This window comes from Symsagittifera roscoffensis, chromosome 9 (genome assembly GCF_963678635.1).
Source record: "Symsagittifera roscoffensis chromosome 9, txSymRosc1.1, whole genome shotgun sequence".
NCBI lineage: Eukaryota > Metazoa > Xenacoelomorpha > Acoela > Convolutidae > Symsagittifera > Symsagittifera roscoffensis.
Window position 1 is genome coordinate 36,946,477 of NC_087070.1, and position 72,089 is coordinate 37,018,565.

General features: G+C 42.3%; 1 protein-coding gene across 4 annotated transcripts; it reads right to left on the minus strand.

Moving 5' to 3' along the window:
* Positions 1–8,360: 8,360 nt before the first annotated feature.
* LOC134853950 (uncharacterized) lies at positions 8,361–29,612 on the minus strand. Of its 4 annotated transcripts, none has more exons than XM_063869967.1 (11): positions 29,495–29,612; positions 24,419–24,560; positions 24,048–24,178; positions 23,675–23,818; positions 20,779–20,920; positions 20,408–20,538; positions 20,035–20,178; positions 16,619–16,814; positions 15,557–15,704; positions 10,328–10,442; positions 8,361–8,638 (listed from the first exon to the last, which is right to left on the minus strand). In XM_063869967.1, the coding sequence occupies exons 2-11, from the start codon at positions 24,441–24,443 to the stop codon at positions 8,486–8,488; spliced, it is 1,329 nt and encodes a 442-aa protein (XP_063726037.1). In that variant the 5' UTR covers positions 24,444–24,560; positions 29,495–29,612; the 3' UTR covers positions 8,361–8,485. The 4 variants fall into 4 exon arrangements, with proteins under 4 accessions (XP_063726037.1, XP_063726035.1, XP_063726036.1 ...); XM_063869965.1 differs by lacking the exon at positions 29,495–29,612 and adding an exon at positions 29,126–29,463; XM_063869966.1 differs by lacking the exon at positions 29,495–29,612 and adding an exon at positions 28,340–29,090.
* Positions 29,613–72,089: the final 42,477 nt, after the last annotated feature.

Sequence of the window (72,089 nt, forward strand, 5' to 3'; positions counted from 1 at the left end):
ACATGATTCCAGACAACATTTTGAATGTTTTAAAGTTTTTTCTCCTTCAAGAGTTGTGGTGTTTTGGACTTTCTTCTTTTGGAACATTTGTTTTAACTGCTATTTTTTTTCATCCACAACAAATGCTTTCTTTCAAAACATCTCAAATAAAATATGAGTAGGAATACTGATTGATTCAAAATCCGATTGCACTTAAATGTGATGATTAGCACTCTTCCAGATTACCTAAGAACAAACATAAAAAGGCATTAACAGTAGAACTAAAAGAGTTTTACACGGAAAAAAAAGAACCTTTAATTTATATTTCTCTCGAATTTTTGATCAAAGTAGGTAGAAAATTTTTGATTCGAATTTTTACCGAGCAGAAAGGTTAGTGAAAATCAATTTGTTTTGATCACTAGCCGTCATAGGTCTCTCAAATTACAAAAATAAATTGGTAATTTCTTCGTCACTTTTCCTCAAAATTTCACAAAACTTTGAGCAACAAAGTTCCAAAACAACGTCAAAGTTAGATTTCCCGAAAACGTTCAAAATATATTCAAACTGACTTTTTTTCAGTTTACCAAAGATTTTCTCAAACCAAGATATTCGGGTTTAAAAAAAGTTGGTTTCTCAAACCAAGGTTTCTCAAACCAAGATATAAAAAAAGTTCCCTTAGGTGAAAAAAATCAGCGATCAATTATGAGTAGAAATACTGAAAGACTTATAATCCAAATGAATATTAATTTGATGAGGACAATTTGTTTTTCTTTTTAACTTTTATTTCAACAACTGCTGTGGGTGATTCATTCCTTCTAGTAAGTAGCCTTCCTCCAGATTATATATGAACAGAAAAAAGCATCGAAAAGAGCTACTCGAAAATTTTTAACGGGACTAACAAATTTTCTGGCTCAAGCCAATTTTAGGCCGTATTAACAGAAAAACAAAAAACATAGACAGCATTAAATTTAATTGCAGCCAATTCATTGCCTGCTTTTTGTATCCAAAAAATTCAATTATTAGATGAAACAAATTTATGCTATATTTAATATATAGAAAAAAAAACGATTCTCAGAAGCAACTTCTTGCTTAGAACCATTTGCTAAACTTTTAATTTGTCACAATTACATGGTTACTTTGATTAACCCTTAAAACAGGGTTTATACCAATTTTACCATAACGAATTTCATTGCTTTCGCAGTTTTTGTAACATGATCATTCATTACAGATAATTTGTTCTGGTTGAGGTCTTAAAAAATCCAACAATACGAACTTCTACGTCCGAAGTCAGCAACTTTTTTTTTTTAGCAGTTACGACTTTAGGCTAGCAGCCGAACGAATATAATCAATAATAATCACATCAGTGGGTCATAACTGGGAGTCGTGCGAATGCTCCACGGCCGGAAGCTTCTTTTTCGATCTCAATTTCTCTCTTCCTCGGCCGTTTCTTGTCTTTATCCGGCTTGTCTGTTTTTTGTCAGTTTGCCCTCAAAGCATCCAAAATTTTATGACAATAAATTTTAAATTTAGAGTGCTTCAACCCTTTGAAGAGCTCAGGCTCATTAAGGCCCACCATGTGATCTGTATGACAGTGCAAAAAGAGACCGTAGATTTGAGGTTATCACCATTGAAGCGATCAATTAAAACCTACGAAACTCTGATTTTGGACTGGCAAAATTTGACAACATTATACAAAGAAGTGAGGTAAACAGTCAGTTAATAAAGTGATGATTGAGGATACATTTCTATAAATTTTGAGAAAGGAGAAGACCATCACATCTTCTTCTCTATGAGCCCGTTTTGAGTGTAAACATTTATCTTAGGTTTAGTTACAGCCATAAACAGATTTAAAAACTTTGGCGCATGATTAACGATACTCGTGGATCCGAAAAACAAAAATTATTAGATTTACTTAGAGCCATACCTCTCAGAATGGAAAAAATTAATTAAGAATTTAAATTTCACTGAATAATAATACAAAAATTCACAGCATGAAGTGCCTCCACAATTGGAACAAAACTGAGCATTTTAAATGATGTGGTATAATTTAAAAAATGTTGATTGAGGAAAGAATTTTGGCGAAAAGGCACTTGATTACGGCACTAACAAAGTTTTGGTACTAATACAGCTCATAACTAATATACTACATTTTTTCATCCTGAGAGAGATAGAGAGAGAGAGAGAGAGAGAGAGAGAGAGAGAGAGAGAGAGAATGAAACTCAGATGATGCTGCACGAGTTTTAAATCTTGAGAATGAGACTGAGATGAGAGAAACGTGGAAGAATGAGACTGAAATCTCAGACTGATATTGAGACAGGAAGAAAAATTACTGAAAAAGATAGATACAGAAAACCCTTAAAAATTAGATCCTATTGTGAAGAAAGGTAGATTGTGGACTGATTGGAGAAATGTAGACGTCGAGTATAATTGTAGTGATTTCATGGGGCGCCAAAATAGAAGAAGAGGTCAATTTTATAACTGTAGATGATGAAGACGATTGACTTTGCATTAAAAAAAAGTTTTCTAAAAAACTAGTAAAAAAAAAGCTAGTACTTAAAGTTTGAGATTCTGCGATCTTGAACCTTCAGGTAAATAGTAAGTGAAGTGACTTCTTGGAGCGGTCAAAAGAGAAGAGGAGTTCAGTTCTATAACTGGAGATGGTTGCACTAAAAAAGTTTTCTATTAAACCAGTCAAAAAAATTGGTAATATTAGTTTGAGATTCTGAGATTTTGAACCCTTAGGAAAACAAGTGAAGTTATTTCGTGGAGCACCAAAACAGAAGAGGAGGTCAGAACTGTACACTATTGACTTAGCACTAAAAGCAGTTTTCTATTAAACTAGTCATAAGATAATTTAGTAATACAAGTTTGAGATTCTGAATCTCTAGGAAGCGGGACCGACAGTCGGTTGTACTGAGGCTGCGGTTCTTCGACCTCGGTCCCAGCCGTGTAGATTGGCGACTGACTGCGCCCAACTAAATGGCGCTGTTCTTGCGCCTGCCCGCCAAATTTTCTGTGGAGTCGTCGACGGATATGAGAACGATGTCGTCCTCTTCCGAGCGCATCTCGGCCACTGCCGGCTCTTCATTGCCATCCGAGCCTTGGTACAATATGACGACCTCCATTCCAATTTGTCCATAAAATCATCATTGACCGTCGTTGGGGCAAATAAACCATCTCTTCTTCATCGTCAGAGTAACTTTTAAAAATGGTAAACCATGATTGATATGGAGAAAGGGGGTTGGATGTTCTTTTGTGGTTTATATTGGGTTCAACTTAGTGGCCAAACTTATGGTCTTAGTTAGTTTAACAATTACGAGATCAAAAGCAATAGTTGCCTCTAAGCGAAAGGACTATAGAAGGACTCCAGATCATGTCTGCAGAAGGGATACTTTGGATGCCTCCTCCCATACGCCACCTTTCTCCAACAGTCTAAACATAAATTGTGTCCGATCTCCCCCTCATGAATTTTAAAGCGCTTCCTCTCTTCGCAACAATTTGGGCAATTTTTTTTGGAGCGTCGTGCGTTCTCATCGTAGATGATTTCAGCTCAGTTTGGCCTCGTAATGAAGAAATTTTGAATCCCAAATTTACCTTTGAATTTGTAACTACATCCAAAGCTCTATATATCTCATAGTTGATATTGAACCTGACTGTGCAGGCGCTCCCGATGACGACCTGAGTCCAAATTACTCAAAACATTTGAGTCCAGCTTAGAGCTGAAAATTTGCAAATGTTTTTTTTTTTCAAGTAACAACTCCGACAAAAAAAACTGTCTGAAAAAAACTGAGGTAAAATTTCTTTATGCTTCGGCGCGACTAAGCTATTAATTTTATGTGACTAAGTTATTCTTTATGCTTCGGCGCGACTAAGCTATTAACATTATGCGACTAAGCTATTCTTTATGCTTCGGCGCGACTAAGCAATTAACATAAAATTCAAGGCGACTAATTTAAAACGGACTCGACCGGCTAAGAGTTAAGACTATGAGACAAAATTTTTGGTTCGCATAAGTTGAATTTTTTGCGCGTCAAAGTTAAAACCACAGCTGAGCCTTGAAACCATTAAATTGTAGTGCGACTAAGTTAAAATCCTGAGCCCTGGTGACTAAGTTAATAAATTAGCGCGAGGAATTAAAGACTGCAGCGTGAGGAAGAAAAAAACTGCAACACGACTCATTTAAGATCTAAAAGCTACTAACTAAATTAAAAGGTTCGCAACAAATTTAGAACGCGTTCAGAAAGAGCGGACACTGAAACATCTTTTTGCAAAAATTTCTAAGACATGTTAAGTGTGGAACTCAACCCAGTATGGTATTTTCAAAGCGCTCGATTGACAATTTTAATTCAAACGTAGTTGATGCAATTACTTTTGTTGGAAAATGGTATTTTCTGCTCATTTGTCAATTTTGCTATTTGAACTTAAAAAAACGAGACCATATTGAGTGATACGATAAAGCTAAAAATGGCAGTGATACAATAAAGCTAAATGTTTTTACAACTGTTTTCTTTTTGTTATTACCAATTGAAAAGCAGTTGAAACGATGAATTTTCTGTTTAAAGATTGGCATCAACGAGAATTCCTTTTTCGGAATCTAAACTATAGTTTTCTAGCTTCAATCCATCATCAATGATTTTTGCTTTCCAAGCATAAAAATGCAGAAAAACGTCGCCATTGCATATGCAAGCTAATTTCAAAAATTTGTTCAGGTAGTTTTTTCGAGATATCGTTATTTTATGTCACTTTCTAGGTCGTTATTCTACGCCACTCGCTCAAGTTTATATCAAAATTGTTATCATTTGGCTTTGAGAGTTGGTGCTTTCCATATAATTCTATTTATGCGTATAATTTTCATAATTTTCAAAATAAAATTTTGATAATTCACAATATAAATTTTCAACTCCTTCCGCGAACAAAATTGAATTCGAAATGAATTGTGAAAATGGATCTGTATGACATTCCTCCCGCTTGTTTAAATGCTTGCGCGTCAAAGTTAAAACCACAGCTGAGCCTTGAAACCATTAAATTGTAGTGCGACTAAGTTAAAATCCTGAGCCCTGGTGACTAAGTTAATAAATTAGCGCGAGGAATTAAAGACTGCAGCGTGAGGAAGAAAAAAACTGCAACACGACTCATTTAAGATCTAAAAGCTACTAACTAAATTAAAAGGTTCGCAACAAATTTAGAACGCGTTCAGAAAGAGCGGACACTGAAACATCTTTTTGCAAAAATTTCTAAGACATGTTAAGTGTGGAACTCAACCCAGTATGGTATTTTCAAAGCGCTCGATTGACAATTTTAATTCAAACGTAGTTGATGCAATTACTTTTGTTGGAAAATGGTATTTTCTGCTCATTTGTCAATTTTGCTATTTGAACTTAAAAAAACGAGACCATATTGAGTGATACGATAAAGCTAAAAATGGCAGTGATACAATAAAGCTAAATGTTTTTACAACTGTTTTCTTTTTGTTATTACCAATTGAAAAGCAGTTGAAACGATGAATTTTCTGTTTAAAGATTGGCATCAACGAGAATTCCTTTTTCGGAATCTAAACTATAGTTTTCTAGCTTCAATCCATCATCAATGATTTTTGCTTTCCAAGCATAAAAATGCAGAAAAACGTCGCCATTGCATATGCAAGCTAATTTCAAAAATTTGTTCAGGTAGTTTTTTCGAGATATCGTTATTTTATGTCACTTTCTAGGTCGTTATTCTACGCCACTCGCTCAAGTTTATATCAAAATTGTTATCATTTGGCCTTCGAGAGTTGGTGCTTTCCATATAATTCTATTTATGCGTATAATTTTCATAATTTTCAACATAAAATTTTGATAATTCACAATATAAATTTTCAACTCCTTCCGCGAACAAAATTGAATTCGAAATGAATTGTGAAAATGGATCTGTATGACATTCCTCCCGCTTGTTTAAATGCTTAAAGATGTTCAAATAACAAAAGCTACAATTTTCGCAAATTTGTTCTAAATTTTTTGTTACACTTTTTGTCACAAGAGCGATCGAAAAGTTTCAAATTCAAGAAATAGCGGAAACTACAGTTCAAATACCGTTAAAATTAAGCGTTGAAATTAAAGTAGTGAGTTGTGGTCCGAAACAACATCAGACAAGTTATTCTCGACAGAAAAATTTTACGATTTTTTTGAATCCGAATTACGATCAATGAAGTTTTAATATGATATCACACTTGGCCAACTACGAGTTTTCCTTGAATTCCGAATTGGTGGAAAAAGAATTTAAAAACGTACCCTACGCCATATTTCCATTCCACTCTTCGAGAGCCAGAACAATTAAAAAAAACTGACAAAAACAAAGAAAAAACTCAGCCACTCGCATTTTTTAAGTATATCTTTCAAGTTTATATCAAATTTGTTATCATTTGGCCTTCGAGAGTTGGTGCTTTCGATATAATTCTATTTATGCGTATAATTTTCATAATTTTCAAAATAAAATTTTAATAATTCACAATATAAATTTTCAACTCCTTCCGCGAACAAAATTGAATTCGAAATGAATTGGGAAAATGGATCAGTATGACATTCCTCCCGCTTGTTTAAATGCTTAAAGATTTTCAAATAACAAAAGCTACAATTTTCGCAAATTTGTTGTCTAAATTTTTTGTTACACTTTTTGTCACAAGGGCGATCGAAAAAGTTTCAAATTCAAGAAATAGCGGAAACTACAGTTCAAATACCGTTAAAATTAAGCGTTGAAATTAAAGTAGTGAGGTCTGATCCGAAACAAAATCAGACAAGTTATTCTCGACAGAAAAATTTTACGATTTTTTAGAATCCGAATTACGATCAATGAAGTTTTAATATGATATCACACTTGGCCAACTACGAGTTTTGCTTGAATTCCGAATTGGTGGAAAAAGAATTTAAAAAGGTACCCTACGCCATATTTCCATTCCACTCTTCGAGAGCCAGAACAATTTAAAAAAAAACTGACAAAAACAAAAATAATCGTAACAAATTTTTCTCGAGGAATTTCTAAACCAGTGACTGGAACTTCACTCTTAGCAAACAGGTCGAATGCGACCACTGAAGCCTAATGCAATGAACTTTCTATTATACTTTAAATATCAGGCAGCCGAGAATGCGCCGTAATTAATCGGTTAAATATAGAAAATTAGCTGTAATATAGTAGAAAATAGCTGTAATTAATCTGTTCTTTAAATATAATAGAAAACTTGTGCAAATAGAATTGAAATATGCGACTTTGGATGGAAAAACTAGATTCGTATCATAACACAAACTCTTGTGTAAAACCGAGAGACTGGCATTGCCTTTCAACGACAAAGGAAAAGATTCAGAACTGAAGTAGTGAAAAAACTGAAAACTACTCATACTATCTGCTAGAACGCGATAAGTCAAACCGTTTCGGATGCTCTCTTCTGAGGCGACGCTTCATAATTCAGTTAAATACTGTTTGAAAAGATGCTTTGGAAGTTACACAAATTAGGGTTCTTGGTTTAGGATTCAAACGCCTGTCGTCTGCGGGTTATGCATAGGCTTCAGCAAAGCTACCCAATAATGAAAACATCAAAAATAATCTTTGATCCAAAAATACTGGAAAGCAGGGTCGGATTTATGGAGGCGGGACGCTCCCCACCACCACCTCCCCTTCAGGGATTCGACCCCATGCCGAACCAAAGGGTCTCCCATTTGAACTATTTTGAGATATCCATTTTTGGCTGACTGACCCTAAAATTTTTTCTCTAGGCGCCTTTGGCGCCAATATATCCTAATTTAGAGGGAGCGCGCGCCGGAAAATGCATTTTTTGGTCAAAATTGTCCAAATGCTTAAAAACGACCTTTTTCAAACACTTTCCAGCGTCGCAGAAAATTTTGTCAAATTAGGCTCTTTAAAGTGATTTGGGAGAGCTCAGAAAATCAATTTGGCTGACTTAAGAAAAAGTCGACAAAATTTTCAATATTTTTTTGAATATCCCCCCGCAAGAAAATCGTAGATACGCCCCTGCTGGAAAGCATTTACAAATAAGTCAATCTGCGCAACCACAATACGCGTTATGACTTTAATATTCAGTTCGAGAAGCACTGAAATTTAAAGAATCCTGAGCTAACGAATTCACCGACGTTTAAGAAAACATGCACTCAGTCAATTAAATTTCGACATGCAGTTTATATAATTGCATCTACAGCATACTTTGGCCATATAAATTTATATAAAATAAAGCAGGAAATTTTAAATTTGGGGAAATATTTGCAATGTTGAAAATCCGACATTTTCCGCAGAAGTTTCATAAATAAATTTTTTAAAGTCGAACAAAAAAAATGAGATCATCTGAAATTAATGATGATAAACCCATATGTAAATTTAGACTATTTTCAAATCGACCATTGAACAAACTTCAACTAATTCTGTTACGGAAAACATCGTAATTTCAAATTTGGCTTAGAAGAAATAGAAATGTTAAGTGTTTTTAAGACACTTTTCAATTGAGTTCAAATTCTAGAGATCTCCCTCAAATAACTTGGCTTGTAGCACTGTATGACATGTAGACAGAAGCGCCAGCTAAATTTATGAGAGATGTTATGAGAAACACTGTCTTCCATTGGCCAGTGTACTCTACTATTGTGGCTGTCACTGGACCAGCTGTAATTCCCGGAATCGAGGCCTGGAAAAAAAACATATTTAGTTTGAATATTGGCTAGTTTGGAAAAAAAACGTGGCTAGTTTGAGAGTACCGAAAATTCAGATGTTCTCAGCTTGAAATTACGTTTCATTGTGTGGTTTTAGTCAATCGAAATTAGTTTTTGATCTCAGAAAATCAAGCAAGGAGATCTAAAAAATGATATCTCCAATCTCGATGAACTCAAACAGATCGGCAAAAAACGACAACATTTTTTTTGAAACAGCCAACAGACAGTTGGAAAGAGTCAATGATCTCACGGAAAACGAAAAAAAATGATTCACTTGTTTTAATTTTTCGGAAACAAAAAATCTTACGTTGAAGTTCTTTCAATTTCAAGCATCTTTTATGATTGAATTTTTAATAAAACAAACCCAATTTGAGAAAACTGGATCAAATGGTAACTTTCGTATTCCGCTGCAAATTAAATTAACTGAGGCTCTTTCCGTTTTCACCCATATTTGGATTTGAATTTTTACACTTCGCATCATTTTGGTTCAACGAAAATATAGTATTGCAAGCTACCAAATAGAAAGTGAGATGGCAATCACTAAAAAGAAAAAAATGAACTTGAACAAAAAATCAATTTCAGAAAAACAGACGAGAGACACAACCACTAACATACAAGCTTTTAGTATTTGCCTATCGTTTACTAAGCCGAAAACACATTGATCAGGATACAATAAAAGCCAAAGTAAATTGTTGTCATAAAAAAATTCAGCGATTGAATTGTTTGAATTTTTAACGTTTACACTACTACCAAACTGATTTGCTTAAAGCAAAAATAATCATTTTTCTCTTAAGCCAATGTAAAATAAGTTCAATAAACAGAAAAAAGATAAACCGAAATCAATTAGGCTGAAAAAAGTTTCTTAGCGAAAAAAATACTTGAAAATAACAGAAAGCACAACAGTCAGGGTACAAAAGCTACAGAAGTCAATCGAGATTACAATAAAAACTGCTCACAGTACAACGAAAATCCATGATATGGCAACTAAGCCGACATAACATAAGCCGACAAACTGTAGTCCGACTAATCAATTTTTCCCAAAAAAAAATCAATTTCAGACACTAAAAAACCACGGTCCGGCCGGAACTCGAACCTCAGAACATAGGGTGCAAGGCAACCGCATTTCCTCCGGGACAAGAAGGATGGGGCTTGAAGGTTGCTCAGGTTCGATAATATAGCAACATAAGTTTCTCACAAATCTGTAAGATAAGTAGTTTACGAGGAAAAAAGTCTAGTCCCCGATTACAAGACACTTGCTCTCGCAAGTGTGAAAATTTTTTAGCGTTATCACAATGCAAAATAAAGACCCCGTTGTACGGTAGCAATTTACCGGTTGGGACATAATTGCTGTTCATAATTTCTATCGTAACATTACCTATTTTGCCATAATAGTATAATAATCAACTGAAATGAAAACATTTGAAATGCGTTGGGAAAGTGCGAAAAAACTTAAACAATTTTAAACAAAGACAATAAAATTTTGCGCCGTATGCTCAATTGCTACTGGATAGCTTAACTTGCTTTCGTTTAAAAAAAAATTGAGTTTAACTTGAAAGTGCCACCGCGAAAACTCAAATTTGAGCGTGAACCTTTTTCTTGATTTCATCCTTCCAAAAAGCACGACCTAAACATCAAGCACCTTACAAACAAAGCCTCATACGTACAAGTGTGTTTGAAACTGCAAAAGTCAGCGACGCCTGGGTTGGCGCTACTTCAACGTGGTTGCTCAGATGGCCAGAAGAATTGCACGCACACAGTCCCATCGACACTGATATGAAACTGAAACAGCCAGAAGCATAATCCACGAACATTCTACACTTTCGTTATTCTTTCAGCTCTTTTACTTTCATTTCCTCTGTGAAAAACATAAATTTGGATCGATAGGTACGTTCTCAGAGAACTAAAGTCCACTTTCGAAAATCGCTCACATTTTTCGTGACCTTTACAAATTTGCTGTTCGATATGCCTTCCTTTTAACAAAAAACGAGCTGAGCTTGAAAAAAATGAACTTCCAACCTGGAAAAATCATATTTGAGCGTGAACACTTTCCTGAAAAAAAAATCATCCCGATGTATAAAAGTTACAACCACTTCGTTCTTTTACACTTAATTCATGTTTTTAAAAGCAAAAAATCATTTGGTCTAACTAACAGAAATTTTAGCGCAAACACCAAAAACCACATACTTGCTACTCTATCAAAACTGCAAATTAAACGTTGCGTATCTACAAATAGTCAAAGCGGACGTCAAATTCACGAAGGGTTTTTAAAAGATATTGACGAACATCGACAAAACAGTAAATTAAGTCTATTTTTTTTACTAACCAGTAAATTAAGTCTACTAACCATTTCACAAAGTATAAATTAAAGAAATTGTACAAATTACTTAAAACATCAGGGAAATGCGTCTAAGAGAAAGGACAATACTTCAACCGAGACAAGGCCAATTAATAATTTTCTCCTGAAAATAAGACAATGAATGGAAATAACGAATAATGAGTATAACAATTTTACTGCCCTCAGAAAAGCGAGAAGATAATTATCATCACCATGGAATTGAGCCAACAAGTGCGTAAAAAGCAACACACTCGTCAACCCAACCCCACTACAAATTAGCCTGGCATTTTTCATCACAGAACAATTATTCGCGCGTACAGTTATGATGTATTGTATGAAAAACAAATCTGTTCAAAATAGTTAGTTTGTTCACCATGCCAAAATTGGTTGCATAGTGAAAAATTTAGAGTAAATTTCAAAACTTATATGAAAAATGGGGGAAATGGAAAAGAGCTCTCAAAGCACTTACAATGTTTTCAAAACAAAAGCAGCTTCAAAAATCAGAGAACAATCAATTTAACATTATTGCTGTCCTCAGAAAAAGCGAGAAGATAATTGTCATCACCATGAAATTGAGCCAACAAATGCGTAAAAAAGCAACACATTCGTCAACCCAACCCCACTACAAATTAGCATGGCATTTCTCATCACAGGACAAATAATTGCGTGTAGAGTTATGATGTAAGGTATGAAAAGCACAACCGTTCAAGTATAGTTTGTTCACAAAGCCAAGTTTCGTTGCATAGTGACCAATTTAGAATTGTTTTCAAAACTTGAATAAAAGTGCGGGAAATGGAAAAGAGCCCTCTTAGCACTGACAATGTTTTCAAAACAATAGCGGCTTGATAAAACAGAGAATAATGAACTTCACATTTTTGTTGTGTCCTCAGAAAAGAGAGAAGATATTTGTCATCAACATGAAATTGAGCCGACAAATGCGTTAAAAAAGCAACGCACTCGTCAACACAACCCCTTCTACAAAATAGCATGGCATTTTTTATCACAGAAAAATAAATTGCGCGTAGAGTTACAATGTAAGGTATGAAAAAAAATCCGTTCGAAACAGTTAGTTTGTTCACCATGCCAAAATTGGTTGCATAATGACACACTTAGAGTAGTTTTCAAAACTTAAATAAAGAAGGGGGAAATAGAAAAGAGCGCTCAGGGACACTAGCAATGTTTTCAAAACAATAGCGGCTTGATAAATCACAGATCAACGAACTTTTCCATAGGTTACGATGTAAGGTATTAAAGACTAAATCTGTTCAAAATAGTTAGTTTGTTCACCATGCCAACTTTCCTTGCATAGTGACAAATTTAGAGTAGTCTTCAAAACTTGAACAAAATGTGAGGGAAATGGAAAAGAGCCCTCATGGCACTAACAATGTTTTCAAGACAATAGCGGCTTGATAAATCATAGAACAATGAGTTTGACATTTTTGCTGTGACAAGCTTAGAGTAGTTTTCAAAACTTGAATGAAACGTGGGGGGAACGGAAAAATGCCCTCCTTGAAACCAACAATACTTTAACAACAATAGCGGCTCGAAAAATCACCGAACAATGAATTTAACGTTCTTTGCTGTCCACAAAAAAAAGCGAGAAGATAATTGTCATCACCATGAAATGGAGCCAACAAGTGCGTAAAACAGCAACACGCTTGTCAATCAACCCAATTCCACCACGAATACGCATGGAATTTTTTATAAACAAAAAGTTACTTGTGCGTAGAGATAAGATGTAAGGTATGAAAACACAAATCTGTTCAAAATAGTTAGTTTGTTCACCATGCCAAGTTCCGTTGTGGTGACAAATTTAGTAGTTTTAAAAATTTAAAACAAAAAAGGAGAAAATGCGAAAGCAACTTCATGGCACTAACAATGTTTTCAAAACAATAGCGGCTTGATAAATCACAGAACAATGAAATTAACACTTTAAGCTGTCCTGAGAAAAAGCGAAAATATAATTGTCATCGCAAAAAAATTGAGCCAACAAGTGCGTAACAAGCAGCGCACTTTTTATCAAAAAAGAATTCTTACACTTAAGTGTTAAGTATAAAAAAAACAAATCTATTCAAAATAGTTTGTTCACCATGCCAAGTTTCGTTGCATAATGACAAATTTTAGTAGTTTTCAAAATTTAAATCAAAAGAGGGAAATGTAAAAGAGCCCTCATGGCACTAATAATGTTTGCAGAACAAAAGCGTCTTGATAAACCAGAACAATGAATTTAACATTTTTTGCTGTCCTCAGAAAAAGCGAGACGATATTTGTCATCACAAAAAAAATGAGCCAACAAGTGCGTCAAAAGCAACGCAATTTTTATCACAGAACATTTTTTACAGTTACAAAGTAAAGTATGAAAAACAAATCTGTTCAAAATAGTTTGTTCAGAACAATGAATTTAATATTTTTTGCTGTCCTCAGAAAAAGCGAAAAAAAAAATTGTCATCACCATGGAATGGAGCCAACAAGTGCGTTAAAAAGCAACACACTCGTCAACTCATTCGGTGTTTTTCATCACAGAACAATTACTTTTACAAAATTTCTAGAACTGCTGAACATATTGACAATTGAAAAGGAAACCGTGTTAAACAAATCCAGTGCAAACCATCAAATCAAATAACGTGCCATACTCAAATTTTGAATACATGCTCATCTAAACATGAACTGATTTGGTATCTTCTACTTCTGATTTTGTAGTAGCTGAATTTAAGTGGAAAAAAAACTAAAACGGCCGAATACGAAGTTCCTCCCCATTTTCAATGATCGGAACAAAAACTACGACCTAAATAAGTGTCTTGATTTCAATCATCAATTTCCATATCTGAGGAAATTAAGCTTAGAGATGTTTCTCTCTCAATTTAATTGGTTAGCTCAATTTTAGACCGTCGGAACAATGAGCGTGAGCAATATGTTCTCGAACAACTTTCTACAATTATTTAATCGTAAAGCGTCCGCGAAAATCTTCATAAAACACAACCTTAAAAAAATGATAGAAAACGAACCAATTTGGTTCTCGGAAGATTGATAACTTTCCCAGTAAAGCAGAAAACGCAAAGCTTGAAACCTTTTATGCTGTGACATACTTGAAAAAGGATGTACTCTGCTCCTAGTATTTTTCCATCTGGCCCATAAGAACATGCATTCGCTTCCCATTACCATTAAAATTCGTGCTGCCCACTATTATACATTAGATTTCACTACTCAATTAAAAAAATATGAGCCGCAACACGAAAACAACTAAGAATTTGCTATTTTAAGATACATTAGGGGCAGAAATAATTCATGCATTCGACACTTTAGGTTAATTAAAAACAAGAAAAAGGTGAAGAGGAGCTTCTCAACATCTGCAATTCACGTTCAAATTTAACATAGATGCAAAGCTGCACTTCGCAAACTCAGAGACAAAATGGCAAAAGAGCTTTAAAAACGCAAGAAAATATAAAAATAGGCGTTGAAATTTTATAACAAATTTTCGCTGCATCCAGAATTCGAACCAGAAAAAAAAACAATTAAATTCAAAACCCTTGGTGAATAAAGACAAAATGATTTGGACTAGAGGACGCCTTGCAAATTCTGACAGCCATAAAACGTGAGGTAGTTTTAGTTGAAAACAGAATTTTGTACCATTTTTTTATTTGTACCCCAATTGCTGTGTCGAATACTAAAAAATATAGTGCGCACCTAGAAACGTAAACATAGCTAACAGACAGCTGAAAAATGAAGGCAAGTGAACAGAACAAAATAATGACTTGTTTTTTTTAAAATCTCATCTTTCGAACTTCAAATAAAAACTAGAGCGTTAAATCTCTCAGATTTTCTGGAAAATTTTATGATTGGCATTTTTTTGATAAAACTAACCCAATTTGAGAAAATTGGATCAATGGTAAAATTTTTATATCGCTGATATGGGAAATCTGGTAATTAATTAATTCCATTTTCGAAACTAGAAGTCGATCCCTTCGAGACCTTAACACTTTTGCTGTTCGATAGTGGAGTTTGCCTTCCTTTTAACAAAAAAATGAAGTGAGCTTAAAAATAAATCAACCGTCAAACCGCGAAAATCAAATTTTAGCGTGCACAAATTTTTGAGACTTTTCCTGAAAAAAATAAACTAACAGAAAACTCCTAAGCTAACAAAAAAACTCCCAAAAAACCAAGACCTATATAAAAGTATGACTCTTAAAACACTGGATCAATAGATATTTTTATTCCGCAGGGAAATCGAAAAATTAAAAAACTACATTTTAAACCTAAAATCAATTACCGTTTTTAGTGACATTTGGAATTCAATAATTCGAGAGCGTAACTTGCCTTCCTTTGAGCAAATGATATTTGAATTGAAATTGGAAATCAACTCAAGCCGCAAAAAAAATCAGCTTGGTCGCGAAAAATTTTTGCATTCTTTCTTGCAAAAAGACTTAAATGAACATCTTCACTTCGTTTACTGACAGTTCATAACTTCTGTTAAGAACATCCACAACAGAAAAAAATCATCAAAAACTGGCAACTGCTTATAAGCAAAAAACAAAATTGCATGTCAATGTCTGCTTCTCACAGCAGAGCTAGGGCGACGTTGTCTGACAGACTGAAGAGGAGGGTGAAGAGAGCGGGTCCCACTAGTCCCACTGTTGTCATGGCCCTCCTCACAGAAAGAGTGGTCCAACTGCGCTTCACAATTAAATAGTCTGCATAATGGCCGGCCACTAAAGCACAAAACGACACGAACACTTTATTGCCGGCTCTTTTCCACACATTTTTGATTTTCGCTCGAATTTGATTGATCAGAACGCATTTGAAATAACTTTCGGTCTACTTAACAATCCCCCCTATTGTACCTACTAAAGAATCTACCGCCCCTTCTTGAAAGGGGGGAGATTGTTAAGTAGATCCATATTTTTTTATGTCCTTAATTAAAATGCCTCAAAGTTGAAAACTTTTTGATCAACATTTTTTCATTTTTTACTTTTTTTATACAGTTGGCTTATGGACACTTCTTTGACAACTTTATGTTGCAACTTTACGATGAGGTAGAGAAGCTGGAAAAATTAATTGCAATATTGGTGATCTTGAGCAACTTAATTGGGCAAAAAATCGGTAGATATTGGCTCTTTTTCTTATAAAAATTTGCTGCGGAAGAGGGGGAGGAAGAAAAACACACCAGACGTTAAGTAAGAATTTTTTACTCAGTTGATTTTTTGTTCACTTGCTTCGACATAAAAAGATATTACCAACAATTGGAAATGACCTATACAAATACCCGTATCTTAATAATGATGAATGCTTGTCCATAATTAAAAAGCATTCAGGACAACATATCACTCACTCCGAGCGACCTTTTTGGGATCTTGTTAACTATCCCCCCCCCCCCCCTATAGTACCTTGTAACGATTATCCCCCCTATAAAGAAAAAATTGAACACTTAAGCATACACGAATTTTGTACCTTGTTAACTACCCCCCACCCCCCCCCCCCCATTGCAATAGGGGGGAAATAGTTAACAAGATCCCCTTTCTTTTTGCGCTACCCGTTTAAGCGTGAAAAACACCCGAACAGCAACACCTTCCTATCCTCCTTAGGAAGAATGGCCAGAGCATAAAATGATGCAGAACTAACTGACCGACTCCGAGTATTGAGTTGGCAGCGTATGGGAATGCAGTGAGAGACATCTCGTCCGGTTTGGCCTTGAACACTCTGTCGAGGTAGGTGGGCAGCCACGACATCACAGTGTAATTTGAGCAGTTCATGCACAGGTGGGCGAAGTAGATTGCCAAGAGGGAAGAGTGATTCACGAACTCACTCCAATGCACCGAGGACTGAAAACGAAAAAAAAAACTAGAATACACCAGAACCAAAACTGGATTCAACTCTACACCAGACCACCATTTGGCTCTTTTCCAACACCCCCTCCACCTCTTCGATTGGGTTGAAACCGTACTCTAAGGACACCATTCGACCGGCTTGACCGTCTTTTTGATGTTGTCTCGATATATTTATAACAGCTGTTTGCTAAGATTTACAAATACACTAAAACGATTTCATTATGATTTTCTTTATTATATTATTTCAAAACAATTTATGACAATACTTCAAAAGCTAGTTCGCAAAAATGGATGAAGGCGATTATAAGTCAGGATACAAACCACATATTATTCCACGAACCACTCAGGCGTCATTTGTGATACAAAGACATTGAACAACACTAAAAAATTCCAATTGACTAATTCCTTACTGTAATTTTCAAAAATGCATTAGAATACCTGAACAAAACAAATCATAACATAGTTAGACAGCCTGTTTTGCGGTGCCCATGGTACGTTTTGCATTGAACATGGTATGTTATACAATATCGATGGCATGTTTTACAAAGCCTTCAATGTCTGTACAAAGCCTGCAATGTCTGCAAAGTATGTTTTGCAATGTCCATGTTGCATGTTTTCCAATATCCATGGTATGTTTTGCAATATCCATGGTATGTTTTCCAATAATCATTTATGTTTTGCAAGGTGCATGGTAAGTTTTGCGATGTGCATGATATGTTTTGCATTGTCGATGATATGTTTTCCAATATCCATGGTATGTTTATGCAATGTCCATGGTGTATTTTTTCCCAAATCCATGGTATGTTTTCGAATATCCATGGTACGTTTTCCAAAACCCATGTTATGATTTTCAATGTGCACGTAATGTTTTGCAACGTCCATGGTATGTTTTGCAGTCCATGGTGTATGTTTTGCAATGTGCATAGTACGCTTTGCACTATCCATGGCATGTTTTGCATTATCCACGGTATGTTTTGCAATATCCAAGTTATGTTTTCCAATATCCATATTATGTTTTGCAAAAAGCATAGAATGTTTTCCAATATCCATGGTATGTTTTCCAATATTCATGGTACGTTTTGCAATATCCATGGTCTGATTCGCAATATGCATGGTACATTTTCCAATACCCATGTTATGTTTCGCAAAAAGCATGGAATGTTTTCCAATATCCATGGTATGTTTTCCAATATTCATGGTACGTTTGCAATATCCATGGTCTGATTCGGAATATGCATGGTACATTTTCCAATACCCATGTTATGTTTTGCAATGTGCATGGTATGTTTTGCGATGTCCATGGTAAGTTTTGCAATGGCTATGGTATGTTTTCCAATAACCATGGTATGTTTTTCCAATGTCCATGGTGTGTTTTGCACTCACCACGGTATGTTTTACAAAATCGATGGTACATTTTCCAATATCCAAGGTATAATTTACTATGCCAATGGTGTATGTTTTCCGAAATCCATGGTATATTTTTCGATATCCATGATATGTTTTCCAATATCCATGTTATGTTTTCCAATATCCATGTTATTTTTTGCAAAGTGCATGGGATGTTTGCATTGTCAATGGTACGTTTTCCAATATTCATGGTATGTTTTTCCAAATTCCAAGGTATGTTTTGTACATTTCCAATATCCATGGTTTAATTTACTATGTAAATGGTGTATGTTTTCCGAAACCCATGGTGTATTTTCAAATATCCATGGTATGTTTTCCAATATCCATGTTAAGTTTTGCAATGTGCATGGCATATTTTGCGATGTCCATGTTATGTTTGCATAATCTATGGTATGTTTTCCATTATCCATGGTATGTTTTTGCAATTTCCATGGTATGTTTAGCATTATCCATTGTATGTTTTGCAAAATCCATGGTATGTTTTGCAAAATCCATGTACGTTTTCCAATATCTATGGTATAATTTGCAATGTGCATGGTATGTTTTGCAAAGTGCATGGTATTTTTTGCAATGTGCAAAGCTTGTTCTGCTTTAACCATAATATGTTTTCCACACAGAAGCGAAGCTCCGCTTCGCAAAAACTTGCAAGAACACGCCCAAAAAGCAGTTCTATCGAAAGAAATAAGAGAAAAAAGAAACAAGCCTCGAAATAGCAAAAACGGGCCTTAGCAAAGACTTGAATTAGCACAAATCTGCGACCTGAGTCTCACGCACTAGCCATTCAGCCAAGGATGCTCAAATTCCCCTAAAACTAGCCACCAATAACGCAGCTATATTTGCTATTAAATTGCCAATTCGATGCAGCAAAAGTAGCACCAAATACAAAAAGATACAATTTTGCATGTAATAAATTGCATATCAATAAGCCACATTATGTATAATTTATTATAAGATTACGTATAAGATATATTAAGTTAGAAAATTTCTGAAATCGAGATTTTATTGTTGTTCTTGTTTGAAACAAATAGCTTTTTTGGTTCACGAAGCACATGTTATCAATAAGCTGTAAAGGTGCAACAAATAAGCTGCCATGCCAATTCGATGCAGCAAATATTGTTGCTTTAATTCGCAACAATATTTGCGACTAATTCGCAACAATATTAGCGACTAAATCCCAACAATATTAGCGACTAAACCGCAACAATATTTGCGACTCAGTCGCAACAAAATTTGCAACTTAGGTTGGAAAAAAAAGAAAGTTCGTACTTAAAACACTTTGCTTCGCAGGTGTAGATATCCATGGTATTATTTGCAATGCGCAAGCTATGTTCTGCAAGGTCAAAGTGTGTTTTGCGCACAGAGGCGAAGCTGTGCTTCGCAAACACTAGCGAGAGCACGACAAAAATCAGCTCTATAAGTGTAAAAAAAAAGAAATGATCCTCGAATTAGTAAAAATTCGGTTTCATTTCAGATTCGATCTCCGACCTAAGGCGACCTAGATAATATGATTCTCACGCAATAAACCACTCAGCCACCGACGCTTAATTATTCGAAAACTCTTGCGCGAATAAAGCAGAAAAAAGATGCAATGAAATTTCCAATGCTACAGATCGTGATTATAGCAAAAATTCCACCAAATAATGAACACTTTGCAACCAAATAATGAACACTTTTATTTGCGAGTTAGGTTAGAAAAAAAGAAAGTTCGTTCTAATACACTAACGCTCGCAAGCTCGCACTTGTAAATATCCATATGTTTTCCAATGCCCATGGTATAAGAAAAGGTATAACGCCTCAAAATGTTTACCTTTGGAGCAACATAAGAGTATTCGGGTAGTTTGTGTGTTGCGCTGTTGCATCTACTGATGAAGAGAAGCCATAGGAGACCCCACAGGAACCCCAGTCCCCCGAATGAGATAAAACTGGCCTGCCATACCATTTGGGGACACACCTGTTAAAAATACTTGAGAAAAGTAATAAACCGACGAGCTGCGTAGAAAAACAGAACCGACAGCTGCGTCGAAAAAACCCAACGAAATGTATACACTATTGGTATTTTATTTTCAAAGAGGAATTGCAGCTAAAATCCTTGCGCATGGACATTGGTCGGAATGTTTGATATGTTTCTTGGAATGAAAAATTCATAGACAGCCTCTTTTGGAAGTGAACGAGAAACTTACCACAGATGCGACCACTTGACCCACAGAGCCCCCTGAGACCAAATATGAGAAGGCTTTGGCTCGTTCCTCTTTGTGTACATTCTCCGAAAAGATCTGGAAGATTGCCGGAAGAGCCAGACCTTCGGCCAGTCCTGCAATAGTTGCAAGATAATTTTGTTTTACAGATACTTCGAAGCTCATTTCTGAAGAAGTTAGTCTATTAGAGAACGGTTAAAGAAAAACTGAGTTTCCAGATTTTATTTAAAAAAGGGCTATCTAAGTTTTGAAATAAATCCGAGAAAGAAGAGCATTAACCAGTTGAATCTACCCTCCTCTCAGATAAGAACTTTAAAAACGCATCTCTTGATTTGTAAACAGGTAATCCAACTCACCTAACCCCACCCGGGTGATAATCATGACGACGTCAAAATGTGCAAAGAAAGGAGTAAGGAAGGTTGCCAATGACCACACAAATACTGCAAAGGTCAGCACCCTTTTTCCTCCAAGGCGTATTGAAAGACTGCCGCCCAAGACCTTAAACAAATTTTATTATTTTTCAAAATAAACAATTTAACTGAACAAGAAAAATGTACGAATGATTGTTAAAATGTATAAAATTTTCTTTGGTGTTTTATTTTTTGTCACGCAAAATCAGGTACCATAAATAGTTATTGAAATAGGACAAACAATATATTATTTTAAAGCTCTTATAAAATCGAAATTCGAATGACAAAAAAGTTCCAAAAAAACTTTGCACTACTGAGAAAAACCGGTTTGAACTGATTGATTTATTCCGCAAACATTAAGTTTTACTCCAATGAAAATAGTTTTGGAAGATTTTTAGCTCCGTGTTCGGAATTAATTTAAAAATCATTTTTTCTTCAAATTTATGTTAAAAAAAAGTTGTGGAACATGGTTAATTTATCAAAAAAGAAAAAAAACGATGAATACTTTTTAAAAACTAAGTATAGTGTTCTTTAATACAGTGAAGTGTATTAAAAATTAATTCTAAATTTCAGATTTTTTGCTTAAAAAAAGCGAGCAAGTTGAAGAATAAAATCAATGAACTCCGATGAAAGTACTGATGCAATAGAACGATCAAACTAAGACTAAATGTATTTAAAAAAAAACAGTGCATACATTTGAAAATTTAAGTTTTAATAACCTCGGCAAAACTAATCGTAAGATATACAGACATACTTATGAAAACGGAATTCAAGCCACGGATTTGCATACGTACATTTTGGATTAGATTACAATTCACTAGAGTGCTACTCTTTTTTAAAATTTAGAATTTTAGAATTAGCAAAAATCTGCGACCTGAGTCTCACGCACTAGCCATTCAGCCACGGATGCTCATATTCCCCTAAAACTAGCAACCAATAACGCAGCTATATTTGCTAATAAATTGCCAATTCGATGCAGCAAAAGTAGCACCAAATGCAAAAAGATACAATTTTGCATGTAATAAATTGCATATCAATAAGCCACATTATGTATAATTTATTATAAGATTACGTGTAAGATATATTAAGTTAGAAAAATTCTGAAATCGAGATTTTATTATTGTTGTTAATTGAAACAAATAGCTTTTTTTGTTCACAAAGCACATGTTATCAATAAGCTGTAAAGGTGCAACAAATAAGCTGCCATGCCAATTCGATGCAGCAAATATTGTTGCTTTAATTCACAACAATATTTGCGACTAATTCGCAACAATATTAGCGACTAAATCCCAACAATATTAGCGACTAAACCGCAACAATATTTGCGACTAAGTCCATGGTATGTTTTCCAATATCCATGTTAAGTTTTGCAATGTGCATGGCATATTTTGCGATGTCCATGTTATGTTTGCATAATCTATGGTATGTTTTCCATTATCCATGGTATGTTTTTGCAATTTCCATGGTATGTTTAGCATTATCCATTGTATGTTTTGCAAAATCCATGGTATGTTTTGCAAAATCCATGTACGTTTTCCAATATCTATGGTATAATTTGCAATGGGCATGGTATGTTTTGCAAAGTGCATGGTATTTTTTGCAATGTGCAAAGCTTGTTCTGCTTTAACCATAATATGTTTTCCACACAAAAGCGAAGCTCCGCTTCGCAAAAACTTGCAAGAACACGCCCAAAAAGCAGCTCTATCGAAAGAAATAAGAGAAAAAAGAAACAAGCCTCGAAATAGCAAAAACGGGCCTTAGCAAAGACTTGAATTAGCAAAAATCTGCGACCTGAGTCTCACGCACTAGCCATTCAGCCACGGATGCTCAAATTCCCCTAAAACTAGCCACCAATAACGCAGCTATATTTGCTAATAAATTGCCAATTCGATGCAGCAAAAGTAGCACCAAATACAAAAAGATACAATTTTGCATGTAATAAATTGCATATCAATAAGCCACATTATGTATAATTTATTATAAGATTACGTATAAGATATATTAAGTTAGAAAATTTCTGAAATCGAGATTTTATTGTTGTTCTTGTTTGAAACAAATAGCTTTTTTGGTTCACGAAGCACATGTTATCAATAAGCTGTAAAGGTGCAACAAATAAGCTGCCATGCCAATTCGATGCAGCAAATATTGTTGCTTTAATTCGCAACAATATTTGCGACTAATTCGCAACAATATTAGCGACTAAATCCCAACAATATTAGCGACTAAACCGCAACAATATTTGCGACTAAGTCGCAACAAAATTTGCAACTTAGGTTGGAAAAAAAAGAAAGTTCGTACTTAAAACACTTTGCTTCGCAGGTGTAGATATCCATGGGATTATTTGCAATGCGCAAGCTATGTTCTGCAAGGTCAAAGTGTGTTTTGCGCACAGAGGCGAAGCTGTGCTTCGCAAACACTAGCGAGAGCACGACAAAAATCAGCTCTATAAGTGTAAAAAAAAAGAAATGATCCTCGAATTAGTAAAAATTCGGTTTCATTTCAGATTCGATCTCCGACCTAAGGCGACCTAGATAATATGATTCTCACGCAATAAACCACTCAGCCACCGACGCTTAATTATTCGAAAACTCTTGCGCGAATAAAGCAGAAAAAAGATGCAATGAAATTTCCAATGCTACAGATCGTGATTATAGCAAAAATTCCACCAAATAATGAACACTTTGCAACCAAATAATGAACACTTTTATTTGCGAGTTAGGTTAGAAAAAAAGAAAGTTCGTTCTAATACACTAACGCTCGCAAGCTCGCACTTGTAAATATCCATGATATGTTTTCCAATGCCCATGGTATAAGAAAAGGTATAACGCCTCAAAATGTTTACCTTTGGAGCAACATAAGAGTATTCGGGTAGTTTGTGTGTTGCGCTGTTGCATCTACTGATGAAGAGAAGCCATAGGAGACCCCACAGGAACCCCAGTCCCCCGAATGAGATAAAACTGGCCTGCCATACCATTTGGGGACACACCTGTTAAAAATACTTGAGAAAAGTAATAAACCGACGAGCTGCGTAGAAAAACAGAACCGACAGCTGCGTCGAAAAAACCCAACGAAATGTATACACTATTGGTATTTTATTTGCAAAGAGGAATTGCAGCTAAAATCCTTGCGCATGGACATTGGTCGGAATGTTTGATATGTTTCTTGGAATGAAAAATTCATAGACAGCCTCTTTTGGAAGTGAACGAGAAACTTACCACAGATGCGACCACTTGACCCACAGAGCCCCCTGAGACCAAATATGAGAAGGCTTTGGCTCGTTCCTCTTTGTGTACATTCTCCGAAAAGATCTGGAAGATTGCCGGAAGAGCCAGACCTTCGGCCAGTCCTGCAATAGTTGCAAGATAATTTTGTTTTACAGATACTTCGAAGCTCATTTCTGAAGAAGTTAGTCTATTAGAGAACGGTTAAAGAAAAACTGAGTTTCCAGATTTTATTTAAAAAAGGGCTATCTAAGTTTTGAAATAAATCCGAGAAAGAAGAGCATTAACCAGTTGAATCTACCCTCCTCTCAGATAAGAACTTTAAAAACGCATCTCTTGATTTGTAAACAGGTAATCCAACTCACCTAACCCCACCCGGGTGATAATCATGACGACGTCAAAATGTGCAAAGAAAGGAGTAAGGAAGGTTGCCAATGACCACACAAATACTGCAAAGGTCAGCACCCTTTTTCCTCCAAGGCGTATTGAAAGACTGCCGCCCAAGACCTTAAACAAATTTTATTATTTTTCAAAATAAACAATTTAACTGAACATGAAAAATGTACGAATAATTGTTAAAATGTATAAAATTTTCTTTGGTGTTTTATTTTTTGTCACGCAAAATCAGGTACCACAAATAGTTATTGAAATAGGACAAACAATATATTATTTTAAAGCTCTTATAAAATCGTAATTCGAACGACAAAAAAGTTCCAAAAAAACTTTGCACTACTGAGAAAAACCGGTTTGAACTGATTGATTTATGCCGCAAACATTTAGTTTTACTCCAATGAAAATAGTTTTGGAAGGTTTTTAGCTCCGTGTTCGGAATTAATTTTAAAATCATTTTTTCTTCAAATTTATGTTTAAAAAAAGTTGTGGAACATGGTTAATTTATCAAAAAAGAAAAAAAACGATAATCTATTATATATTTAAATGCGGGCTTCACTATCTCGCCATGTTTAAGCTTTTTCAACGTATTATTTTTGCATGTTTAAGCTATATCGTATATTGCAATGGTTAAGATTTTTTTTTCGATTTTCCAATTTGATTTTAGTAGTTGATTTACCGAGTTTAAATTAAGCAGCCCAATATCGAATTAGGGGTTGCGAATTTGGCCTCCAATTTTGAATGCCCGAATCATTTTAGTTAACGAGATAAGACGATTTTTGAGATTTTTTCAAAAATTTTCAGAAATTTCAAATAACAAAATAATTTACAAAACTTGAAGTCCCTAACCCTGCAGTTGGGTGCTGTCGGAGTACTCTAAGGAGTTACAAATCTTGCCTCCAAATATGACTGTTCAAATCCTAGTAGTTTTCGAGATATGACGTTTTTTGTGATTTTTTCAAAATTTTTCAGAAAACTTAAATTATTATTGGTTTTTAAAAATCTGAAATTCCCAACCCTGTAGTTAGGTCCTGTCGGACGGAGTACTCTCAAAGATTGCGGATCTCTTCTCCAAATATGACTGCTCAATTCTTTGTAGTTTTCGAGATATGACGTTTTTTGTGATTTTTTCAAAATTTTTCAGAAAACTTAAATTATTATTGGTTTTTAAAAATCTGAAATTCCCAACCCTGTAGTTAGGTCCTGTCGGAGTACTCTCAAAGATTGCGAATCTTGCCTCCAAGTATGACTGCTCAACTCTTTGTAGTTTTCGAGATATGACGTTTTTTGTGATTTTTTCAAAAAATTTTCAGAAAACTTATATTAATTTTTTTCCGCAAAATCTGAAATTCTCAACCCTGTAGCTGGGTCCTGTCAGAGTAATCTCAAAGATTGCGGATCTCTTCTCCAAATATGACTGCTCAATTCTTTGTTGTTTTCGAGATATGACGTTTTTTGTGATTTTTTCAAAAAAAAATTTTTTCAGAAAACTTAAATTATTGGGTTTTAAAAATCTGAAATTCCCAACCCTGTAGTTAGGTCCTGTCGGAGATCTCTCAAAGATTGCGAATCTTGCCTCCAAGTATGACTGCTCAACTCTTTGAAGTTTTCGAGATATGACGTTTTTTGTGATTTTTTCAAAAAAATTTCAGAAAACCTATGTTAATTTTTTTCGCAAAATCTGAAATTCCCAACCCTGTAGCTTGATCCTGTCAGAGTAATCTCAAAGATTGCGGACCTTGCCTCCAAATATGACTGCTCAATTCTTTGTAGTTTTCGAGATATGACGTTTTTTGTGATTTTTTCATAATTTTTCAGAAAACTTAACCTATTATTAGTTTTTAAAAATCTGAAATTCCCAACCCTGTAGTTAGGTCCTTTCGGAGTACTCTCAAAGATTGCGAATCTTGCCTCCAAATATGACTGCTCAATTCTTTGTAGTTTTCGAGATATGACGTTTTTTGCGATTTTTTCAAAAATTTTCAGAAAACTTGAATTATTTTTTTCTTTTAAATTCTGAAATTCCCAACCCTGTAGTAAGGTCCTGTCAGAGTACTCTCAAGGATTGCGAATCTTGCCTCCAAATATGACTGCTCAATTCTTTGTAGTTTTCAAGATGTGACGTTTTTTGGGATTTTTTCTAAATTTTCAGAAAACTTATCAACTTTTTTTCGCAAAATCTGAAATTCCCAACCCTGTAGCTGGGTCCTGTCAGAGTAATCTCAAAGATTGCGGATCTTGCCTCCAAATATTAATTATTTTTCAAAATTTGAGATTCCCAACTCTATAGTTAGGTGTTGTCAGGGTACTCTAAAGAGTTGCAAATCTTGCCACATGCGACTGCTAAACGCGACTGCTCAAATGCTTTTCGTTTCCGAGATGTGACGTTTTTCGATTTTTTCAAAATTTCTCAAAGAACTTATCTACAAAGAAATTCTAAAAATTCTAATTCTACTAATTAGAAAATTTGAAACTACTAACTTGATGAAGATACAACCGTATTGTCAGCGTACACCCAGGCGTCTCAATTCTTGCCTCTTAATATGAATGCTCAAATCCTTTTAGTTTCCGAGATACGACGTTTTTTTTCAATTTTTTTTTTCGGGAATCTTAGGTTTAAAAAAATTCACAAAATTTTGGATTCCTAACCCTATAGTAGGGTGCTCTCAGGGACTCTCAGTGGTTGCAAATCTGGCTTCCAAATTTCTCCAGAGGCCCATTAAGTTTTCGAGGTGACGCTTGTATGTTTTAAATAATGGGAATATAAAAAAATTTAAAAGTTCGAAATTACCAACCCTGTAATTGGGTGCAGTCAGAGTACACTAAAAGTTTGCAGATGTTGTTTCCAATATATGCGGTTTTTCATGAGTTGTCGAAAAATTTCGAAGCACCGAAGGTGCGTTAATTGCTAGTTACTTTTTAAAAACTAAGTATAGTGTTCTTTAATACAGTGAAGTGTATTAAAAATTAATTCTAAATTTCAGATTTTTTGCTTAAAAAAAGCGAGCAAGTTGAAGAATAAAATCAATGAACTCCGATGAAAGTACTGATGCAATAGAACGATCAAACTAAGACTAAATATATGTAAAAAAAACAGTGCATACATTTGAAAATTTAAGTTTTAATAACCTCGGCAAAACTAATCGTAAGATATACAGACATACTTATGAAAACGGAATTCAAGCCACGGATTTGCATACGTACATTTTGGATTAGATTACAATTCACTAGAGTGCTACTCTTTTTTAAAAAATTGAACGATGCAGTGGTGCTGTCAATTTCGTCGAAATGTAATAATACGGGCAATGACATCCATTTTTTTTTACGTGAGTTGAAATCGTGATTTTTGTAGAGAAGCAGTCGAACAGTGATATCAAATACTATTTCTTTTGTACGAGTGTTATTTTTATACACAACTGTCGGTAACTTCAATGCAATTGCATTAGCTTTCCATTTATTAAAAACCATTGATATAGAGATTACACACAATTAAGTTCAATTCCAATCAAAGACTTGTTTCCACGAAGTGCAGCGGAGGAATTGAAATTGTATAAGAAAAACATGTGTTTTCAGGCTCAGTTCAACTGCTTCTCAAGGGACACCATGGACGTAACACAATTGATCATTGATAATAAGACTGTCTGATTCGGCATTCTCTTCATCATTTTGTCGACGAAAGATAAAAATACGAATTCGACGCATTTAAACTCAACTGATTCTCAGCAAAAAAGGAAGCAAGCTCGTGTAGAGAATTTTTTTATCGGCTCAGAGGGTCAATCGACGATATAGATCACGCATATGACATACAATTGTCTGAATATTGGTCTTACATTCATCGTAAAATTTTTAATAAAATCACTTGCTAAAATTAAACACCAATAGACATATTGACGTACCTTGCGGAGCGCCTCTTCGAACTTCGATCCAGTAACAAAAAAACGACCGCGGAATTTGATGAAACAATCACACTCGACGCGCGCTTCTCCAGTGAGCAAGTTGACCGAAGAACGAGTTCTTGAAATAAAAACGAACCCAATTTTATGGCTCCACTGCTGAGAGTTCAGAGATCAATGAGAAACCCGAAGATGATGAAATTGAATGCAGGACTTTTCTTTGCCGGGAATGAATGTTATATATTTGTTACATGATAATGCTGATTTCAGATTTTGTTGAATAAAAGCTAAATAAAGAAGTGGTGTTCCATCCAACACAGGTTTTTTAGCATAAAAAGTTAAAATTTAGGACTTTGTTGTGACAGCTTCGTGGAAGCAGCAAAAATTGACGCATAACTGATTGACAGAAGTAAAATGGCGCGTAATCTGGGGTTGAGCTTCCCTAATTTAAACAATTATCTAACGGTTTGTCAACAAAGATCTAAGGAAAACAAACTAGTTTAACGGCAAACACTGATTCGCGCGCAGTATGGCTCTCGTGTCGGATATGAGCGCAGCGAAGCAAACGTATTCTACTTGACAATGACGCGTTTGAAACTAACGTTCTGACTGTTTAATTGTTTTTAACTCTGCTAGAAAACCGGTCTCTGAGAAAACCTAGCCCCCTTTTCAAGGCTACATACACAGCCACCGGCTATCTTTGTTATAATTAGACTTTTTATTGTTCTGTTTTTTTTCTGTTCAATAGCATATTTGTGATAACTTTTGTTGTGAAATAAAAAATTCAACCTGAGAACTAATATATCCAAATCCGAAGCCACTAAGAACCCAACCCTGAAAGCCTAGGTTCCAGTCGTATTGTTTTGACATCTGGACCATGCATATCGGCAAAAGAACTCTATCGGCTGTGTTGATGAAATTAGCAACAGCACAGAACGCAATCAAAATTTTAACTTCTTTCGAAACTGTCGTCATTCCGTTTTAGATGGACCGTTTCACATTTAAAACCTGAAAACCGCTAACGAATAATTAAATAGACGGCTAAAAACGGGTACACCAGAAACAATATCGTTTCAGGCCATGCATGTAAATTCTGGTCCTATCAGCTCTATAACATTTGCCCAAATACTACACAGCGACGGAGCGAAGAAAAAGTACCTATTAACGACTGGCAGGCGTCAGTTAACTTAATTCTACTCGTTTTTCACCGTCTCGACCTTGCCAGTTGATTTTCTGGTCTGTTTAGGGCTAAGTAAAAAGTTACTATTTTTAGGCCATCAGTCAAACGACTTTTGATCAGCTTTCGTTTACATGCGAACACAACCACATAGCTGAGTCTCGGATCCTCAGACTACGTGACTGCTATTAAAAACACGGCTCGAATACCCTATTTTAACATGTTTTTGGTGACAACTCTATATTAAATCCATTGGAGACGGATTGACCCTTTCCTCTTCCTAGCTACTCATATTCTAAAATATCAGATAATACCGGTGTCAATTCAAAGTTCTATGGCATCAGAGTAGCTAAAAAGTTAACACAGTCTTTCACCATATAACAGTCTCTAGGGGACCAAGCCTCCGCTTCCGTGTTCTCCTCAAGATAACGTTGTTATCACTCCAAATTCGTGGCACGTGAGGGTACTGCTTTCCACCACCGAAGCCTCTTTTCCCACAATCTTCTCTCACTAAGGGTCTTATCGTGCGTGAATGTCACGATAAGAGGCTTCGTATTTTTCTCGTTCTCGTGTGACTGTTGTTCACTAGATTTGCGGTTGTTCTGTTTTCTCGTTCTTATTAGTCAAAATGGCCGTCTTTTTGTGTTTCTGAGAAATATTCACTCTTCGATCGAAATTTTAAAAATAAAAATTCTAGAATATTCCTACCCTCCTTCGCAGCACTTTTTCGTTACTAAGGCCTTTAGTTGTTTTTTCTGTCCCGGCGGAAGGTTGCGCTGTGCCAATCTGTCAGAATGGCACATACTCCCCGGACAGTCCCCATCAATGTCCCTATTGGTCGCATAACACCGGGTTATCGTCAAGTAGTGTTCCAGTTCTCTATAATCAATCTTACAAATCGCATAAGAAAATGAAATTTATATACCAGTCGGTCATATCTGGAAGTTTGACCTTGAGGGACACGAATATACGTGATTTTGGAGTGAAGTTTTATTTTTCAAAATTTCGAATGGAGCCTGTCATGCTCAGTATTCTCGCAACAACTGAAAACACAAAGTGAAAAATCAGAACGACCGAATTTACAATAGCGGGAAAGTACTTAAGAAAACAGCAGGAAATTGCTATTCGCAATTTCCAGATACAAAACAAGACACGAGTAGAGCCGTCTTATCCTGAAATAGGAGACGAGATAATCGCGAGAGAAGAGTACAATTATTCGAACTGAACTAGAGTGAACCTTCAACGGGAAGGTGGACAGCTGGAGTGTCCCAATGGTTCAGAATAAAACTGCAATTCTAGAGTCAAAACTTATTTCCTTTATTAAAACTGATTAGTATTGAACTACTCAAGTTATTTTATTTAATTCTCGAGTTGCTCATCAATTTAATTACTCCCTATTCTCGAGTGTGTCGACATGTGAGTTCCAAATTTAGTTTTCTCGAGTGTGTTTTATGATTGTTATGTTGAGATAAGGCGAGTTTTAGGTTGATCCATCTGAAATGGATAAAAGTTCCACTGTCTAATAAAAAGTAACTTTACGGATTGTTCCAACCCTGTTTTTAACGGCGTTTGCGTATTTTGGGTATTCTTAGACCTGAGTATTGTGACGTGCTTATTTTCTAGAGTGTGGAAGGGGGGGTAATTTGGTAGCGGCGCTTAAGCTGTAACGGGTTTTTAGTCTCATGTCGCAAGCAAACCGAATTGGCTCCGACCGTTAGAGGTAGAAAAACACACGAGATAGTGTCCATGACTCTTGAGCCAATGGTTATAGGGCCTATTTTTCTTAAGCCTCATATGTGACCGAAGTAGGCGACTGTTACATAGTGTTTTTATGGCGCTCCTGGATGTTTTTACGACATCATGACTACGGAGTCGAACCCACTTGACACAGCTCCGGGCTGCATGCCCATTCTAGAGTACCGGTGGTACGGTTCAGCGGGAACGTGTAAACCTTCCGGTTGTACCGTGATAGGTTTTTAAGAAAACTTGAGAAAACTTCCTGGTACGCTCTCCGAACGAGGCCTAGCTAACCGAGTAAGGGGGGGGGGGGTAACTAGGGGGACAAAAACACGAGCAAAAAGACAAAAAGCGAAACAAAAACAAGAAAAAAGTATAGAAAAAGGAACAAAAACCATAAAAAAAAGACAGTGACTTTGATACCAGATCAGTTGGATCAAACCTTTATATTAATTAAATAGTATACCCATACTGTTTTATAAGACCGATCGTTTCGATCAATCTAGCAATCTAAACCAGTGACTTCAATAAGGTGCCCGAGTGGGGGGCGTTGTTGAGGGTTTTCAGATAGCTTGCAACCTAGCCGGACCACAAGGAGACTTGACTGGAAAAGGTGGCCAGCCGAGTGGGAAAGTGGTTCACAAGGACTGAACCGGACCACTAGGAGACTTGACTGGAAGAGGGGACCAGCCAAGTGGGAAGGTGGTGCTGGTGTCAAGTGCAATGCACGTTCTAGAGTACGGACAACCAGCACGGGATCACTACAACAAGAAGAGGACGCACAGGGGTGTTCTCAAGTTGGGCAAACGGGTATCGTTAAAATCCACATTACATTACAGGAGATAAGTGTAAAATTGGATAAGCGGAGCCCCATTGTTTTGAGGAAGTTTTTACACAAGCAGGCCTGGAAACAGGTCTACGGTTTTCTCTCGAGAGGTTTAGCACCCGGCGCTTGAGGGATTTTTCGGCTTAAGAGGGGGGCTAAAAAGGGGGGAGGTTAGAAGGGGGGCTGGTTAGGTTAGAGGTTAGCGGTTGTAAATTGTAAAAAGGGGGGACACGTTAGAGTAACTAATTGTTCGGCATCGTCGATTGAGTTACATTAGATACTTACACGCGTTGGTTATAAGAAGCGGATATCCAAATTTAACATCGAGTTAAAGTAGGTACCCTGGTCGGATCAGTAGGGGGGAACGGACATAGACAGTTTTTGTGATACCCCATAAGATCGCTAGCAGGGGGAGGAAAACGCGTGGCAATCGGGTACCAGACATTTTTTTGGACAAAGATTGACATCAGTCAACCTTAGATTTTAGGTGGGTTCATCTCAGTTTTGAAAATTTTTCCTGTTTAAATTTTTACGTTTTGGTGAATATTTGTTGTTGGTATACGAACGAACAGGTGATCACAAGATACCTGCGAGGAATTTAGGGTTTCAAATAGCCTGAAACAACGAGAGGGAGATAAATACAGGGGGTCAGTATTTGGGTTTTGGCCATTAAGATAGGGATTTTGGGAAAATTTTTACTAGAGCTCAAGTGGTAATAAACGGTACAGTGGTTCAAGATCCCCCCAACGAAGAAGAAGAGATCCTACATCCAGACACTCAGTGACAAGTCTTGGGACATTACCGAAGAAGTCTTGGGACATTGCAGTCTGGGGACAGTCTTGGAGCAACACGGTCTTGGGACAGTCTCGGGACAGAGCAGTCTTGGGACAGTCTTGGGACGGTGCAGTCTTGGGACAGTCTTGGACCAGAGCAGTCTTGGTACGAAACAGTCTTGGGACACTATTCTTCGGACAGTAGTCTTGAAACAGTAGTCTTGGGACAGTGGTCTTGGGACAGTGGTCTTGGGACAGTGGTCTTGGGACAGTAGTCTTGGGACACTAGTCTTGGGACAGTGGTCTTGGGACAGTGGTCTTGGGACAGTAGTCTTGGGACACTAATCTTGGGACAGTGGTCTTGGGACAGTAGTCTTGGGACACTAGTCTTGGGACAGTAGTCTTGGGACAGTAGTCTTGGGACACTAGTCTTGGGACAGTAGTCTTGGGACACTAGTCTTGGGACAGTAGTCTTGGGAGAGTGGTATTGGGACACTAGTCTTGGGACAGTAGTCTTAGGGCAGGGGTCTTGGGACAGTAGCCTTGGGACACTAACAAGAAGTACTGGGACAACACTGAATAGTCTTGGGACAGTAGAGAGGAAGTCTTGGAACAGTATAAAGAAGGGGGGTGACGGTACTAAAAGAGTACTAAGACTGGTTGAAGTAACCAAACGCAAAATCAAATTTTCTATCCAATCCTAAAGATCCGGTACTGTAGGGATCAAGAACATATAGAATTTTCATAAAGCTCAGGAAACGTTGTTTTTAGCAAATTGTAAATTTCTTTTTATAAAATTTTGTCAAAAGAGGTTTTAACCTTAGAGTAGAATTTTGTAGATAGTAATACTGTAAATAGGAACAATTGTAAATAAAAACAATGAGGCGGAGCAGGGTACCGGTGGCTGAAAAAAGATCTACCGAAGCGAAGACAAAGTATAACTCGTCGCTAAGTAAAACGACATCAATGGGTCCAAAGGTAACAGAGAAGAACTTTTCAGTTAGCATGGTCAACACGAGGAGTAATACAGAGAACAGAGCAAAAGAGGGCACGGAAGGGAAACAAGGAGAACCCACCATCGAGATTGAACTAGAGACACCGGATCAAAGTGTGGATGAAGTGGGAAAGAAAACGACAGAGTCAACTCCGATGCCCAATGCGGAAGAACCTAATCCGAAACCCATGGAGTTCTCACCGATAGACAACGTGGAAGACACAACAGGCAACACGCCAGAAACGGTGAAGGACGAGTCTCAAGCAAAAAGAACGTCTTTTACTGAAAGATTAGCGATGATGGTCGGAATGAAATCGAGAGACGCAGCAGTGGAGGAGACGAAAGCCGAGAAAGGCAAAACATTCGGAACAGTTTCCAAGAGAACGACAGACACCGACCAAAACGAGGATCAGAAAAGACCGGGAACAGCGACCAACAACAGGACAACCTGTCCCAACAACTGTCCTGACAACAGGACAACAACGGACCATGGAACAACTACTCTTGAGCTAGGTGATTTGATGGCAAAGCTAGATCAGATAGACGAGAAACTGAAGCACAGCGAAGAGGATAGAGATGTGATAAGGAAGGAAATAAGAAACAACAAACATGAATACCTGGACAGCTATTTCCATCTAGCGAGAGCAACAGAGGAAAAGTTTCAGCAGATGTCGGACAAAAAAGACACCACTGATGAAGAGCGAGACAAGAACATCAGAAAGGACATGCGAGAAATGAAGCAGCGATATGACGCAGTGAATAGCCAGTTGGAGAGTTTGGAAACGAGAATGGATACGATGACTAGGGACAAGGTTGAGAGCTCAAGTGCAATACAGACAAAGTTAGACGCTATCTTGAGGAATTCAAAACAACAAGACAGGCCAGCGGCGGAGCGGACACAAGGTAATAGAGTTGACTTCGTGGAACCACAAAGGAACAAACGACAGTCAACACCGTTACCAGTACCCCGGGAGGCTGCGAGTACGGCATCGGGGGGGCAAGGCGATTATGAAAAGTGGAACAGCGAACACAACCAGTGGTCCAGGGGACTCCACGACTCACAACAACGTGGGACCGGATGCCATGACATGGGCAAGCACCTGGGAAATGATGAACAGGACACTAGAAGCCTTCGCCGCAAGGAACACCAACTCGAGTGACAGAGGAAGCAACAATTCCAGGAAAACTTTCAAGAAACCAAAAGAATTCAAAGATGATTCAGACGGATGCATTGACACTTGGGTAGAAGTCATGAGGTTGCACTTGGAACAAGACAACTTGAACGATGAGAGGCAAGCATGCACAGCGACACTGAGCAACCTGGAAGGCACGGCATTGAAATGCGTGGTTGCGAAGAAAGAAGAGGAACGTGATACAGCGGACAAAATCTTCGAAATATTGTTAAATCGATTCGGCTCAGGCATGAAGGGTCATCAACCGATGATGCGATTTGAAAAGAGAAGGCAAAGGGACGATGAATCGATAGACAGGTTCCTAGATGATCTTGAGAGCTTGAGAAGAAGGAGTGACCCGGAAGAATCTACCAATAGAAGGAACTTCAACATCGCCCCAAAGTTCATTGATGGGGTAAAGAGTGATGACTTGAGAACGATGTTAGCAACATACTATACATTTTCGAAAGACAATGCACCAACTCCAGAAGAGATGAGGCAGAAGACAAGAGAATACATGCTAATGAAACCCAAGAAATACTCGTACTCAGACAACAGGAATACGCAAGGGGGGAGTGAGCCACAAAGGTCGTCATGGTACAAGCCCAGAGATGACATGGACAAACGCAGATCATGCGCGAACTGCGGGTCAGCTGACCATCATGTGGCGGATTGCACGACATACAAGCAGGGCATGAAGAGTTTGGGATATGCACCCGATGAGGAAGATATGAGCCAGATGGAGGAACACGAGTTCTATAGTGGCTTGATCATCAAAATAGGTGCAAGATGCTTCTTCTGCAACCAAGAGGGGCACTTCAGGATGGACTGTCCGTTGTTTTGGGAGGCGGTCAAGAATCAGAGTCATCCAAAACACAAGTTGGCGTTAGCAGCGGTACAGAACCAGAGAAATAGACAAGGTGAATTTGAAACGAAAAATCGAGAAACACCAAGTGCGGAACTGCCGACGAAAACAGTGAAAGCTGTAACGCAAGTTAATAGTGCAACAGAGGCCACGGCAAGGAACGCCCTAGAGATAAATTATGAGAAGGCGGCGGCGAAAGCTATCAACAAAGTGAAACAGGACCTGGCAGCGAAAGAAATAGAAAAACGGCTGAAGCAAGAGATCGAAAGACAGAAAATGAACGAAGCATTAAGTTGCTCGCAATCAATACCAGATGTTGTAGCGGGGTCGACAAAAATGGAAACTGCAACACTGTAAAGATGGTGACGGGGAAGCCATTCGGTATAACAAAGATCGGGGCAATAATAATGTCAATAATCACTGTGGGCGGCCATGAGGTAACGAGAAACTTGAGCGAACCAAGTGAACAGACAATAATGCACATTGATGTGTACGCAGATTACTTGAGTTGTATGAGCCCACAAACGACTTCTAGAGCATTGAGGGCACTACTCACGAGAGGGGGTAGCAAGTCAGTCCGAGTTGATAACAGGTACACAGAAGCTTATGGTCCACATGAGGTGATGCTAAATATAGATGGGATCAACATCTATACAAAAACAATGATAACATGTGATAAAGATCTAATAGGGCAAATCTACGTGGGAAAAGAAGAGTTGAAAGTGAGATCGATTGGACACTGCGCCATGCTTGAGGAAGATGCAATGCACATTGGGACAGAGGCAGATGTGACAGCACATGTGCTCGACATAAGAGGCAAGAAGACTCAGTTACGTGTGTTACTTGATACGGGAGCGGTCTTGAGTGTCATACCAATCGAAACTTGGGAACGAATGGGCTTCAACAAAAATGATTTGATAGATTCGAGAATACGGTTGTCAGCTGCAAACAAAGGGGCGCTGCGGGAGTTGGACAGAACGCCGATAATAGCCCTGAATCTGGGGGAACGCAACCTGTGGATGAGCTTTCTTGTGGTAGAAAACCTAGATGAGTCTGACCAATTCATTTTAGGCAGAGACTTCATCAGGATTTTTGATGTAGCGATTGATCTAAACAACGCAATGTTCAGGATACGGAACCCGGATAGGAGGTACGCAATCAAACCGGTAAATTTAATAATGGCAAATGAGACCAAAGCACCGGTATTCTTGAGTAGGAGAGTGAGGCTAAAAGCGAATGAAGCGGCAATTGTAAGCTTACGAATGAAAAATTACAATGAACTAAGTGACAACAAGCAGGTATGCATAGTCCCAAATCCAAATAGTCAAAGTTCTGCTGTTTTAGGAAGATCCTTCTCAATAACGAAGAGCGGTCTCTGCGTGAGTGTCTTGTTGAATACCCTTGACATACCAATCACGATACAGAGGGGAAGGAAACTGGGATATGCTTTACCCGTAAAAACTCGATATGAAATGACTGAAAACCATAAACAAAGTGAAGTTGTTGATTGTCCCAATCATGGGGACAAAATTTGTATCTTGAGACGATTGAAGAAAATAAAAGGTTCATCAGGTCTTGTGAAGTCACTTAAGTCAGAGACAGACGATGGGCTATCGAGCTGTTCAAATTTCCCGGAACGGCCCACACTAGATGAAATACAGAGTAATAAACTGGTTCTACAGGAAATTGAACATTTAAGAGGCAAGTTAACGGACGAACAGCTCGAAGCCATCAAGGACGTACTAGAACGAAACGTGGAGGTTTTTTCAAGACATAAGGCAGACATCGGGTGTTGTAATTTTGTTGAGCATGAAATAGAACTTGAGGAAAACGCAATACCGCACAGGGAGGGGGCGAGGCGCATGACCCCACACAAATCGGATGCGTGTAGAAAAGAGATTGAAACGCTACTAGAGTATGATATGATAGAACCATCCAATTCACCGTGGGCGTGTGGAGTAGTGATGGCCAAAAAGAAAGGCGACCAGTTGAGGTTTTGTTGTGACTTTCGATACCTGAACTCAATCACGGTGAAGGATGCCTACCCCATACCTAGGATTGATGAGAGCCTCTCGAAGTTAGGTGATGCAAAATTTTTTACGACTCTTGATTTAGGTTCGGCCTTTTGGCAGGTACCACTCAGGAAGCAGGACAGGGACAAGACAGGGTTTGCCTGCGAGTTGGGTCTGTTTCAATGGAAACGGATGCCGTTTGGTCTTTGCAATGCCACTGCCTTATTTCAGCGGTTGATGGCGCACGCGCTGATAGGCGTGACGAAGAAGTACGGCAATCTGGTAATGTGCTATGTGGATGACGTGGTAATAGCGACTCCCACACTGGAAGACCACATTGAGAGACTTGACGAAATATTTGCGTGTATGAAGAGGTCGGGGTCGGGGCTAAAGTGCAAACCATCAAAGTGTGAGATACTCAAGGATTCGATAAAATACTTGGGCAGGATGGTGGACAGACACGGCATCAGACCAGATCCAGACGCAGTAGAAGCAGTTCTAACTTGGAAATTGCGAAAAACGGAACACCAATTGATGAGCTTCCTGGGTTTTGCAAATTACTACAGAGAATTCATCAAAAGCTATGCAGACAAGGTTTACCCGATGCAACAATTAATGAGACACAAGGGCAACAAGTTCACGTGGAACAACGCAGCAGAAGAGTCATTCCAGAGAATAAAGAAAGAGTTGTGCGAGGCACCAGTACTAGGGATGGCAACAGAGAAAGGGATGTACGTGCTGGATACGGATGCGTCGGTAGTAGCGATTTCTGGAATTCTCCATCACGAACAAGAGTGGAACGGGAAGACAGTCTTGAGGCCAATAGCGTACGGGAGCAAAGTCCTAAGTGACAAGGAAATAAAGTACGGGGCACCGAAAGCGGAGATGTTTGCGGTGGTTACCTTTGTCGAGAAATATAGAGCATACCTAGGCAGCGAGCCATTCAAGCTGCGAGTCGACAACAGGGCACTAAGCTGGCTGAAAACGTACTCAATGGACCAAAGTTACATTGGGAGGTGGATAGTTCACCTGGACGGATACAACATGATAATTGAACATAGAACACGAGACAAACATCAAAACGCTGACAGCTTGAGCAAGAAGACGGAGTTCTACGAGAGACAAGAACAGAGGGAGGCAGATAGACCTTAGATCAAGGATGGCTTCTCCTTCATGGACAAGGAAACGTACGACAGTCTTCCACTCACGAGATTGTTGGACAAATCAGGCAAACCAATAGAAGATCACCCCGAATTACCAAAAAAAACTCGGGAGAAAACAATCTTGAAAAAGAACCGAGGGATGCCGATAGGAATAATGCTCAAGTCAAAGATCGTGAGGGAGACGCTCAAAGCAAAACGCTATGATCTTAACCAGGTGGAGACGGGAGAGACACAAATAGACGATGACTTAAAGAGGTTACTCGAGAAACTAGCAGATGATAAGCCCGTGATCCAAGAAAATAGTAAGGAGGAACCTCAGGTCACAATACTGCGAAAGAGCGGGATAGTTAGTGATGGAAATAGCTCGAAGGTGACTAACCCTGATGGGAAGGAAGTGGTGCAGTCACTGGTTGAAAAAATCCCAGCCGACATACTTGAACAGACTCGGGTTAGGAAAAAGAGAGTGGAGTTCAAGGAAGAGGCTGAATACCTGGGACTAGGTCAAGAGTCCGGGGAGCGGTCCACGTCCATGGAGGAAGGAAATACTGAAGGAGGAAATTTGTCCGGGGAGTGTAAAATGTGGGATGAGGACTCGGAAGAGAGCAGCGACAATCAAGATAGTCTCTGCATGATATTGGCAGAAGAAAAGATTAGACACCGCGACAGGGAATTACAAACAGATCCATCCTCAGGAACCTTCAACTTGGACGTACAGGAAATACGAGGAGGTGAAGAACTTGAAAGAATTGCAGTTTCGAGGAAACCATTCAGGGAACTATCATGCAACTCAAATGTCAGAACAAATCTGGTGCCAGAAGATGACATGAAGATAGCAAAGAGGATAGTATGCGTGAAGCTGAATGACGACATCCACAATCCTGGGGAAACGAATGGACAGATCATGGCACTGAAGGAACATGTCAAGGCGAGATATAGGCTGTCGGACCTGATAAGAGCCCAGAAGAATGACAAGACGACAAGTAACCTCTCCAAATGGATCCGAATGGGGTCCCAGGAGAAAGGGGAACTTGAAGAAGACAGCTACAAGATCCTGAGCCAGTTCTACAAAGAATGGAAAGAGTTACTCTATCACACAGCTGACGGGGTGGTAGCATGCAAGAGAAAAGACGAGGAGAAGGTATTACACAAACACAACCTCATCATATTACCGCAATTGTATCAGACGGAGGTGCTGTTCAGATCACACGATCAAATGGGGCACCAGGGGATAGACAAGGTGCAACAAAGAATACTTCACAGGTTCGATTGGCCAGGATTGAGGAAAGCTTGCGAGAGGTGGGTGAATGCATGCCTGGCATGCCTGCAAGTGAAAGACCCAAGGAAGATGAAATTCCCGCTCAAGTCGGTGGAAAGCTCGGAATTTAATGAAGTGGTGCAGATAGACCATCAGAAGATCTGCATGACGGAGTCGGGGTATAACCAGATACTGGTTATAATTGACCACTTCACAAAGCTGGCAGAAGCGGTGCCGTGTCAGACAGCTTCGGCAGAGGAGACTTGTGACCACTTGATAACCCATTGGATATCGAGGTTTGGTTGTCCAATGACTTTTCAGTCAGACAACGGCAAGGCCTTTGTGGGGGACTTGACTAAAGAATTAATGAAGAGGTCACACATTGCTCAAGCACACTCAACGACTTACCATCCTCAGACCAACGGGCTGGTAGAGAGACAGAATAGAACGTTGGTGAATATGCTGAGGGTATACTGCTCAAGATACATGACAGACTGGGATAAATATCTGCCGCAAGTCGTAGGGGCATACAACAGTACTCAACACTCAACAACGGGCATCAGTCCTTTCATGATGTTGACAGGCAGAGAGAGAGAGAGCAATGCCCCTGACATTCTTCTACCCGGAATATGAAGGGAAGAGGACATCGCCTCAAGCTTACGTGAAAGAAGCGATCAGGAGACAGCAGGAAATAAACGAGCTATGCAGGAGAAACACTGCGCAAGCGCAAATGAGACAGCTTCGCCACATTACAGGCAAAGCCATATGAAGTGGGCCAGTACGTGTGGGTTTTACAGAATGTCATTCCGCCCAAAGGGACGAAGAAACTGCTCAAGAAATGGAGAGGACCATTCATGATAACGGAAGTACATCAACAAGGACGGTTCTACCGCTTTAGTACTGGGCGAGCAGCACATTATGAGAACCTGGAGCCTCATTTCCCATCCCCAGAGGACTGGTGTATACCAAAGGACATGGAGGGACTCGAGTACCTACTGGTGGAGCCAGCATGTGAAGTGAACGAAAAAGGCATCAGAGAGAAGAATGATGGCAATGAGAACTTTAGTTTGGATGACATTGAAAAAATAGAAGCGGACTCTGAAGCGAAATCTTTTGTGGAAGAAGACTGGAACGATCCGGAGCAAGGTGAGGTGCCGAAGTGGACAGAACCAGACTTATCAATACCAGCGGGGACAAGGAGTGGCAATCGCAAACGAACAGGCATGAGGTATAACAGGTATGGGGACAATTTCCTGATTGATAAGTTACAGCCCGACGACCTAGGCAAAGAACTACTAAGTGTGGGCGAGCTGGCGGCGGATGGTGAATGGCAAATCATCAATGATAATGAACACTACCCACAGGAAGACTACTCGACACCGGAGCGGGAGACGGATTTAGAACAGAGCGAGATAGAGAGGAGGGAGAATACGAACCTGAGGATATTAGAATGGATGCGCGATGTCAAGAACGGAAGCGACGAAGGACAAAGCATACAACAAGTTGACTTATCAGCGGGAAAGCACATGAAAACGGAGAATCCTCTTTTCGGCTGGACGGCAACAGACAGGCCGCTCGACATTCCGCCAGATAATTCAGACCCAGCATCATCGACGGGGACGTCGATAAATATTTTTGTCCGGGGAGTGGGGGTAGGACTTACCCACACCGAAAATTTAATGATAAAGAAACTCAGGGAAGTGAGAGAAACGAGCGAACTGGAACTGGATGGGGAGGAGGCCGAGCCTACCATAGGACGGAATTTCAAAACGAAGTTTGAAATACCAAACGAATACTCGGAAAATATCCTGATAACGGATAGTGACTTCATTCTGTCAGACAGGACTAGCGCAATCTGTATCACGGCGGACATGAGTTTCAAATCAAGACTGGAGGCTGACTTCAAGAGAGAGTACCAGAATGTGGAGTTTCTGTTTAGACAGAGACCAGGGCTGGGAGGAATGGCTGCGCTTCCACCATCAGTAGCACAAGTCCCGGGCAAATACCTGTGCTTCCTAGTGACGAGGGTCAATGACAGGAACACGATCGATCCCGATTACGTGATGTTGGCACTAACAAGACTACGAGACTTCATGATTGAAAGAGGGGTATCGGAGGTCTCAATGCCGGTGTATGAACCAAACAGGGGCAAATTGAGCCCAAGGGAATTGTACGCTATCCTACACGTGGTCTTCGCAGAAAGTGAGATAATGGTACATCTTCACAAGAAATACTAATTGAGCATCGCCTGAGTCGGGTACACGGGGGTCTCGAGTTGAGTATGAGGGGAGAATCTCGAATTAGGTGTGGTGGTTCAAAACAGGTAAAAAGATCTTAAAGGCGATTGGCATGACAATTAAGTTTTAAATGATTGATGGTGCTAAAACATAAAATGAATCTGCATGCTTTTAAAAAATTTCCAATTGAACTATTTTAGTAGGACGAAAAGGAAAGGGTTTTAACTATAGTGGCAAAGGGGGTTTTTAGGTTAGGAACATAGCCTGTTAGTCTAAAAATCGGGTGTTATTTTCAGATTGATTTGATAAAGTCAAATTGACTACCCAACTGCATGCAATTGAAAGAAAGGAAGACCTTGAAGGAAAACGCAAGTTGAACAACGCTTCAAGAAGTTAATACTCAAGTTTGTAAGGTAATACCCAAGTTGCTAAGGTAAAACTCAAGTTGCTAAGGTAAAACTCAAGTTGCTAAGGTAAAACTCAAGTTGCTAATACTCAAGATTACCTGGAAGTTACAGAAATGGCAGATCGATTCTGGAAGTCCATGCCATCGGCTCTGAAAAGGCCCACACTTGATGAGTTGTACAGGCGCCTGAGGGACCTGGATTACACTCAAGTGGATGAGAGAATGGCGGTGATGCTGAATGCCATCCTCCAGTTGGAGGAACAGGGCGAATGCCCGGAGCCTGCAACAGAAGCGGTTTTGATGGTCGGCTACACCACCGATGGAATATCCAACCAAGAGCAAACCAGATGGCTGTCCTGGAATGTGGGTGGAGCAATAAGGGGATTCGACTTGGCAAGGAACCCTGGCTTGAGCAACAATACCGAGTATGGCGCAGGGGAGTTCCCACTACCGATCAGACCATCAGCCAGATCTACAGGCCAGAGCACGAGTAAGATGCCATCGATGTCGCGAGCGCAACAAACGGGGGAAGCGTATCCGGACCTCAGTATCATGAAGAGAAAGCTTGAGAGGACTCAGCGGGAGAGGAACAAGGCGAACCTCGACCGGGATCAAGCGAAGCTTGAGAGAGATCAGGCGAAACTTGAGAGGGATCAAGCGGTCGTCGAAAAAGACCAAGCGCGGAGGGAACTGGATATGTTGAAAGCTGAGCATCTACAAGAACAAAGAGTACGAGAGAATGCCGCGAATTGTGAGCAGCTGAAGTCGGAGCTTGAGAGGATCCAGCAACGACAACGTGAGCTTGACATGCAGAAAGGGGGCTAGGCCCAAAGAGCGGATGGTTACCGGCTCAACGCCAGAGTCGCGTATGGAGGTGGACGAAGCTCCCAGATCGAAGGGACGTTTCAACCTTGATCGCGCGGGTCAAGATTATATGAATGAGGGGTTGGAGGTGTGGATACCAACTGAATCAACGTCCTCCCTGCATGGCATAGAGACACAAATAATACGCCCATTGATGGACGTCGCGCTGCCTGGATATACCCCAAGTTCAACCGCTAGTAGTAGTCAGGTGAGCGGTAGCTCGTCACGACTGAAAGAGTTGACGAGCGGCTACAGCTAAGGAGTTGTGAGAGTCCAGCAAGAGTGGAGCTACCCTCGACGTGGAGGGAGCAACCTGTCAGGAGTGTGGTGATCTCAAGTTACAAGAAGAATACAGAAGGCAGATACCACAGGCACAATCGGATGGATTGGAGCACGGCGCAGAGAGACAGGAGGGATTCCTTCCATGACGCGGCTTGGTTGGAATACCTCACGCAGCCACGTGTGCCTGAGGGGGCGGTCCACCTGATCATAGGGGACAGCTTGTTGCGGGTGCTGACCGCGATTCAATCCCATTTGCAAACGGGGATCTTGAGTTTCGCTGGAGCTGCGACGCCACAGATGTTGGCAACACTTGAGATGCTAGGGATGGCAAGAGTATACACGGTAACTTTGATGGTCGGGACGAATGACGTGTCTAGGGGGGAGGCAAGGAAGGTGACGAGGCTGCATGACAAGATGAGCTGCATTCTTGATGAATTGCGGATTCAAATGGATCCTGCCATTCTCACGGTGTGCACCATTCCTTATAACATGAAAGCGGATCAACATGCGATGGAGATGAACACGAAGGTGCGAAACCTGAATGAAATAATCAGGCAGATACACCAAAGGAGTGTCCTCCCCGTTGGACTACTGGACGTAGCCGAGCAGATGGAGCGATCTGCTTTCCCCGACGATGCATCCTCGGACGGGATTCACTTTGATAGGCGCAGAGGGGTGGAGTGGTTAAATGACGTCTTCCAAAGGCACATAAGCGCGTTGGAGGCAGAGTTGCTAGAGACGGTCCAAGTCACGTTCGGACCACCCCCAAATCCACCCTTCTTCAACCCGAGAGCTTTGCCCAGTCGCCTGGGAGCGACGGCCGATTCTAGAGACAGTTCGAGGAGCAGCCGGACCAGGTTGCCAGGCGCCGCACCCATGGAGGCCGAGGAGGCAACGTCATCAACTCCTCAGGGTTCGGTAATATCCTCGGTGGTGGTGGCGAAAAAGAAACCGGAGAGGCCAGCGGAGACCAGTAGGTCGAGATATGTGGAGGAGGTGACGGAGCTGGACTTGGAAGATCTGGAGTGCAGGCAAGAGTTGGCGGAAGCTTTGGGTCATGAGCGGGTGTCACACGAAGACTTGGGTAGACACCAGTGCGTGGACTGGCTGAAGGCTCACGAGACGCATTTCTCAAGAGCGAAAATAATGGAGACAGCGGATCTGACTGGGATTCCCACGAAATCGGCCATAGGACCCATCAACTATAGGCCTCTCAAGTCGCTGGGGAGTCCGGGACTCGTGGTGGAGCCTCCCAAGCATCAAACCAGCATTGCCAGGATCAGGTTGGCAACTCTAGCACATTTGAGGGTGGTGGACAAACTGCTGGACGCCGCTTTTGGTGGACAAACTGATGGAACTACCGGACGCCGCTTTTGAGGGTACGAGATTAGCAGACGATCCTAGATACGGGAAACCCTGCGGGAACACGCAGCTGGCCAAAACCTTGGCAGTTTATGACAGAGCAGATCCAGCCGCTGCGAGGGTGGTCATCGTGGCGGGATCGGATTTTGAAGGGAACGTCTCCGAAGTTATTTTGGCCGGAAACTTTGATATACTCACTACCGGGAGCGGAGCTAAACCAGATGTTAACTTTGGTGGTAGCAATAAAATCGGAGATGCCTTGCGAGCCCGAGCTACTACTGCTTGCAGGAATGAATGATCACTTGCATGCGACAGGGTTTCTTGAGCAGCTCAAGTGTGATGATTCAGCACCGAAGAGAATCTGGGAAGTTATCCAGATTTTATTGGCAGCAATGAACGAGTTACAAGAGAACGTTGCCTCACGATTTGGCTCCAAGACAAAATTAGTGTTCACGACGTCCCCCGGGTACGCGAGCATGCCTCCCGCTCTGCAATTTGTATATGCGGTCTTGATCTTGATAGCGGAAGGGAATGGGTGGCGTATTCTGATGGCAGCTCCCAATCGGGAGTTGGAACCAACGAACTTGAGACTTCGCAAGTCAGAACTGGCGGCGGCGTGGGCGGATGTGTCCCACGCGTTGAGGGGCCTCTACGAGTTGGCAGACATCCTCATTGTATTGGACGAGGTCCTCTTGCTGGAGATATCAAACTTCGCCAGGCAACTCAAGCTCAGTCCGGCTATAGGGGATGATCATCCAATAGTGACTCATCTGACGGCCAGCCTGTGGTTTTGAAGCATGGAGTTAACTATCACAAGCTCCACCAGTAAGTCTAGAGGGCCGAGCAATGAAAGGGAGAACGTGGCCGCAGCGGAGAAGCAACTGGAGTCGATGGTGTACAGGTTCAGTCGGGGCGTGGACACACTCCGGATTGACGGATATTTCGCATTGGTGCTTCTAACCCATGAGGAACTAATGTCATTTCATCGGCTAATGAATTACGGAGAGCCCCTGTCGATGTGAAGAACACACTTGAGTTTTGACACCTATTCGTACAAGTGTGCGGCCGGACTGAAGACGCTGCTAGTGCAGTACCTCCTGATGCTAAACCGGCACCTGACTGGTGAAGAAAAGAGCCCGAAGACGCGAGATGAATGGAGGAAAGTGAATGGGGGTATGCCACTGTTGACAGACCTGTGCCTGGCCGTGAGATCGGACCCCATGGGGATAATCCGGGGGCTAGAGGAGGTCGTAACCTGCATTTATGGACCGGCCGTGACGTACGCGTTTTCAGATCCTCTGGTGACAGCTTATCGCTACTCAGTGACCCACTTGAGCCTCATAAGCATACTAGATGGGACGACACTCTATTGGTGTCAGCAAGAGGTGCTAAAGACACAAATGAGCAACACGGTGCTCTTCGGAAAGGTGAAGGATCCGGAGTTGGTGATATACAGTTTCCGAGGACAACTGCAGTGTAGGATGGGAGGTAAACGCGAAGGCCCCATCGAAATCTACCCCAAGTTCTGGAACCTAAATCCCCTGACAGCAAGTGGACAAGAGGTCGTGAGAATTCCCGCATGGAAGAAAAGCTTTGAGTTGGTGAAAAGGGAGCTAGAGGCAATATTGGAGAAGGAAGTCCTACCAGCAAGCATTCCAGAGTTTCCAACAGTGAGGAGAATGACCCTGGGGATGAACAGCTCCCTGGTGGTCCCGTCCCTGTTCGCGAGAGCAGCAGCCGAAGAACAACAGAGGGAGTTCAACGATGGCTGCGATCCCCTGTTCATCGGCTACACTGCAGCAATTTATTTTCATACAAGCGATGCGAAAATAAATTCATGGACAACTCAAGCCAAGAAAATTAGAGGCTCGATGCCCCCGAAATTCGAGGTGCGAGAAGTCTTGAGAACACTTGAGCGGGCAGGTCTCGAGAATAAGTTGCCGGTGTGGGACGATGGCAGGATGATCGTGGAGGAAGGACACATTGCACTAAAAGGAGATGAGATGATGTTTGCCACGAGAAGATACCGGGCACCTTATGGACTGGAGCAAGTGGAGATGAGACAGGAGGGGAAAGAGCTGGATGCAGCAGGCCCATTGTATGTGGCTCTGACAGAATATAAGAAAACGGGTCCGACGACACCATCACCCTATCGGTGGGCACCCCTGGGGATAAAAGGAGCGGCCCTGTAGAATATCGATTCAGGAGGATTCTTGAGAGAAGAGGAGTAGAATCAGGAGAGGAAAGCATGGACGAGACTCTCAGCGAGGCAGGAGAGGATATGGCAGTGGGAAACACACCGGAGCCAAAACCATCAGAGGAGGAGTTCACCACTCAAGAACTGTTGAAGGATCTGAGCGGAGAAAATTGGGCAGACACTGCCACGCCACCTCTGACCTCATCTCCCCGCAAGAATCTAGAGTTACCACTGACGAGCGAGAATCCTAACATGGGAATGATATTCCTGAGCGCAGAAAGAAGGGAGAAGAACACCTTCGAGGGAAACAGGGATGCTTTCCTAGGCACTCTGGATGAGGACGCTTGGCGAGAATTCTTGAGCGATTTTAATCGAGAAGTGAATGACGAGATCTAATTGGATGATTTCAAGGAGGAGCTGTGGGACACGGTGGTAAAATTCGGAGAGCCTGTCCTGATGGGGACAGGTCTAGAGGAGAAAGCTAGAGGAGAACTGCTGAGCAAGATGGTCGAGTTGAGGAAGGCATTACGGAAGACCAAAGAAGACAAATGTAAAGACAGCTCTACTCTGAAACAAAAAACTGACAATAAAATAATTGAAAGTGTAAGGTGAGATAAGGTCGAAACTAGAAATATAATTAAAAGTACTAATATCCTTAAGGCTCGAGCAGGGGGGAGGCAAGAGTTGGAAGGGTTGGATGGAGACAAAGAAGTCGAATCAGTGATGATAACGACAACGCCCCCGAGTAAAGACGTGAGGTCTCGCAAGAGGAAGAGAGACGTAGAGGGATTGGGCAGTCCTTCAGCGGATGCGGTCTCGGAGAAAAACTGGAGAGAGACGGCCCCCATGGTTCTGGCACGATGGAAGACAGCAGCCTACAAGAGTAGCTACGAGCCAAGGAAGCTGCTCGACGTAAGAAGAGAGATGGAGGTCCCCTCCAGCTCAACAACGGAAGAAGACTTCAAGCCTCAGAGGACAAAAATGAAACGAGGTTCGACAAGTGGGCAGACATGGGAAGTGGACATCGGCAAAGAATGGGTCTCAAATGAACACCAGGTCACTGGGAAGCAAGTGACTAGCGATCCTCTTGAGAAGAATAAAACGAGGAACACCTCCCGACCGTGGTGGGTGGCCCTGGAAACATTGCAGGAATTGGAAGACTGCCTAAAGAAGCTCGACAGTGGAGTGTCACGCAAACGACGCAACTGGGCTACCCAGCAGAAGGCTGACATCAACAAATTGGAATTGGGGAGCCAACTGAAGAGAACTTGGCAGAACTTGTTGAGGGATCATTTTGAAGAAGCGATGAGAACATCCTCATCGGCATCGCCTTTGATGGCGAATCCCTTCATTAGAACCGCAGGACAACTGATGTTCGCGTGGAGCCTGGTGGGAATAGAGTTAGAGACACTGACTTCGTACGATAAGTTGAAATTGGGAGGCAAGAATCTAGAGGTGTATCGAGTACTTGCTAGGGATAACTCAGGCTTGAGTCTGGCAAGGAGGAAAGATGCTACCTGTTTATTTAGGTGGATAATGTCGATGATGACTGATAGTACCATCCTAGCATGTCACCAGAGAGCAATCGGAAGCAAGACAGTGGAAAGGAGAGTCTCGGCAGTCATCTTGAACGTGTACCAGAGTACTGGGATAGAAAAGGAGGATGGTTCTAGGCAGTCTCTAGAGAGCCACAGGAAGTTAGATGAGATACGGAGATTCTACAACAAGAAGTGCGAGGAGAAACATGACGTACACCGTATTTTGGCTTCGTCAGGGGAGTACTTGAAACCCAACAAAAAGGGAGAGTAACAGTATGTGTCTGGAGTGATGGGGATGGCATACAACCCTTTCTTGGACTCGGAAGCCGGAGGCGCCCACAGAAACTACGAGGTTCTGGACAGAGACGATAGTGGAGATAGACACTGTAGAGAGAGAGAGAGACCTAGCCTAGGTTTGATTCTCGAGAAGACACCAGAAGTAATAAGTGTGGCGCGCTCAAGTAAAAGAGTCGAACTAAAGATGGGTAACGGGAACGGCATGTTGGCCACGAATCTGGGAGTGGTGTGGAAAATGCTGAGGCCCTCCTGGTGTCCACATCCCCATGCGAGCCTGATCGAGGAAGTCACGGAGCGAGTGAGACTAGCACCGACAGAGGATGAAGATTTGGCGACATTGAGTATAGTGCATAAACTGATCCTGCCTCAGGTGAAGGAGTCAAGTGAAGTGACGAGTGGAATAGGGTCGGTGAAGAAAATGGAGCCGGGCAGTTGTCTTGAATCGACGTGTGGGAATGGCGAGCACACCTGCGATGGACGATCATGCGTCAGGATACAGTCTTTCCAGAAAGAAGACCTGGTCACCTGGTTTGAAGACATTACCGAAAGGGAGAAGAGTGAAATACAGATAGTGGCTGAGTGTTACGCGAGTACCACGGTGAACCTAGCAACAGCTCTGGGATTCTTCTCAAGAATGTGCAGTCTCCAGTCACTGGAGAGGCTAGTGTCAGAACACCACTTGGTGACCGCGCAAGTGACCCAGAAACACATCAAGAGTTGGAAGGTTGGACTTGAAGCGGAGATGGGATTTCCCATGAGCGAAGCCTATGGTCTGCCTCTAAATGCGAAGTCCTTAGTGGGGTCAGTGATGGCCAACCTATGTGGCAGCCACTATCCATTAAACATGGCGATGGTGGAAGTATCCAGCCAAAGGGTATTGATAGACAAAGCCTTCTCAGTGCCCAAATGCGTAAGACTGGCTCGGATGTCGCATCATTCACACAAGCTGTTGAGGAAGATCCGAGGGACAGTGCCGAAAGAACAGAGGGACGACTTGAGCGAAATCTGGGGTGAAGAACTTCTGGGTTTGGAGGGTGAAAACACAAGTGACCACGAGAGACAAAACGTGATCGGGAAACCCATGGTTGGTGCTCCAAACTTGGAAGAGATCGACGCGATACACGAGAAAACGATGGAACTTGAGCCTCTCCTGGAAGCCTCGGGAGAACGCAATCTTAGGAGCATCGACCTCACACATGGGGATTGTCCGTGCCACTGTCTGGCGCAAACAGTGTGGTATCCAGACCACGCCAATCTCTGCCTGATCTGGGATGTGGAGGAAATCAGGTCGTTGGGACTGCCCGATCATCAGCAAAAGGTGACCATCTTGTTGGTGAGCACGATGCTGGCCCTACGATGAATTGAAGAAAATATAGCAAAGTATCGGGAATCGAAGACGCCAACGGCAGAGTCGATTCACGCGATAGATTACAGCAGGAGACTTGAGTTGTTCGAGACCGCATGCAAGGTGTTCGCCATGCCAATGGAAGTCAGACACGTATGGAGCCGCTTAAGGTTCTTTCCTTGGTTTCGCGTGACGTTAACGTCCTGGTTATACATGGTAACGAAGGATCACATGAGGAAACATCAAAAGGAATATCGACAGTTCCAGGCCGAGATAGGACCACGACGGGCTGGAAAAGAGTGGGTAGAGTATCCAGAAACAACACTAGAGCGAGGGAGTCGATACTAGAGGAAGACCTGGCAAAGAATGTAAGCCTGAGTCTTCACAATTCCTTCTGTTTGAACCGAGAGTCGAAGGTGAAGAGCTTACCGAATCAAGCGAAGAGATTGCAGGAGCAAAGGGAGTGGATGCGATCCTATGAACAGCTGAAGGCTTGGGAGGAGATTGTGATCAGCTCCGATGATGAAGAGGCACTATTGAAACAGATCACAGTGTCAAATATATCTGGGTCTGGTACCTCGAAGGCGAAGAACACGAGGTGAGCCGGTGGCTCAAAGGAAATTCTAGAGTCTTGCGTCTTGAGAGGGAGGGGGCTCGAGGGTGAACTCGGATGAGATCTGGGTTCACCAAAAAGAAATTTTAACAAATGAGATATTGTTATTAATATGCTATATCTATTATATAAATCAAAATGCTGCATGACAATTTCCTGATTGAAAAGGACAAAAGAAATTTTAAATTATTAGCTTAAAAAGCGAGAATTCACAGGTGCATGTGTGTGCAGATTTTGATTGCTGTTTAGCCATAGTGTGAAAATTTTACATGGTTGTGAATTTTGGGGTGTAGATAAACTTAAGTCTGCTGCAAATTTCTGTAAATGACCACTGGCACTGAATCTTGAGTGACACTCGGGTTTCTGGGGATTCCTTGACAGAGGCAGCACGCGATGAGGACATCGATCTTGAGTCCGGGGAGTATGTGCCAGTCGGTCATATCTGGAAGTTTGACCTTGAGGGACACGAATATACGTGATTTTGGAGTGAAGTTTTATTTTTCAAAATTTCGAATGGAGCCTGTCATGCTCAGTATTCTCGCAACAACTGAAAACACAAAATGAAAAATCAGAACGACCGAATATACAATAGCGGGAAAGTACTTAAGAAAACAGCAGGAAATTGCTATTCGCAATTTCCAGATACAAAACAAGACACGAGTAGAGCCGTCTTATCCTGAAATAGGAGACGAGATAATCGCGAGAGAAGAGTACAATTATTCGAACTGAACTAGAGTGAACCTTCAACGGGAAGGTGGACAGCTGGAGTGTCCCAATGGTTCAGACTAAAACTGCAATTCTAGAGTCAAAACTTATTTCCTTTATTAAAACTGAATAGTATTGAACTACTCAAGTTATTTTATTTAATTCTCGAGTTGCTCATCAATTTAATTATTCCCTATTCTCGAGTGTGTCGACATGTGAGTTCCAAATTTAGTTTTCTCGAGTGTGTTTTATGATTGTTATGTTGAGATAAGGCGAGTTTTAGGTTGATCCATCTGAAATGGATCAAAGTTCCACTGTCCAATAAAAAGTAACTTAACGGATTGTTCCGACCCTGTTTTTAACGGCGTTCCTGTATTTTGGGTATCTCGAGACCTAAGTATGGGGACGTTCTTATTTTCTAGAGTGGGTGGATATTTTGGTAGTAGCCTTTAAGCTGTAACGGGTTCTAGTCTCATGTCGCAAGCGAACCGAATTGGCTCCGACCGTTCTTGAGGTAGAAAAACACAAGAGATAGTGTCCCTGACTCTTGAGCCAATGGTTATAGGGCCTTTTTTTCTTAAGCCTCAAATGTGACCGAAGTAGGCGACTGTTACAGTAGTGTTCCAGTTCTCTATAATCAATCTTACAAATCGCATAAGAAAATGAAATTTATATACTCCACCTCAACTCACTACGTGTCACAAATGGCATCATACTACATCTCACTGCCTTTCAACATTTTCACAAAATTTGCACCATGAGGAGTGTCCTAGATAAAAATTTCTTTTCTGACTACCCTTCGTCATCTTTGCCATAAAAAAAACTTCTTTTCGCTCTTGCTGATTAAAAAATTGGGACGTGGCACGGCCACGCACCCGTTAAAATTAACTTAATGTCACTCACCAAGTATAATTAGTTATCTATGCAGTCCTCTTCGATATTAAAACTAAGAAAGTCTGTGGCTAGGAAAGTTATTGAGTCACTCGCCCTCTTCGAGCGAGTTTTCCTAAACTTACCAGGTCGCCACACAATGAACACGTGTCTTACACAGGTTAAAAACATCAGTCGTGTTCAAATAGGTAAATATACTCACCTATGTTCTATATATATACATAAGTAGCACAACTAAAATTTTCTTCCAACAATTTCAACAATTGCAACAATTTTCAAAGTCTGGTCTGACCAAACTAAATCAAAACAGAAAGTTTAACAGTTTCAGTAATCAAACTTGGTTGATTAGTTCAAGTTTTAACACACAAAGACAATCAAGTTTCCTCCTTCTCTCCCTTACGTCTTCATTTCTCCTTTTGTTTCCATCATCCTTGTTTCATTGCTTCTTCATCCTGATCTTCAGTTTCACTGTCCTCTAGAACTTTTTCCAAGATGTCCATAGAGTTGCGGGCTGTCCCCCAACTCTCATGTTCCATCAGCCTCCGTTTGCAACAAGGTAGCAAGTCCACATTCACCTTTTGCTCCCGGTTCCTGCAAAAGCTGTTGTGAAGACACAGGCTCACATTCCGCTCTAGGTCAGCTCATAAGACCTCTCTCTTTTCATTTTCAGTTACACAAGGTGCTCCAGCTACTCGCTTCACCGCAGTAATAACAGCGTTTCGGTGCGTTAAGAACGCTCTTTTGTAGGCTCCCGGTCCTATATCAAGCTGGAAAGATTGATAGGCTTCCGTGTTCCTAGACATATGACGCTTCGCGCATTCATACATCCATGACGTCATCACAGCACGGAACCAAGGCATCAATCTTTGCCTTGACCATATTCTTTCAATGGCTTTGGGTATTCTCAGAATCTTGCAGGTGGTTCTGAAAAGATCTAAGCTGCGGTTCATCTTTACGTTGCTTAGCTGCTCAGGAGTCGGCATGGCCGTCTCCTGCTCACTTGTGCCCGCGTTGGCTTCTAACCACCTCACCGCCAGCATGGCACTCACCACCACGATCGACACTCGCTGATTTTGATCGGGCAACTCCGTGGAGTACAACTCCTCCACGTCCCACACTAATACTAGATTCCCGCGTTTGGGGTACCACAACGTCTGCTCCAGGCAGTGGCAAGGATACTCCCCATGGGTCTTTAGTATGTTCCTTCGGGTCCGATACCCTGAGGCTCCCAGCAACGGTTCCACTTCCATCATTATTCTATGCACCTCGTCCTTTTCTTCTATGGTGGGGAATTCAGTGGGTAACGCTCCACTCGCCTTCTGCTTCTGGAATTCACTCACATTACCTTCGTTCAAACTCATGATCTCTTCATCCACTACGTCTTGCAACTCGCGTTTAGATCTCTTCGGGGCAGCCCGATTGATCTTTGCCAATAAATCATATGACCTTTCCGACATTCTGGCCAACATCACGCACTTTGGCACAGCGAAGAGTTGGTCGACCAACACCTGCTGTGTCCTCGCATCCATCACCACCATGTGTGTAGGGTATCTACTATTGCAATATGGCGCAGAGCTCGAACCCACCAGATATTTCGAGCCAGTAGGTCTATGATAGGCCTCACTATCCTTCAAGTTCTTTTCATTTTCCAGAGCTTCCCGCAATCCTCCGATCTTCTGATCTGTCTGTAGTGCTCCGGGGAATACTTCCACACTGAGGGACGTCACTTGCTCACGGACACGCTCTAGGCGTTCCAGTGACTCTATCGAGCTCGTCATGCTGCAAAATTCCAAGGCAGTGATCAAGTTTACCTCCGTTACTCCATGACAGTCCGCAATCAACTCCATTTGACTCTTATCTGACATGCTCAACCTCCCATACAGTTGTGCCAATTGGCAATGCTGCTCGCTCAGCGTGATCAGGAAATGTTCCGAGTTGCATACATGTCCGTCCATTCCACTATAGCTCAGCCAGTCACTCGATGCAGTTCTTTCGGATGGTTCCGTGGATGGGTTGTTTTTCTGATTCGTTACTCTCATGGCCAGCAGATGGTGTATCATGACCAGATCGTGCAAACTCGCGTCATCATCCAAGTCTAACGTAATATCCGCCGTCATATCCCAGATTAAACCGGCAATTGGATGTGGACACCAAGAAGGCTTCATGAGTTCCCACATGGTTACTAAGCTGGTTTTCAAGGGACCGTCCCAAGAACCACAATCAAAACTCACTTGCTCCTTCAGCTCGGGAACCAGGGGTTCGACCACTCGTTCCTTCAAAACAATACCCAGCTTGGGTTGTTCCACCATCAACATGCCAGTTTCTTTGACTCGCTCTACCCAGAAATTGAGTACTATAACTTGTTCATAGTCGAAGTACGCTTCCCTGGCTTCCTCATTCACGAAGGGATTATACGCCACAGCCGGTATTTCAGACACATATTGGAACGACTTCAACTTTCCCAATGTCGTATAATCTTTCTGTCCCCTGACCGCTTCAATTATTTCCCGGCATACTTTCAACTCCTTATTGGAATATCGTCTCACTTCTTCCAACCGGCGGTAGCTCTCCATATCGTTCAACACCTTGTTTGGTATGGGCAGCGGCATGTCCTGGTACAGCTCCAGGAGTGCCCTCATGAAGTTCCTTTCACTATCAACTCCCCCTTGCCGAATGGTTTTTATGCATTCTCCCAATACGGGATGCTGCCACATTCGCCGGCGCATGCATCGTCTCGTCAAAGTATCTTTGAAGGGCCGCCCTCCAAGAGATCTCTAGCAGTCTTTCCAGACCAATTTCGTTTGCTTCTGAGGACATCACCGTGCCGTATTCTTTCCGGTTCAAGTTAGAGTTCTCCGTCAGCTCCCTCAGATAGTCCTGCATGGCTTGCTTCTCGTTCCAAGCCATCAGACGCCCTCTCGCAGAATTCCTCGCCTTCAGCATTTCCACATAACCCCCTGCCGGATCTCCCATGTGGACTGAGTCTGGTACAGTGATTCGACTACACTCGACCACGTCGAGTTGTCCCTCCAGCCTCGTTCGGGCCATGTTGGTTCGCGAGGGCTTGTAGTCATCAAGTCCTCCAGATCCACACTGACTGGTGACCTCCATTTCCAGTTTAGTATCCGCCAGAGTCGGTGCATTTTTCTTTGACCTCGTGGCCGTTGTGGTCAAACCTGCCAATAACATAGGGGGTATCAGGTTCTCTTTTTCTCCCCCGGCAAGCATCGCACCATCTCCTTGCCCACTTTCACTTAAATTAGCTACTCCTGCCAAGAAGACCACCACTGTACTGGCTTTTGACCTCACCACTTTCTGGTTCACGGCTCTGCTTCCGGTCTTTCCCTTTAACCGCTTCAGCCCTTTTTCGGCTCGTCTGATGGGTAACTTCCTCGTGATCTGCTGGTCATCGGCACTGTCCTCTGTAACTGACTCGGTCAGAACATCGGACTCTACAGCGTTCACTATTTTCTCCAGAACCTCGCGCATGATGGATTGGTTTAGTCCCACATTCATTATGGACTGCGTCCCGTATCTGCGTATCACGTCCCATGTCCTCTCCATGAAGGTCACTCGGTTCCAGGTTACTCCCGTCTCACGTTCAAGTTCACTCTAGTATCTTTCCCAATCTTCTTCCGGTAGCGTGCTCAGGAAAGATACCCTCATACTCTCCTCAATCTTCCTCCTCCTTGGTGACTCATGGAGCAGTTCCTGTAGCTCCCTCCTCCGGTCCATTGCCAGGCTTCATGGTTCCACTGGGGATAAGTTGACCGGCGCCTCCTTTGTAGGGGACATGAAAGACGATGGTGTCATCAGCAATAGATTACCATCGACTTCACCGTCGTCGTCTTCACTAAACTGGTATTCAAGCAAGTCTCTCTCTAATGCCCCTAGATCCATTTCACTCGATTTCTCTCCCTTTCCCTCCATGTGATCATCGTCCTGATCCATCTGCTCGTCATTGTTCGTGTCTGGTTTTGGCTTAGGTCCCGAAGGGCCTTGTCGCATATCCCTGCCCGAGTCCGGCCGTGCCGGTACGGTCAGATCCCCTGCATGGTAGAATAACTCATCGTTCACTAGGAATTCTACCGACTCCTCGCCATGTGGCACCAGATCATCCACCGTTATGTATGTGCCTCCTCTGCACTCCTTTGCGACCTCCAGGATTACTACCTTCACCTCCCCTGACCACTTCAATCTCGATAGGTCATCTGCAGGTGCATACACATCATTCCACACCCCAGTCGAGACCTCTGGCTTCCTGGAAGGTGATGCTTTGATCTTCTTCCGGCTCCAAATATCAGGAAATGTGAAGTCAAACGTGTGCATGACCGCAACGTTCCAACTGATGAAGCGCGGCTTAATCCCTTCACTCCACTTCAGCATTCTCTTCTCCGCATCACGAGCCGCTCCGATGCGAGGGGCAATTACGGGAGATGTGACTCCCAACAACATCCTCCTTATCGGTGGGTGTCGATGGCATTGGTCCGGCAGCGGCCTGGACCCGGAAAGCCACGCTTGCTGGTTCTCTTTCACGTACGCGTAGGCCTCTGGCAAAAGTGGGACCCTCATCGCCTCTCCTGAATCCTTTACCACTGGTCGCAGATTCCAAAGCTTCGGGTTGAACTGAAAAAGAGAAAGGTCCTCGCGGCCCATTCGGCACTTAAAGTTGTTGTTGAAGTCCATCAACACCCAACCCGGCTCCGCTATTCATCCAAATAGCCTGTCGTCGCTGGCTAACCCTCTTAGCTCCTTCTGTTCCACCCAGTTCAGCACGGAGCAATCCACTACCGAAACTAGGTTGACATACAACACCGAGTTCCTGTATGCCTTAACTTGCACATCGGGGAGTGCAAATGACATCACGGGTCCATACACCACCGTGACGAACTCCCGTGGTCCATGAATCAGAGCCAGCGGATCAATCCGCATCATGACAGCCAGATATGTCAGCAAAGGCATGCCACAGTACTGTTTGCACTCACCCGCATCCGTCGCCACCTTATCCTCTCCTGTGACGCTCCTGTTCTGTGGCAGGAGATATTGGAGCAGGAGGATCCTCCAGTCCTTCATCTTCTTGAGCGAGGCGGTTTCCAACTGCGCGTTGAACTCACGACTCGTTCCCTGAAGGTGTTCTGGGTATCGCAACAGCACAAGCAGATCTCCTAACCGACCGTACGTCATAGCGATCAAGGTGAGGAAGCCGTCTAATCTCAGGTCAGCCAACGCTTGAGTGAAGAGATTCGCAGGTCCCTTCACGAAATTCTCGTGACCAAATGTCACATACAAGGCCAATATCAAGCCAATTGACAGTTTCCGGATATCCTTGACGAAGCTCGCGATCAAGTTCCTGGATGCTCTGGGGTAACATGTTGACAAGAAGGATGGCGTCCATCCCACTCCCGTTCCACCCAATACAGCGTCTGATCGTTCATATTGTGCCCTCGTGGCCAAGATATCAGCTTGGAACTTATCCAATGACATCGTATTCACGTCCTGCATCAACTGCAACATCATGCCCCCGGCTAACTCCCTTTCATTAAATAAGTTTTTCAGATACGCGTGTATCTCTTTGATCGCCGTCGGTGCATGCTCGAACGCATCTTCCCTCAAGGTACACAATCTCGGTGACAAATACAACCATGCATTGGTGTGTGGCTTCGTACGCAAAGCCAATGCCATGAGATCCTCTTCCGCCGACGTCATATTTTTTCTAACCGTCCTCCCCTGTTCATTGTCTGCGTGGTCCATTTGTCTGAACCAGAGATCATTAGCCACCTGCTGCACTAACAAATGATCGTCATCTACCCCGGGCCTCAATTTCAGTAATCTGGCGAAGTTGGACAGCTCCAACCCCAGAATTTCATCCAGCACCAACCGAGTTGTGCTACAATCCTTGAACCCCTGTATGGCATTAGAAGTGTCAGCCCAAATGGTAGGAAGCTCAGATCGGTATGGGTAGTAGTTGTTGGGGTCCACCGTTCTGTTTGGCGCAGGTATTATCACGCTGAATCGTCCCTCTGCTATCGTTGTGACCATCGTGTACACAAACTGAAGGGGTTCTGGCAATATGGCGTACCACGGCGATAACACAAAGACAACCTTCACCACATTTTGAGGGAAGCGTTGTTTCACTGATGTTTCTACCTCAGCCATGGCTGAGAGCAATGTCATTATCGCCTCTCCTATGACCTCATTGCTCGGGATCGATCCATCCGTCAGACGGGACAACAACCCTCTGCTCTGCAGGTGATCCTTCGAGCCTGCAACCACTATCACCTGCGGTTCCATGCTGACCACCCTTCGTACACTTATCATCATGCCTACTGATTGTCCCCAGTCCCACTTTGGCGCCGTCAAGAAAATCACATCAGGCCAAAAGAGAGAACGGGGCGTGTAGAGATAATCCGAACTGACCACTATTAGGTATTTGGCGGCCTTCATATCGAGGGGATCTTAAGCGGCGAACAGGCTGTCACCGACTGGTGCCGTCAGCCCTGCATATCTCCTGTCGTCTTCTTCCACCGAGGTCGCTCAGGGATAGTCTCTCGAGTATTCACCAGGCGCTTGGCCGGGAGGTTTAGCAAACTGTCTGTACATCTTGTGATGCTTGTTGTTGGGCTTATTCTCTGCCAGAAACTTACCCTTCCTAGCAGGTGGTGTCAGCTCTCTGGCTCTCCGACGGACGTCCGTGCGAGATCGGGTGTTCAAGGGTCCAAGGGTATTGTCCTGAGGCAATCCATTGAGGTCCACATACCTGACCGTAGTCGTGGAGCTGAACTGTTCCTGTCCCGCTACCAGCCAATCCATACCCGGTATTCGATAAAATCGTGACACTGTGGGACCCTCTCCACCGATCATCCTCCCGACACGTCAATGTACTCATGTTCAATTTTGCCGACATGTCTATCTTATATTGTCCCCAACTACTGGGATCTGGACGGTCCCAGCGGTCCCGGACTCACCGTAGGCCAGAATTAACATCACTTCCGTGGGGCGATTCCCTCGACCCTCTCGTCCCAACGCGTTGAAGAGTGCGACCACAAACATCGCCAATCCCGGTTCTTCTCGTGTAAAATGACAATCAATCAATCGCTGATAGATCTCGTCTAGAGTCCTTCCTAGACTCGCTGAGAGGAATTCCATTAACTCATTTGTATCGCCCATTTCTGCGTGTTGATTCTCGTGTCGTGAAGTTTCTTCAAGTTTGTTTGATTCAATAAACAAGAATTGATCAATCAAGATCTAAAAAACAAGTTACGACTTAAAACCATCATTTCATGCCGTCCCATCCTTTACATTTTTCTCCTTTGAAACAATCATTGAAATTTTTCTTCGTTACTGATTTAAAACTTAGCACCAAGGTGGATTGTCCACCTTCAACCTTGTCGAGGTAACACGAATGAGCGCTGTCACCTTCCATACCTGGAATGTTCCAGGTCTTTCAGGACACAAACATCACATAAAACCCTAACAGTAACATAACACATAAACATCATATATCTACATTATTACCTAAAAACATAATCCCTAGTAGCTAACCTAACTCAACCCTAATCTCTATAAAGTGAACTTAATAAAAACCACTTATCGCCGAATGCAACTCCTAGCATATGCTCAGATAGTACTTTTTATGTAAGTAAACTTCGATGTCAGTTTCTGAAAATATCACGTGTACAAGGGCATACAACTCTCTCGGATGTAGCTTTCCCCTATTAGGATCATATACTGGTAACGAGAAAGAGGTTCCTCTCTCAACCAGAAAATCCCTAAGTCGAGTCAAGGCCAATATCAAGCTCTCTAGATCTACGTGTTGCCTATCAGTGGCCTTAGTAGCCAGGAAACACAAATATTTCCCTGGTATCTGTGATGCAACAGGGGGCAGCGCTATCATCCCTCCCACACCAGGCCTCTGTTTCCATAAAAACTCGATGTTCCTATACTCTCTTTTGAAATCAGCCGCTAGTGCTGTTTTGAAGCTTACATCCGCTTTTAGCGCTATAGCGCATGTACGTTCCGTGAGTATGAAATCGCTGTCCGTTATGACAATACTGTTTGAATAATGGCTCGGTAGGTCAAAATAAGATTCAAAAATTTGTCCAAAAGGTGGTTTTTTAGCGTTCTCGCCCTCCGTCTCCAGTTCTCCGGTTTCTCTTGCCGATTTTAATTTTTTAATGATCAGATTTCCGGTGTGGGTGAGTCCTACCCCCACTCCCCGGACATATCGAGGTTGGATTGTGGAACGCGTAGAGGGCCATCTGGAGCGACCCAGTTGGATCTCGGTACTGTGATGGCTGACATATTTGATGCCGTCTTTATCAACATCCTGAATCGTCAAGATTGTTTCCTTAGGATCCGTCTTCAGATCGTGGAGCCATTCGAGCACTCGCAAGTTTGTTAATTCTTGCTCATTAGTCTGATCCACCTCTAGTTCGAATTCCACTTCTGGTTCGGAGCGATCGTCGATCCAATCTTGATCCATGTCATTTACCAAGTCGATCTCCCTTGGCACCGCTACTTCATCCAATCCCACCAGCGACTCCATCATATCACTTAAAACTATCCTGTATATGACGAAATCTTCGCCATACGGTTTGTACTTCTTCTTGTCCCTTCCTCTCTTGCTTTGGCGTGTCTCCATGGTGAGAGGAAAGTCAGGTTGTATTCCTTTGTCAATTTTAGTCTGTTCTGGGCAGTCCCAGTCCTCCTCGGCATAAGGTAGAGTTTCGTCATCCACCTCTACTCGCTCGGTCAACTCTAGGTCCAGTGGTAGGTCGCCATCATCCACCACCTCATTTCCGTCGTTTTTGTCGCGAGTGCCTCTTTCATTCACTTCACAAGCAGGATCCACTATCAAATAGTCTCCCTCTTGCATGTCTGCTTGGATGCACCAGTCCTCTGATGAGGCATTGTGCGGTTTGATGTTTTCGTAATGAGCTGCTCTTCCTGTGCTCAGTCGATAAAATTGACCTCCTTGGTGCACTTCTGTTGTTTGAAATGGGCCACGCCATTTCTTTAATAATTTTTTGGTTCCTTTTGGTGGAACAACTTCCTGAAATACCCAGACGTAATTGCCAACTGAGCAGGCTTTTGCATCGGCAGTCCTTTTATCAAACCTCCGTTTCTGTCTAATTTGCGCCTGTTGCGTGTTCCTCCTGCATAAGTCATTGAGGTCCTGCTGTCTTCTAATGACATCCCGCACGTACGTTTGCGGTGCTGTTCTCTTCCCTTCATATTCAGGGTAGAAAAACGTCAATGGAAGCGCTTTTTCGTGACCCGTTAGCATCATATGCGGACTTATTCCCGTGGTGGAATGCTCTGTGCTGTTGTAAGCACCCATCACTTGCGGCAAGTGTCTATCCCAGTCATCCATGTAGCGTGAGCAATAAACTCTCAACATGGATACCAGCGTGCGATTCTGCCTCTCGACTAGGCCATTCGTTTGCGGGTGATAAGTTGTCGAGTGAGCCTGTGCTACCTGCGACCTTTTCATTAACTCCTTCGTGAGATCACCCACGAATGCTTTGCCATTGTCCAATTGGAATGTGTTGGGGCAGCCGTGCCTCGCAATCACACATTTATCAGATGATCGCATGTCTCTTTCGCTGATGCTGTCATGCAGGGTGCTGCCTCTGCATATTTCGTAAAATGGTCAATCATTACCAGCACCTGATTGTAGCCCGTGGCTGTCATGCATATCTTTTGGTGATCAATCTGCACTACTTCATTGAATCCCGATGATTCTATTGACTGCAGAGGGAATCTTAGTTTCCTGGAGTCTTTTGCCTGTTGACACGACAAGCATGCAGAGATCCACTTTTCACAAGCCTTTTTCAAACCAGGCCATTCGAATAGTTTCTGTATCCTGTTGTACACTTTGTCCACTCCTTGATGGCCCATCTGATCATGTGAACGAAAGAGCAATTCAGTCTGGTACAACTGTGGTAACACTATCGAATTGTACTTGTAAACAGGCTTTTCGTTTACAGGCTACGATTCCGTCTTTATTCAGGTACAGCAGATCTTTTCTCTTCATGTAAAACTGCTTTAAAATCTTGTAGCTGTCCTCCTCCAAATCTCCTTTGTCAGGTGCTTCATTCTCGATCCATCTCTTCAGATTGCTCGTCAGTCTATCATTTCGTTGAGCCCTTAGGAGATCCGACAGCCGGTATCTGGCTTTCAGATACGTCTTTATCACGTTTAATTGCCCGCTCATTATCTCCGGAGCATGGGCATCGTTCATCAACTTGACACACCATATCTTCTTCAAAGGCGTCGCTTCCTGCACAGATGGTTCCAGATTGGTACGGACGACCGTACCATGTGGCAGCAATCTGATTGGGCGTTTCGAGACTGCTATCAGCTCGAGCTCATCGGCGGTATTATCCACCACAGTGCCCTCCTCGTCGGAGGTGTATCTGTCTCTGTCCGGATCCTGATGCATTTCTCTGTCCAGCCCGCGCTGCTTCCAGTCCACCAACAAGGAATGAATCGCAATCTCCGATACATCTCTCGATGTTTCTCGACTCCCCAGACAAAACTCTGTCCATTGGTCGCTTTGAATCCGACTCCCCGGACAAGTTTCTGTCCCTAGGTGGTCTCGTCAACCTCTCCCTGGACAAATCGTCCTGTACGGGCCTGAAGGTGTCCGACTCCCCGGACATTGTTTCGTCCCCGGAAGAGCAATCTGAGCTCGGATCGTACTCTTCTTTTGCATCCGTGAAATGTACTTTTCTCGTGAAGCTGGATTTCGATTTGACCCTGACTTCCTCAGTAACTTGGACCGGGGTCGGTTTCCCACGTTCTGTGAACGAATTCCCCAACAAGACATCCTTCGGCATTGAGGTCACCAGCTGGTTCACTAACGACCGGCAATCCCGTTCCACATCGCGACCGCGAATGATCACTGGCCTCTTCTCCGTTTTCTCAGTGATGGTCAATCGCTGCATGGTCTCCATCCATTCACGATCATGTCTGTCGACTTCTCTATCCAGCAAGTCTCGAAGTTTCCCCATGACGTCCGGCGCCACACTCACTGTCCTATTTAGCAGAGCTATGCTGTTTATACCCAACCTGGTGAGCTCCTGCTGTACCAGATTGGATCGGACTAGCAGAGGTTTCCCACGTCGGTTTCCCACGTTCTGTGAACGAATTCCCCAACAAGAAATCCTTCGGCATTGAGGTCACCAGCTGGTTCACTAACGACCGGCAATCCCGTTACACATCGCGACCGCGAATGATCACTGGCCTCTTCTCCGTTTTCTCAGTGATGGTCAATCGCTGCATGGTCTCCATCCATTCACGATCATGTCTGTCGACTTCTCTATCCAGCAAGTCTCGAAGTTTCCCCATGACGTCCGGCGCCACACTCACTGTCCTATTTAGCAGAGCTATGCTGTTTATACCCAACCTGGTGAGCTCCTGCTGTACCAGATTGGATCGGACTAGCAGATCCAGCGGAACGGGTTCACCTCTGGCTAAAATTTTTATCTCCGCGGCCGTTTCCACTGGAAGTTCAGAGTGTCCTGGTATAGCATGCCCTGACTTATCCAGCCACCTAGTTTGTCTAAAAAAAGAAAACCCGTCTTTCACCTCCGCTTGGTTAGCCTGCTTTTCTTCGAGTCGCTCATAGAATTATGTCTTCTTACTGAGGCTATCAGCATTTTGATGCTTGTCACGGGTACGGTGCTCTATAATCATGTGGTATCCGTCCAGGCGCACGATCCAACGACCAATATAACTTTGGTCCATCGAATAGGTTTTCAGCCAGGCAAGGGCACGATTATCCACACGCAACTTGAAGGGAGCACTCCCCAAGTAGGCCCTGTATTTTTCACCGAAAGTGATCACCGCGAACATTTCCGCTTTCGGTGCGCCATACTTCATCTCGGTATCGCTCAAGACCTCACTTCCGTAGGCTATCGGACGGAGAACCGTTCTCCCGTTCCACTCTTGCTCCTGGTGAAGTATGCCTGATATCGCAACCACTGATGCATCCGTGTCTAACACAAACATCCCCTTCTCTGTGAGGACTGGTGCCTCGCAAAGTTCACGTTTAATGTTTTCAAATGAAACTTGTGCCTCATCAGTCCAAGTGAACTTTTTGCCTTTGTTTCTCATCAACTGTTGCATGGAGTATATTTTATCGGCGTATCCTTTGACGAACTTCCGATAATAGTTAGCGAACCCCAAAAAACTCATCAGTTGTGTATCTGTCTTGGGTGCCTTCCAGGTCAAAACAGCTTCGACCGCTTCGGGATCTGGTCTCACTCCATGCTTATCCACCAGGCGGCCTAGATACTTTATGGAGTCTCTGAGGATTTCACACTTCGAGGGTTTACACTTCAATCTCGCCTATTTCATGCAAGTAAACACCTCATCTAACCTCTCTATGTGATCCTCTAGGGTAGGCGTTGCGATCTCGACATCATCGACGTAACACATGATGAGGTTCCCGTATTTCTTCGTCACACTCGTGAGTGCCTGGGCCATCAGTCGCTGGAATGTGGCCGTCGCGTTGCACAATCCGAACGGCATCCTCTTCCACTGGAACAATCCCAGCTCGCACGCGAAGCCCGTTTTTTCTCGATCTTGCTTTCGGAGTGGCACTTTTCAGAACGCAGAGCCCAAATCTAACGTCGTGAAGAACTTCGCGTCTCCCAGCTTGGATAGGCTCTCATCGATGCGGGGAATCGGGTATGCGTCCTTTATAGTCACTGCGTTCAGATAACCGAAATCACAACAAAACTTGAGTTGCCCCCTTTCTTTTTCGCCATGACCACGCCACAAGCCCACGGGGACTTCGACGGCTCGATCATGTCATACTCCATTAACATCTCAATTTCCTTCCTGCACGCTTCTGGCTTGTGAGGGGTCATTATTCTCGCCCCTTCCCTATGAGGTACAGAGCCCTTTTCTATCTCAATCTCGTGTTCTACAAAATTACAGCAACCTATGTCGGCCTTATGTTTAGCACCTTAGCCTGGTTTATTAAGATCTTATTAAGAGCTTTCTTTTCATATTTCCTCTTCGGATCTTCGATCCTGATCAACTCGTCATTGAGGTCGATCGTGACATCGAAGTTGCGTACAAAGTCCCTTCCCAGGATGAATTGATTGGAATCGTCCAAATTCTCCACCACCAGGAAGCTCATCCAAAGATGTCTTCCCCAAGCTGCAGTGATATAATAGGGGTCCGTCCTGTCACATAGGTTGCTCCTTGATTGGCAGCTGCCAGTCTGATGTTTGTCGGTATCAGATCCGACCTGTCAAAGCTCATGTCAGTCCAGGTTTTGACTGGCATGACACTGACCACTGCACCCGTGTCTAACAGTCCTTTCACTGAAAGTTGTCTGCCCTGCACATCTAGCACATGTGCTGCCAGATCGGCTTCGCAACCTATGTGGACCGCATCCTGCTCAAGCATGGCATTTTGTCGTCCGATTCGTTGCACCTTCAGCTCTTCTTGGCCAATATATATCCGGCCTACCTGATCAGTCGCATCAGTTACGTGAGCTTTTGTGTAAATGTTGATGCCGTCCACATTCATCAGAGTAGGATATGGGCCATGGACCTCTATCTAATGTCCATCCACTCTCATCAGCCTTGGACCTCCTGTCGTGAGCAGTGCTCGCACTGCCCTGGAGTCCAGCTTGGGATCTTTCTCCCTCAGGTAGTCTGCATAAATGTCCAGGTGGACTAGTGTAATCTCGGATGGTTCACTCAAGTTCTTGACCACCTGGTGTCCTGCGACTGAGATAATGGACTTTATCTTCGTCCCTACTTTCGTCATTCCGAAAGTTCTACCAGATATGACATTCAGTTTTAGTCCCTGCTCTCTGGGTTCCTGTTTGTCCTCTTCTTGCGTCGTTTTACTCAGAATGTTAAACTTTTCCCGAAGATCCGTGCTTCCAAGTTCCGACCTTACCCAATGCTCCACTTCTTTCGTGGCTAGCTCCTGTTTGACATTCTGTAACGCTGTCCTTGCCGCCAAACCATAATCTATTTTGAGTGGGCTCACCGACTCTGCCTCCAGGCTCGAGGTTACCACCTCGTCAGGCAAGGTGTTCACCTTCTTAGTCGTAAAGGTGCTCGGTGCCGTCTCTTTTCTCCGAGACTCGGCCTCGTTCATCAGACGTGCTCGACTGGCCTTGACACCCGAAAACGCCTCCTCGTGGCGTGGGGTGTTTCGCGTCCGCCACTGCATCCCAAAATTGAGTGCAGTCCGACTTGAAGTCCCTGCAAGTCCCTCCAAGTTACAGAAGAAGCACCTCGGTCCATATTTCTTGATGAGCACTCTAACGTATTCTTCTTGATCCTCGTCGATCGCATCGACGTCGTCGAGAAAGTAGCCTATTGCCTTCATGTTCTGTTTGTAGGCAGAACACGCGGAAACATGATGGTCCATCGAACCACCATTCGCACATGACCTCCTCTTGTCCATGTCGTAGCGAGGCTTGTACCAACTGGAGCTTGCGCCAATGTTCGTCCCGCTGTAGTTGCCATAATTGCTGTAACCATTTTGCGCCCTTGGTTTTATGAGCAAATATTCACGTGACTTCATACGCAAACCATCAGGCGTGGGTACTTGGTCAAGCGACAGGGTGAAGTGTGTGGCTAACATCGTTTTCAACTCCTCACTCTTTATTCCGTCCATGAACTTCGAAGCTATCGCCAAGTTTCGCTCGGATATTCTCTCATCGGGATTGCTTCTCCTCCTGAGCAATTCAAGGTCGTCCAAAAATTTGTCAATGGATTCGTCATCTCTTTGACGCCTCTTTTCGAACTTCACCATAGCCTGGTGCCCTTGTACTCCAGAGCCAAAACGATTCAGCAGGATGTCGAATATCTTGCGAGCGCTGTCTCTCTCATTGGCTCTTTTTGCAATTACACAATTTAGGGCAGTACCCTCCAGGTTGCTCGTTAGTTCGCTGCATTCCTGTTTCTTGGAGAGACTCTCCTCTTCAAAGTGCAACTTCATCAACTCTATCCAAGTATCAATGCAGCCATCTGACTCGTCTTTGTATGATTTAGGCTTCTTCAATGTCTTTCTTGACCTCTCTTCTCTCTCGGTTGACTTCGAGAGCTTGGTGATGAATGTCTCGAGGGATCTATTCAGAGGTTCAAACATCGAGGCATACATCGTTGTGTCCTGCGAGACCGTAGTCAGATCTGGCACTGACCTGACTTGTGGCACAGTGGGCAACCTTGTCTCCGGAGTAGCATCTGCTTCCGGCGGGGCTGGAATTCTCCAGCTGGACTTCGAGAAGGCTGCTCTGGGCCGCTCCCTTTCCCTAGGTTCGTAGTTCGTTCTCGAACTTTGCTGGGCCCTGGCATAGCTGCCCGTACCATCTCCATCATTCGCATGGCGTGGGCGCTCCCTTGGGTTGGAACGCTCCTCCCAATTGCTCCCATTTAAGATCGCACCAAGCTTCCGCATCATTAAGTCAGATTTGGCATCTAACCTTTTTTCCAGGCTAGTCATCGTATGGGCGTAGGTATTATCATGATCGTTCAACAATCGCTCGATCTCTCTTGTCATCCTAGCCTCTCTTTCCTCTGACTCCTTGTTTGCCTGTGCCAGGCTCTCCGCCAGGCATTGATCGGTGTTGCGAATCAATTGAGCCTGATCAACCCTCGCCTGCGACTTCACGTGCGTTAGTTCATCTCTCAAATTCTCTCGACCCTGGTGAGCTCTCTCGTCAACTTGATCTATTCTCTTAGTCATGTCCCGTCTCAGTTCATCCAGACCAGTCATTACGCCAGCGAACATGTCACTTATATCGTCAGTTGCCCCCAATGGCGGGGTTAGCCCCAGAGAAGATGAGGTCAACTGCGGCTGCAGCCTGGTACTTGATGACGCACCGCCTTTTTGCTTGCCCATCGACGTCATCAATCTGTCGAACGTCGAGGATACTCCCAGGGTTATCCCATCAGACATTGGCCTGGTCGGCGAAGTGGACAACGCCTTTCTGCTGATGTCGTTCCTCGGACACGGCGTGAAGTTCACATCCGGGTGTGTTATCTCCGGATGGTCATAACTGGAAGATAGACCTTCGTTTGTAGTGACGCCATGCGCTCATCGTACAGCGACTTCCAACTCTTCTTTGCCTTCGAACCCGTTTGTTCTTCACTCGGACTTATAGTCGACATCATCGCGTTCTTGCTTTGCTTTGCCAGAGAAAAGTGTGTATTGGTCGGTTGTGAAAAATCCTTTCTCCACTTATGACTCTTAGTCTCTGATTTGGACATTCCCCTGAACAATACTTCCTCTCGTGGCTCGACCTCGGAACGCTCCAAGGCCTCCTCTGTCCTCTAGACTTCCTCCCGTCCGAAGTCCTCGTTCGGCTCAAAGTCGGGTCGAATAAGCGTTTGTTCCCCTTCGTCAAAGGGGTCCATAAGCGTCTCGCTCACCGTTCCGGCCTCACCGTTCCGGCTTCGTCCTTGACTGCCATCGAGGTTCTTCTCGCTTCTTAGTTTCACTTCGCTCATTGAAAGATCAGCTTGACCTTTAGTCGATTGGTTATCAGCAAAAACGTCTGGAACGCTGCTAACCGAAGATTGGCTACCCCTAGTTCTAAACTTTCGCGTACTTCCCATGCTCAGCCTGGGAATCTAAGTAGTCAATCCTAGCGGGTCCCTACGCTGCATTCTTTGTATTAAACGGTAATGCTCGCACAATTTAATGGCAATGCGCACGTACCGCAAACAAGTTCAAATTAAATTGTTTAACGCTGCATACTCGATTCCGTCAGTATCAAAATGTCTCTTAGATTTCTTAATGACAATACTAGTGACTCAGCTAAAGTTACACACAGGGACTACTCAGTATTGATATAATGCTAACTCAACCCCGTTGTATGGTATAACAGTATCGCAAAATTTTCACAAGATATAATCAATATACAAAACACAATTGATAATCAGATAAAAATATCCTACAGGTGACAGCGACCTTTCGTCGGTATCAATTTATCTCCACACTCTTATCAAGGCACTGCTTTGTTAAAATCAAACAATCTTTGTTAAAAAACAGTGATGATTCAGAAACAGATCAATAAAACTTAGTCTTAAAGAAAAAGACTTCCCTCAATCGGAACGATCCAAAAGAACGAAGCCCAGGACACAGTCCTCTCAAGTGAGTGTGTATTTGCCTAGTACACCCACCGAGGTCTTCTTTTAGGTGTCCTGCGATTGCCTGAGTTGTCCTACTAAGTAGCTCAAGGCAACCTCTGATCGAAAAATTTCTAAAGTCTATGAAAAAGCTCCCCCACACTCGGAACGCTCCAAGTGCACGAGAGCAGGGAACAACTTTTCTTCTCAAGTGAGTGTGTATCTGCCTAATACACTCACCGACGTCTTCTTCTATGTGTCCCCCGATTGCCCGAGCTTTCCTATTAAATAGCTCAAGGCAACCACACAACCAAAATCACAAACAAAAACAAAATAACAAAAAAAAATTTTTGGTTCGGGTACTTCTGATACACCCGATCTAGAATCCAAATTTTATCACAAATTTCCGGGTCAAATGTGCTCCTATGATCCTAATATGCACGCCCGTTGTTAGTTGACCTTTTATTCCAACTTTAAATGGATATTTTTTGTTTCTCAAATTTCACCAGAAGGTTTCCCTAAATTTCCACTAAGGAGGGTTGCTAAGAGGTTTAAGTCACTCCGGAGGGTTACTTCGGAGGATTGTTAAGACACTTAGCCTACTCCGGAGGGTTACTTCGGAGGGTACTTTAGTCCCCCAAGAGACTTCGGAGGGTCCCCCTTAACTCACTAAGGAGGGTCAATAAGAGACTTAATATGCTCCGGAGGGTTACTTCGGAGGGTTCTTCCAAAATTTTCAAATTTTCGAATCTCACTCAGAAGGACCTTCAACTAGCTTAAGAAAGCGTCAAAACAAGCTAAATTCTCTATGGGGGGTTGTTTTAACTTCTTCGGAGGGTCTCGTGGAAAATTTCCACTAAGGAGAGTTGCTAAGGGGCTTAAGTCACTCCGGAGGGTTACTTCGGAGGGTTCCCCAAAAATCAGGAAAAAGGGTTATTTTACCGCGATAAAGCCTCCGAATGCGGTGTAAATTACTTCAAACCAGGTTGGCTGACACGGTCAGCCTTCCCAGTAGGATAAAAAGTGTGTTTTTGTAAAATTTTCTGCCGCTCGGAGGGTTACCTATAATTTGGACCCTTCGAACCAACAAATTTTAAAAAAAATTTTCTTCTCCGAGATTATCAACCCAAAAACGGTTGCGTCCAAAAAAATGGTCAAAAACGTCGACTTATGGTACCAAAATTATCCCGATCGGCTGGCTAGTCTTTGAGAAATCGCCAAAAACGCGTTTGTCAAAATGGCCTTTTTTCACCACCTATATAGGTTCTGAAAAACTTTTTCCGCAATTCCTATTGAAAGGGCCTAAAAATAATTGAAACGAGCGTAGCAGCCCTGTACGGCACTGGAACAATGTAAAAAACCGGACCAAAATTGGTTTGGAGACAAAAATTTGGCCAATAACTATCAAATTTGGACCCTCCGATTCCTTCCTTTTCCAATCCTTAAGTCGTTAGCTCTATCCACGGAGCTAATCGGAGGGTTACTCAAGAATTTTTTGGGCAGCCGAGCACGTTATGTCAGCACGCTCCTAACACAAAAAATTTTATTGATCTAACTCTAAAAACTTCTTTCCAAAAAAACTTTCCAACTTCTACTGAGTCCTTTCTCACGCGGTTTCTTTAGTCAGGGGGATCGAAATACGTAGCTACTCCCTATATAAAAGCTTTTTGCTGTTCGGATAAACTCGGATATCCAAAATTTTGGGGGTCTATAGTTTGGTCGAAAATCGGTAATTTTCGACAAAATTTGGGTATTTCTTGGGTCTAAATAGGAGATAGGTAATATATAATAAGGATAATAACCTATTTGTAGTCGTTAATGAATATTACTATACCCTCCCTTGCACCAAAATTATGACCCTTAATTTGGAAATTTGTGATCGACGGAGGGTAAAATCGGACCGCGCCAATCGTGCCCCCCACCTCTTAAGT

Bases quoted from the DNA above. Each gene is read 5' to 3' on its own strand.
- LOC134853950 (XM_063869964.1), bottom strand. From the start codon at position 27,911: ATGGTTTTTAATAAATGGAAAGCTAATGCAATTGCATTGAAGTTACCG. The intron at 24,561-27,647 runs GTACGTATGCAA...AATTTGTTTAAG, and splicing joins ATTGTAATCTAATCCAAAAT to GTCTTGGGCGGCAGTCTTTC. The intron at 8,639-10,327 runs GTACGTATGAGG...TTTTTTTTCCAG, and splicing joins TTGCAGTTTCAAACACACTT to GCCTCGATTCCGGGAATTAC.